Here is a 72,089-nt window from a genome sequence, read left to right on the forward strand (position 1 = left end):
ATGTATTTAAGCTGATTGATTCTCTTTGGTAAAAATGTCTCTCATTTGCTTTATGAAACTTTACCTTAGTAAAATTAACTGAGTTATATACATCTATGCGTGGTATCTATCTGGTTATATTAAACTGCAGTTCATTCTTCTTGCTGGAAGGGGTGTCGTGAAATATGATCTGGACTAGTGGTTGGGGCGCCACCTGTGGCACCGCTTGAGAGGAAGATGTGAGCACGTTTTCATTTAAAAAAAAAAATACAGAGTTTTTGCCTCCATCTAAAAGAACATCTCAGAAAAATCCTCACCTTCATCTAAAAAAGAAGTAAAAAGGGAAAAAAAGAATTACCACCGCAGTCTACCAGCGAGTGCCACTTTGCATAACCCTCCATTTAAAAAATAACAGAGGTCCTCGCCTCTATCTAAAAAAATACATTTAAAAAATAATCCATACCTTCATCTGAAAATATTCTAAAAGATTTCTCACCGCGGCCAACCAGCTTGCGCCACGTGACATAGCTGGTTGGTCGCCCTTCCCGCGTAGCTTAATGGTTTTAATGCCATTGAAGTTGTATATATGTTGATGTCCATGTGAGTCACTTCTATGATACTACTAATCATCACATAAGGTCATATGCTAATTCTTGAGCTATGTACACTTAAAGGTCCTCTCACCTTGGATTATATCAACCTGCTATCAATGGCTGAGACTGAGCTTTGATTGCTCACCACTTTCTTAAATCTATTTTTTAAACATCTCATTCTTCCTGAATTTTCTGATACACCGAGCAACATCGCAAGTTAATTCAAGTAATTGGTCTTGAAAACATGTATTCTTTCCAGTCCACGGAATGTAATGCTTTGGGCGAACCATAAATCAAACTTAAAAATAACTTGCGCCGATGTTGTTTTAAATATTAAGTCGGAAACTTGAAACTTATGTGTTAAATAGTATCGAGAAGTAATCCCCAAAATATTACAGGTTTGCTTAGTTCTATACTCCCTCCGTTCCGATTTACTCGTCGTGGTTTTAGTTCAAATTTGAACTAAAACCACGACGAGTAAATCGGAACGGAGGGAGTACTACATATTAGTAAAAGAAATTACTCCTCGTGGTAGCTGACTTAGCTGACAGGTCTGATGAATACTCATTAGGGGCATTTCAATCAATGCCATTGTTTGAAGAAAATGAATTTATCATTTGCTTCGAATTTTTGCTTTGTTATTATATCTTGCATTTGAGGAGACCACATGCTCTTGAAACTACTATTCATTATTGTATGCAACAAGTTACATATTTTTTTGGGAAGATGCAACAAGTTATATTGGTTATATTTCTCTCCATGGGGTATACTATACTTATTTGCAATGATGGAGGAGCGAGCTAGGGCCGGGCGAGCATTTGCACGACAACATTATTAGAGCTACCAAATATGATGTTTTGGAGAATATTTATTTCGATGGTTCTGGGAAAGTTTGGAGACTGGCGTGTGATATTACTCATAAAGCAAAGACACAAACAATGTGGAAACATACACTATGGATGACGTGCTTGCGACCATTGGGCTGTGGAATCCAAGCACTTGTTCTTGCATGGATACATGGGTTGGGTTGTAGAAACCATGGAGCTCAGTCTACTATCAATCTATCGAGTTTACATCCCATTGTCTTGTAAATCTTTCTTCGGGTATTGAAATTCATAGTTGTTTCTATGTAATGTGGCCAAGGTTACTTATTGTGCTGTGTTGGGCCATGGGTGAGCAGGACACTTGGTGGTTGTAGTGATGATGAGCCGGTGTCTGAAAAAATTGATAAGATGTGCTACGATTGATCTAGGATATGCGAGGGCAAGTCAGCGGGGACAAGATGATGTCGGAATGAGAGCCAATGCAGCCGGGCGACATGGGATGAGTATATACCGTTAGGAAGGAGAGGTGGAGGTGGTTGCAAATAGAGATAGATCGATTGGACAAGGAGATCCATTATGCGTGGAGATAAATAATAGAAGAGAAATAATCGAAAGCACGTTACAGAGAAAGACGAAGGACACACGTACCGACATGGTTAGAAACTATACACTATGCCTTTTTCTTATCAAATTTCACTATCTTTTATGTCGTCACATAGTAATATTATGCTCTCGTTGCAAGGCTCAGACGCCTATTTGATGTTTGAACACGCTTGGAATAGCCCGTAGAACGCACGGGCATTCTACTAGTCATAAAATAGTTCGCGAGTTTTGAAAAAAAAATCACGGATACTAAAAAGTCCACGGCTTAAAAAATCCACGAATTTAAATGAACCCCAAATTTGAAATTGTTTACAAATTATGAAAAGTTTGCAAATTTGAAAAAAGTTCAGAGTTTTAAAAAGTTCATAGTTCACGGATATGAAAAAAGTTTGCAGATTTTAAAAAGGTTAATGAATTTCAAAAACTTGATAGATTGGGAAAAGGTTGCGAATTCGAAAATAATACATGAATTTGAAAAAGTACGCAATTTCAAAAGTTCATGCAATTGAAAAGTTTCACCAAATTTGAAGAAATAATTTGTGAATTGGAAAAAATACCATGAATTTTAAAAAGTTCATGAAATTTGAAAAAAAGTTTGCAAAATCAGGAGAAGTTCACAAAGAAATTAAATCATGATGTTGAAATCATTTTTCGAATTTTTAGAAACATTGATGCATTAATAAAAGTGAAATAAAAATAAATAAAAAGGAAAAGGAAAAAAAGAATAAAGCCAAAAACCAGACAACACCGAAATGGAAAAACCTGAAACGTAAAGGAAAAAAGGAAAGCAAAAGCTTCCGAAAACCAAGCTGCGGAGCTTTTGGAAGCTTCCAAAAGCTGAATGCAGCAGCTGCTCACTAATCTTGTACGCGTTGCTTATTGTTGACGGATGGCTGCAATGAAAAAATATGGGCCCAGCTCTGGAGAATGGAAGGGGGTGCGCCAGTTTGCAATAATAGTAGAACCAACGGGAGCTCCTAGTTGGCGCTGCAAGCGCCGGTTAGCGCTAACAGAATAAAAGTGAAATAAAAATAAATAAAAAGGAGAAGGAAAAAAAGAATAAAGCCAAAAACCAGACAACACCGAAATAGAAAAACCTGAAATGTAAAGGAAAAAAAGGAAAGAAAAAGCTTCCGAAAACCAAGCTGCAGAACTTTTGGAAGCTTCCAAAAGCTGAATGCAGCAGCTGCTCACCAATCTTGTATCCGTTGCTTATTGTTGACGGATGGCTGCAATGAAAAAATATGGGCCCAGCTCTGGAGAATGGAAGGGGGTGCGCCAGTTTGCAATAATATTAGCTAACAGCGCTCGCAGCGGCAGCTAGCGGGCCGGCCCAATCGAGGAGAAAAGACTATAAAAATCCTACTGTTATAACATGCAAAAACTGGGACTCGAACCCATCGCCTAACGTATAGAAACACAACGCCAGAACCACCAGACCAAGAGGCCAAGCTTGTCAACTGTCAGAAACGAGACACATTTAATACTTCCTCTAGAAATATATCATATACACAGAAATAATTATTTGCAAAAGAAATTCACAAAAAAAACCACGAATTCCAAAAAAAGGTTCGTGAAAAATGAAAAAAGATCATCAATTTCGAAAAAACCTTCAACCATTTTGAAAAAAGTTCACAAATTTGAAAAAAGTTCATAGTTTTCGAAGAAAAGTTCATCAAATTTCAAAAAAGTTAATGGATTTTGAAAAAAAATATTGAAGAAAAAAAGTTCATCGATTTTCAAAAAAGTTCATCAAAATTAAAAAAAGTTCATGGATTTTGAAAAAAAAGTTCATCAATTTTGAAAAAAGGTCATCGATTTTGAAAAGCTTTCACCGATTTTGGAAAAAAAATCATGAACCTGAAAAGTAGTTCATCGATTTTTTTTTTAAAAGTTCATCAACGTTGAAAAAAGTTCATCGTTTTGGAAAAACATCCATCGATTTCGAAAAAAAGTTCATCGATTTTGTAAAAATGTTCATTGATTTCGAAAAAACGTTCATCTGCCTTGAAGAAATGGTCATTAATTTTTTTTAAAAAAAATCACGAATTTGTATAAAAAGTTCACGTATTTAGCCAAAAAAAAGAGAGAGAAAAATTTGAACAAAACAGGTCCAAGAAAAAAGAAAAAAAATAGGAAAAGAAAAAGAATAAAGTTCCGCAAACTGTGAAGGATAAATAGGGAAAAGGATGTGAGTCTGCACAATCAGTCAAGATGTCATAGTGGTTAGTACGCGTTGCTCAGAATTAAAAGGTCTCTAGTTCGAGTCTCAGCGGCCGCACCTTTTCCTGACTTTTAACAGGAAAAGAAGAAAAATAGTTAAACGGGCCGGCCCAGTCGTGGGCGGGGGTGTTTGTTGCAGGCACCCGTTAGCAAAAATGGCCTGTAACGGGTGCGTGCAGCCCTAAATAGGGAATGATGGGGGAGGCCGCTCGGCCGGCTGGGCCTACTCTGGCCGGGATCACCCCGCTTCGGGCCATGGCCAAGCCCAGTCGGGCAACCGGCCGACCCCCTCTTTAGGGTTAGGCGCGGGGCTGCCGACGCGTTCTCCCCCCCATCTCCCTTCGGTGCCACCAGTGCGTTCCCTCCCGTCCCCCCGACTCCCCTCTGCGCCGCTCGGGCCTGCCGCGCTCCTCTCAGGGCCGCGACCGATCTCCCGAGGAGTGGCGTGGACATGGCCGAGACCGGGACCGTCGCTCCCCTCCCCGTCGCTCCCGATCCCCTCCTCGCTCCGAGCGTGCGCCGACCTACCCCGCGCGGCGCTACGACCCTCCTCGTCGCCAAGCCCAATTTCCCCCGACCGGTCCCAACAACAACAATAACCGCAACGGTCGAGGGGCGTTCGCTAAGAAGAAGAAGAAGAAGTGGGGTGCGGAGGCCCAACCGGGTGGCCCAGCATCGTCGGTCAGTAACCCCCCTGTGGTTACGGCGCCTCCCTCGGTCGCGGTCGTGCCCACCTGCTTCAATTGTGGGGTGGCCGGTCATTGTCAGGGTGACTGCACCTTGCCTCCTCCGTGCTATCTCTGCAACAAGACGGATCATCCCGCGGCCCTCTGTCCGGACCACCAGCCCGCTGGGACCCTTGGGTTGTTTGGCTATGCCTTGGATGATTTGGGCTTCTTCCAGATGGACCTCCCCGACGCCCGGGCCGCTCCGCCCATGACTGCTCTCATTTAGGTCTTGGATGGCCGGACGGCTTCTCCGGCCATCATCTCTGAGGAGCTTCGCCACCTGTTTAATCCGTACTGGGATTGGGAGGTGACCCCAGTCTCAGACCAGGAGTTCACCGCTGTCTTCCCCGACCCGGTCAGTCTTTGCTACGGCACCCACAGCGCCCGACTCACGCTCGCCCTCAACCAGCTCTCTGTCTGCATCTCGGTCCCGACCGTGGACCCGCTTGCGGTGGCCTCTCTGTCCATGGTGTGGGTGCAGATCCGTGGACTCTCTCCGGCTGCTAGGGTCGAGGGAGTGATCTGTGGCCTGTCCCGCTTGTTGGGCAAATTTGTGGCGGTTGACGGCCCCTCCCTGTCCATGGGCCCGATTGTTCGGGTGCAGATCAAGTCTCCAGACCCTTCCAAGATCAAGACGACGATCAGGATGTTCTTCAACGACTTTGGCTATGACCTACGCATCTCGATGGACGGTGGGACTCCCAGTGATCCCCTCAACCCAGAGGAGGGGGGTGCTGCTGACCCCGAGCAGGGCCCTGGTGGTGGGGGCACGGCCCCACAGGGCTCCCCCTGTCACCCTTGCAGCAGTTCCCCTTGATCTGAGGCCTCCGGCGATGACTCGACTGATCCTGAGGATGATCCTCCTCCAGCTGGCTCCTCCCACCCCTTGTCCACTCATGGCTCGGGGCCCAGCGCCCTCGACTCCTACCCCGGGGAGGAGTCCGGACATCGATGCTATTGCAGCCATGCTCGACGAGGCTGCCACCCTTCCTCCTGGTGCCACTCTCCCGCCTCCCTTCCTCCCTTCGCCGCTGCCCTTGTCTGATGAGGAGGGGAGCGATGTCAGCCGGGGTAGCATGGAGGTGCGCCCCCCATCCTCCTCGCGGCTCGTTTCTCCAGTGCCCACCCGGGAGGTCTAGTGGTGCCGGCTGCCTTGGAGTCCAGTCCTGAGGTTGCCTCCCCTCCCACATCATCCAGGCCCCCCAAATCCAGGGGTTGCCATCGCTCGGCCTCTACCCCGGTCTCTTTGGCCTGGAAGAGTGCCCGGCTTGAGGCGGTTCCTCAACTGACGGGGGCCTCACCGACCGCGGTGGAGAAGGCATCGCGTCGCGCCGCCATCCGCAACCTCGACACAGGTCCGTCCGACTCCCAGGCCCCCTGTCCTGGATCTGATTATATTTGCATTGATTCTTTCTCTGCTCTTGCTGGTGTCCCCCTTGGCCACCTGGCCAGGGTCACAGCCGATTCGGCTATAGTTTTCCGTGGCGAGAAGGGCCTGGTCTTAGAGCAGCTTGCGTCCCTCCAGGCCAAGGAGATCTTGGAGGGCCATCTCACGGCCACTAGGGCTCGTGAGGCGGCAGCAGCTGCGGAGGCCCCCCTCCTTCCACTCCCCGTCAGGCTAAGGGTCTCGGCCTTCTTGCGAATGACCCGAGTGAGATCCGTGGTCGGACGCGTTCTCGTACTGCCCAGTTACGACGGGCCCTTAGTGCCACCTCTACCGTTGGGGTCCAGGGAGGACCCCATTGGTGAGTGATCATGCGCGCTCTTTTTTGGAACCTGCGGGGCTTCAGTCACGATGGCCGCCGCAGGCAGCTCATTGAGTACATGCGCAATGAATCCATCGATGTCGTGGTGATCCAAGAAACAATGCGAACTGAATTCTCCCTCATAGAACTTGAGCATCTTAGTAGACATGTGTTCGCTTGGCACTGGTTGCCTTCTATTGGAGTGACGGGTCACTCCGGTGGCATCCTTTTAGGTGTGAAGGATGCCACCTTTGAGGTGGGATCCATGGATCGTGGATCCCACTTCGTCAGCATGGAGGTCTGGGAGCGTGATATGAACTTCAAGTGGGAGATCATCGTGGTATACGGCCCGGCAGACCATAGTCGTTCGACCGCTTTCCTGGCCGAGCTCCACGCCAAGATCTCCTCCGCGACCCTCCCTGTTGTAGTAGGGGGAGACTTCAATCTCGTCCGTTCTGTCGCGGAAAAGGGTAACACTCGGGTCGATCTTGCGGAGATTCATCATTTCAATGACTGGGTTGCGGACTTAGGTCTCTTGGAGTTGGACAGGGTGGGGTCGCGATTTACCTGGACTAATAGACAAGTGTCCCCTACCCTTGGTGTGCTTGATTGGGTGTTTGCCTCCCCTGACTAGGAACTTCGGTTTCCTTTGGCATCCCTCCAGGCTATCACCCGCATTGGGTCCGACCATGTCCCTCTTCTGCTGTCATCTAGGGATGAGAGACCCCGACCCCCCCTCGGTTTCGTTTCGAAGCATTCTGGATCCGGCAGCCGGGCTTTATGGCGGTCGTCCAGGCTCATTGGGCCTCGGCTAATCATAGGCGAATGTCGACCTTGGATGACTGGCATCATTTGTCCAAGCGATCCAGACAGTTCATGAAAGGATGGAGCGCTAACATTGGTAGGGACCTTCGGGTCCAAAAGGCCTCCCTCCTCGAGGAGATCCGAGCCCTTGACCTTCGTGCAGATATTTCTGGGATCTCTGCAGAGGAGTGGGCCCAGAGGTATAATCTGGAAGACTCCCTTATGGAGATCTATTCCAAGGAAGTGGAATTCTGGCGTCAGCGGGGGTCTTCCAATTGGGTGCTTTTCGGAGACGCCAACACGGCCTACTTCCAGGCCATCGCTAATGGCTGTCGAAGACGCTGCTCCATTCCCCTCCTATGGGAGGGAGGGCAGCTCTTCCAGGACCCCTCGGCTATTCGCTCACTCGTGGACGACTTCTACAAATCGTTATTTGTGGGGCGACCTAGGGGTGGAATAGCCCTTGCTCACCACATCTGGTCGGCCGACCAGCGCATCTCCCCGGAGGAGAATGCTGCCTTACTCACCCTGTTTGATGCCTCGAAGGTGGAGGCTTTCGTCAAGGCCATGAACCCGGCCTCGGCGCCGGGTCCTGATGGTCTGCCGGTTCGTTTATTCCAGGCTTTTTGGCCGATGGTTAAGGAGATTATCCTTGACCTATTTTGTGAGTTCGCTAGGGGAACATTGGACGTGTCCCGGCTTAACTATGGGATCATTTCCTTGATCTCCAAAGTGCCGGGAGCCGCTAATATCAAGCAGTTCCGCCCTATCACGGTCCTTAATGTTATCTTTCAGATTCTGACCAAGGGGTACGCCACTAGGACGGCCCTGATCGCTCCTCGGATTCACCACCCGAACCAGTCAGCCTTTACTAAAGGCACGTATATTCTGGATGGGAGCCTTGTGCTTCATAAGGTCATCAATGAGGTCAAGAGCAAGCACCTTCATGCGGTGTTCTTCAAGATTGACTTTCATAAAGCGTATGACACAGTCCAATGGTCCTTCCTTCAGGAAGTGTTGCTCAAGCGTGGGTTCGACCCCCACTGGGTAGCTCGGGTGATGCAGTCGGTGATGAGTGTTCGCATGACTGTAAACGTTAATGGCGAGATTGGACCTTACTTCTTTACTGGACAGGGAGTTCAGCAAGGCGATCCGATTTCACCATTTCTTTTCAACCTTCTGGTTGATGCTTTAGCCTCGATCCTAGATTTGGACAAACATGCTGGTCACATTAGGGGGATTTGCCCCCATCTTGTGGCCAACGGAGGTCTGACTCACCTCGAGTATGCCGATGACACCATTATGATGGTGGAAGGGTCTGACGAGGATATTCGGAACCTCAAATTCCTCCTCCTATGCTTTCAGGAGATGTCGGGCCTTATGATTAACTTTGCCAAAAGTGAGGTGATGGTCCTTGGATATTCCCAGGCCGAAGCCCAGAGAATCGCCAATCGCCTGAATTGTCGACTGGGGTCCTTCCCGACCACTTACTTAGGCATGCCTATTAGTGACACGCGTCTTCTAGAGAAATACTTTCGCCCAATAGTCGCCAAACTCCAACCGAGGATGGAGCTGATGTCTACTACACAACCTTCTTCTTGTAGACGTTGTTGGGCCTGCAAGTGCACTGATTTGTAGGAAAGAAGCAAATTTCCCTCAAGTGAATGACCTAAGGTTTATCAATCCGTAGGAGGCGTAGGATGAAGATGGTCTCTCTCAAACAACCCTGCAACCAAATAACAAAGAGTCTCTTGTGTCCCCAACACACCCAATACAATGGTGAATTGTATAGGTGCACTAGTTCGGCGAAGAGATGGTGATACAAGTGCAATATGGATGGTAGATATGGGTTTTTGTAATCTGAAAAATATAAAAACAGCAAGGTAACTAATGATAAAAGTGAGCGTAAACGGTACTGCAATGATAGGAAACAAGGCCTAGGGTTCATACTTTCACTAGTGCAAGTTCTCTCAACAATAATAACATAGATAGATCATATAACAATCCCTCAACATGCAACAAAGAGTCACTCCAAAGCCACTAATAGTGGAGAACAAACGAAGAGACTATGGTAGGGTACGAAACCACCTCAAAGTTATTCTTTCGGATCGATCTATTAAAGAGTTCATACTAGAATAACACCTTAAGACACAAATCAACCAAAACCCTAATGTCACCTAGATACTCCATTCTCACCTCAAGTATCCGTGGGCATGATTATACGATATGCATCACACAATCTCAGATTCATCCAACCAACACAAAGTACTTCAAAGAGTGCCCCAAAGTTTCTACCGGAGAGTCAAGAAAATGCGTGCCAACCCCTATGCATAGGTTCATGGGCGGAACCCGCAAGTTGGTCACCAAAACATACATCAAGTGGCACGTGATATCCCATTGTCACCACAGATAAACACGGCAAGACATACATCAAGTGTTCTCAAATAAAGACTCAATCCAATAAGATAACTTCAAGAGGGAAACTCAATTCATCACAAGAGAGTAGAGGGGAGAAACATCATAAGATCCAACTATAATAACAAAGCTCGCGATACATCAAGATCGTGCCATAGAGAGAACACGAGAGAGAGAGAGAGATCAAACACATAGCTACTGGTACATACCCTCAGCCCCAAGGGTGAACTACTCCCTCCTCGTCATGGATAGCGCCGGGATGATGAAGAAGGCCACCGGTGATGGGTTCCCCCTCCAGCAGGGTGCCGGAACGGGCTCCCGAGAGGTTTTTGGTGGTCACAGAGGCTTGCGGCGGCGGAACTCCCGATCTATCTTGATATTCGATGTTTTTAGGGTACGTAGGCTTATATAGGCGAAAGAAGTCGGTCGGGAGGTGCTCGAGGGACCCACGAGACAGGGGGGCACGCCCAGTAGGGGGGGGGCGCCCCCTATCTCCTGGCCTCCTCGAGGATCTTCTGACTTGAACTGCAAGTCTCCAGGATGATATTCTTCCCCAAAATAACGCTGCCGAAGGTTTCATTCCGTTTGGACTCCGTTTGATATTCCTTTTCTTCGAAATACTGAAACAGGCAATAAAACAACAATATGGGCTGGGCCTCCGGTTAGTAGGTTAGTCCCAAAAATGATATAAATGTGTAAAATAAAGCCCATAAACATCCAAAAGGGGTAATATAATAGCATGGAACAATCAAAAATTATAGATACGTTGGAGACGTATCAAGCATCCCCAAGCTTAATTCCTGCTCGTCATCGAGTAGGTAAATGATAAAAAAGAAATTTTTGATGTGGAATGCTACCTAGCATAATTCTCAATGTAATTTTCTTTATTGGGGCATGAATGTTCAGATCCAAATGATTCAAAATAAAAGTTCATATTGACATGAAAATGGTGATACTTCAAGCATACTAATCAAAGTAATCCTGTCTTCTCAAAATAACATGTCCAAAGAAAGTTATCCCTACAAAATCATATAGTCTGGCTGTTGCTCTATCTTCATCACACAGAGTATTTAATCATGCACAACCCCGATGACAAGCCAAGCAATTGTTTCATACTTTAATAATCTCAAACTCTTTCAACTTTCACACAATACATGAGCGTGAGCCATGGACATGTGGAATAGAATGGTGGTTGTGGAGAAGACAAAAAAGAAGAAGATAGTCTCACATCAACTAGGCGTATCAACGGGCTATGGAGATGCCCATTAATAGATATCAATGTGAGTGAGTAGGGATTGCCATGCAACGGATGCACTAGAGCTATAAATATATGAAAGCTCAACAAAAGAAACTAAGTGGGTGTGCATCCAAGTTGCTTGCTCACGAAGACCTAGGGCACTTTTGAGGAAGCCCATCATTGGAATATACAAGCCAAGTTCTATAATGAAAAATTTCCACTAGTATATGAAAGTGACAACATAGGAGACTCTCTATCATGAAGATCATGGTGCTACTTTGAAGCACAAGTGTGGAAAAAGAGATAGTAGCATTGTCCCTTCTCTCTTTTTCTCTCATTTCAGTTTTTTCTTTTTTCTTTTTTTCTCTTTTTTTCTTTGGCTTTTTTTTGCCTTTCCTTTTTTTTCTTTTTTTCGTAAAGTCCGAAGTCTCATCCCGACTTGTGGGGGAATCATAGTCTTCATCATCCTTTCCTCACTAGGACAATGCTCTAATAATGAAGATCATCACACTTCTATGGATTTACAACTCAAGAATTACAACTCAAAGCTAGAACAAGATATGACTCTATATGAATGCCTCCGGCGGTGTACCGGGATATGCAATGAATCAAGAGCGACATGTATGAAAATTATTAAGGTGGCCTTGCCACAAATACAATGTCAACTACATGATCATGCAAAGAGCAACATGACAAAAGTAATGCGTGTCATATGAACGGAACGGCGGAAAGTTGCATGGCAATATATTTCGGAATGGCTATGGAAATGCCATAATAGGTAGGTATGGTGGTTGTTTTGAGTAAGGTATATGGTGGGTGTATGGTACCGGCGAAAGTTGCGCGACACAAGAGAGGCTAGCAATAGTGGAAGGGTGAGGTGCGTATAATCCATGGACTCAACATTAGTCAAAAGAACTCATATACTTGTTGCAAAAATCTAGAAGTCATCAAAAACCAAAGCACTACGCACATTCTCCTAGGGGGATAGATTGGTAGGAAAAGACCATGGCTCATCCCCAACCGCCACTCATAAGGAAAACAATCAATAAATAAAATTGTGCTCCAACTTCATCACAAAGCGGTTCACCATACGTGCATGCTACGGGAATCACAACCCTCAACACAAGTATTTTTCATAATCACCTCAACTAGCATGACTTTCATATCACTACCTCCATATCTCAAAACAATTATCAAGCATCAAATTGATCATAGCATCCAACTCACTTTCTATGATAGTTTTTATTATACCCAACTTGGATGTTCATCATTCTAGGACCAACTTTGTAACCATAGCAAATATCATGCTGTTCTAAAAGACTCTCAAAAAGATATAAGTGAGGCATGAGAGACTAGTAATTTCTTCAAAATTAAGACACCACCGTGCTCTAAAAGATATAAGTGATGCACTAGAGCAAATGACAAACTACTCCGAAAGATATAAGTGAAGATCAATGAGTAGTCGAATAATTGTGCAACTATGTGAAGAATCTCTAACATTAAGGAATTTCAGATCTTGGTATTGTATTCAAACAGCAAGCAAAACAAAATAAAATGACATTGCAAGGATAGCACAACTCATGTGAAGAAGCAAAAACTTAGGCTCAACCGATACTAACCGATAGTTGTTGAAGAAGAAAGGTGGGATGCCTAACGGGGCATCCCCAAGCTTAGATGCTTGAGACTTCTTGAAATATTATCTTGGGGTGCCTTGGGCATCCCCAAGCTTAGGTTCTTGCCACTCCTTATTCCATAGTCCATCGAATCTTTACCCAAAACTTGAAAACTCCACAACACAAAACTCAACAGAAAACTTGTAAGCTCCGTTAGTATAAGAAAATAAAACCACCACTTAGGTACTGTAATGAACTCATTATAAATTCATATTGTTGTAATATATACTGTATTACAACTTATCTATGGTTCATACCCTCCAATACTACTCATAGATTCATCAAAATAAGCAAACAACACATAAAAAACAGAATCTGTCAAAAACAGAACAGTCTGTAGTAATCTGTATCAAACGTATACTTATGGAACTCCAAAAATCCTACAAAATTAGGAAGTCCTAAGAAATTCGTGTACCAATCCAGAGCAGAAAGAATCAGATCAGAAGCACATTTTTGTGAATTAACAAAACTAATTTACTGGGTGAAAAAGTTTCTGATTTTCAGCAGGATCAACACAACTATCACCGTAAGCTATCTTAAAGGTCTTACTTGGCACTTTATTGAAACAAAATCTATAAAACATGATTACTACAGTAGCATAATCATGTGAACACACAAAAACAGTAAAGGTAAATATTGGGTTGTCTCCCAACAAGCGCTTTTCTTTAATGCCTTTCTAGCTAGGCATGACGATGACAATGATGCTCACATAAAAGATAAGAATTGAAACATAATGGGAGCATCATGAAGCACATGACTAGCACATTTAATTCTAACCCTCTTCCTATGCATAGGGATTTTGTGAGCAAATAACTTATGGGAACAATAATCAACTAGCATAAGAAGGTAAAACAAGCATAGCTTCAAAACTTGAAGCACATAGACAGGAAACTTGACATTATTGCAATTCCTAAAAGCATATGTTCCTCCCTCATAATAATTTTCAGTAGCATCATGAATGAATTCAACAATATAACCAACACCTAAAGCATTCCTTTCATGATCTACAAGCATAGAAATTTTACTACTCTCCACATAAGCAAATTTCTTCTCATGAATAGTAGTGGGAGCAAACTCAACAAAATAATTATCATGTGAGGCATAATCCAATTGAAAACTAAAATCATGATGACAAGTTTCATGGTTATCATTATTCTTAATAGCATACAAGTCATCACAATAATCATCATAGATAGCAACTTTGTTCTCATAATCAATTGGAACCTCTTCCGAAATAGTGGAATCATCACTAAATAAAGTCATGACCTCTCCAAATCCACTTTCATCAATATAATCATCATAAATAGGAGGCATGCTTTCATCATAATAAATACTCTCATCAAAACTTGGGGGACTAAACATATCATCTTCATCAAACATAGCTTCCCCAAGCTTGTGGCTTTGCATATCATTAGCATCATGGATATTCAAGGAATTCATACTAACAACATTGCAATCATGCTCATCACACAAAGATCTAGTACCAAGCATTTTAATGCATTCTTCTTCTAGCAGTTGAGCACAATTTTCCTTTCCATCATTCTCACGAAAGATATTAAAAAGACGAAGCGTATGAGACAAACTTAACTCCATTTTTTTTTGTAATTTTCTTTTATAAACTAAACAAGCGATAAAACAAGAAACAAAAAGATTCGATTGCAAGATCTAAAGATATACCTTCAAGCGCTAATCTCCCCGGCAACGGCTTCACCAAAGATCTTGATGTCTACTACACAACCTTCTTCTTGTAGACGTTGTTGGGCCTGCAAGTGCACAGGTTTGTAGGACAGAAGCAAATTTCCCTCAAGTGGATGACCTAAGGTTTATCAATCCGTAGGAGGCGTAGGATGAAGATGGTCTCTCTCAAACAACCCTGCAACCAAATAACAAAGAGTCTCTTGAGTCCCCAACACACCCAATACAATGGTGAATTGTATAGGTGCACTAGTTCGGCGAAGAGATGGTGATACAAGTGCAATATGGATGGTAGATATGGGTTTTTGTAATCTGAAAAATATAAAAACAGCAAGGTAACTAATGATAAAAGTGAGCATAAACGGTATTGCAATGATAGGAAACAAGGCCTAGGGTTCATACTTTCACTATTGCAAGTTCTCTCAACAAGAATAACATATATAGATCATATAACAATCCCTCAACATGCAACAAAGAGTCACTCCAAAGCCACTAATAGTGGAGAACAAACGAAGAGACTATGGTAGGGTACGAAACCACCTCAAAGTTATTCTTTTAGATCGATCTATTAAAGAGTTCGTACTAGAATAACACCTTAAGACACAAATCAACCAAAACCCTAATGTCACCTAGATACTCCATTGTCACCTCAAGTATCCGTGGGCATGATTATACGATATGCATCACACAATCTCAGATTCATCCAACCAACACAAAGTACTTCAAAGAGTGCCCCAAAGTTTCTACCGGAGATTCAAGAAAACGTGTGCCAACCCCTATGCATAGGTTCATGGGCGAAACCCGCAAGTTGGTCACCAAAACATACACCAAGTGGCACGTGATATCCCATTGTCACCACAGATAAACACGGCAAGACATACATCAAGTGTTCTCAAATAAAGACTCAATCCGATAAGATATCTTCAAGAGGGAAACTCAATTCATCGCAAGAGAGTAGAGGGGGAGAAACATCATAAGATCCAACTATAATAACAAAGCTCGCGATACATCAAGATCGTGCCATAGAAAGAACACGAGAGAGAGAGATCAAACACATAGCTACTGGTACATACCCTCAGCCTCGAGGGTGAACTACTCCCTCCTCATCATGGATAGCACCGGGATGATGAAGAAGGCCACCGGTGATGGGTTCCCCCTCTGGCGGGGTGCCGGAATGGGCTCCCAAGAGGTTTTTGGTGGCTACAGAGGCTTGCGGCGGCGGAACTCCCAATCTATCTTGATATTCGATGTTTTTAGGGTACGTAGGCTTATATAGGCGAAAGAAGTCGGTCGGGAGGTGCTCGAGGGACCCACGAGACAGGGGGCGCGCCCCCTATCTCCTGGCCTCCTCGAGGATCTTCTGACTTGAACTCCAAGTCTCTAGGATGATATTCTTCCCAAAAATAACGCTGCCGAAGGTTTCATTCCGTTTGGACTCCGTTTGATATTCCTTTTCTTTGAAATACTGAAACAGGCAATAAAACAACAATATGGGCTGGGCCTCCGGTTAGCAGGTTAGTCCCAAAAATGATATAAATGTGTAAAATAAAGCCCATAAACATCCAAAAGGGGTAATATAATAGCATGGAACAATCAAAAATTATAGATACGTTGGAGACGTATCAGGAGCCCTGGCAGGGGAGATGGTTGTCCAAGGCCGCTCGAGTGATTCTAATGAATTCCTCCTTAATTAGCCTCTTGATGTACCTCAGGGGATTCTATAGTCTACATGAATCCCTTCACCAGGAGGTCACCAAGCTCCTCTCCAGATTCTTTTGGGCTGGAGAGAATAATAAACAAAAGTACCACATGATGAAGTGGTCTGAGATCTGTAAGCCCAAGGACCAAGGGGGCCTTGGGGTCATCTCATCCAAGCGGATGAACATATCCCTCCTCTCCAAATGGCTCTGGCGTATCCAGACCTATGAGGGAGGATTGTGGTTGGAGATTATTCGCACGAAGTACCTTCGCGGACAACCGTTGGCCTTCGCCTCTCGCTCTGGAGGATCCCAATTCTGGCAAACGGTGGTCCGATTGATGCCGATCTTGCGTATTGGGACCTCCATTAAAGTGGGCTCCGGATCCGGCACCCTATTTTGGCTTGATAGGTGGGCCGGGAAACGGCCCTTTGCGGAGCGCTTTCATGCTTTATTCTCGATTTGTGCCCATCCACAGCTCTCTGTGGCCGTGGCTCTGGCCGACTTGGGCGCCATTGCCTTCCGCCGCACCTTTGGGGCGACGGAACGCGAGCAATGGGACGAATTGCTTTTGTGTATTGCCCTTCACCCCCTCCCTTGAGCCCGATTTGCTCTCTTGGCACCTAGAACCGAGTTGCCGGTTCTCAACTAGGTCCCTTTACCAGGCGATTGTTCCTTCGCCGGGACTGGTAGAACTAGCGGTTCTTTGGGAAATCAAACTCCCCTTGAAGATCCGCATTTTTCTTTGGCAATGGGTCCGAGGCCGCCTACCTTCGGGTACGGAGGTACAGAAACGTAATGGACCTGGGGACGGCCTCTGCCCCATTTGTTTGGTCCCGGAAGACTGCAACCACATCTTCTTTCGATGTCCGGTGGCACTATTCCTATGGAGTTGTTTCCGGGAGGTGATTGGTGGTAATTGGTGCCACGACAACCTCCCGGACTTGTTTGGGGAGGTCCTTAGACTACCCGGTCCTACGCGTCCACCCATTTGGTTGGCGCTGGGTACCCTGGCTTGGACGTTATGGTGTTGCCGTAATGAACTTGTCATCAAACGTGTGATTCCATGCCGCGTGACTGATGCAATCTACAAAATGTGTGGCTTCTTATAGCTTTGGAGACCTCTTAGCAAGCGGCGTGACCGAGACTTCATCGACAACATCATTGCGGGTCTCCGTTCCTCGGCCTCGGCTTTTGCTCCACCGCCTCCTCCTCCCGAGCCGGATTAGTCTTTTTTAGCTTTGTTTGGAGCTTGTCTTGCTGTGCCCCCAGCACGACTTTATGACTTGATTGCACTATGTACTGACTTGTTGGATGCATTGGGTCGTTGCTTTATAATATAAAGCAGGGGAAACCCTTTTTCTTAAGTGAAATACAGGAAATGATCGTAATGCACAATAGAGGGCTAATCCCTATTTAGTGCCTTAAGTGTTGTTTTCTATTGTTCTGGCAACTTGGCGCACATCCCCCCACCCCAACCCCGTCTGCCCATTTTTTTAACCTTCAAAAAATAGGTGTACAATGACGACTGGAACACCAACAGTCAAGACTTAGTTATACATGAATTTATTTTTTTAAAAAACTCCACCCATATATTGATCAAATAACAATAGTCTTACAATCGTTCATTACTGCTACCTCTTGAGCACTGCCTTGGATTTCCCCGAAGAGGAGAGGATGATGCAGCAAAGTAGCGTAAGTATTTCCCTCAGTTTTTGAGAACCACGGTATCAATCTAGTAGGAGACCATGCACAAGTCCCTCGTACCTACACAAAACGATAGCTACTCGCAACCAATGCGATTAGGGGTTGTCAATCCCTTCATGGTCACTTACGAGAGTGAGATCTGATAGAGATGATAAATAATATTTTTGGTATTTTTGATAGATAGAATCAAGGTGAAAAGTAAAAGGCAAAGTAAAAACAAAGCAAGTAATAAAGCGATAGAGATTGATATGATGAGATTAGACCCGGGGGCCATAGGTTTCACTAGTGGCTTCTCTAAGAGCATAGATATTCTACGGTGGGTAAACAAATTACTGTTGAGCAATTGACAGAATTGAGCATAGTTATGAGCATATCTAGGTAATGATCATGTATATAGGCATCACGTCCGAGACAAGTAGATCGAGACGATTCTGCATCTACTACTATTACTCCACTCATCGACTGCTATCCAGCATGCATCTAGAGTATTAAGTTAAAAATAGAGTAATGCCTTAAGCAAGATGACATGATGTAGAGGGATAAATTCATGCAATATGATAAAAAACCCATCTTGTTATCCTCGATGGCAACAATACAATACGTGCCTTGCTGCCCCTGCTGTCACTTGGAAAGGACACCGCAAGATTGAACCCAAAGCTAAGCACTTCTCCCATTGCAAGAACTACCAATCTAGTTGGCCAAACCAAAAAGGATAATTCGAAGAGACTTGCAAAGATAACTCAATCATACATAAAAGAATTCAGAGAGGATTCAAATATTTTCCATAGATAAGTTGGATCATAAACCCACAATTCATCGGTCTCAACAAACACACCGTAAAAAGAAGATTACATCGAATAGATCTCCACGAGAGAGGGGGAGAACATTGTATTGAGATCCAAAAAGAGAGAAGAAGCCATCTAGCTACTAGCTATGGACCCGAAGGTCTGAAGTAAACTACTCACACTTCATCGGAGGGGCTATGGTGTTGATGTAGAAGCCCTCCATGGTGGATGCCCCCTCCAGTGGAGCTCCGGAACAGGCCCCAAGATGGGATCTCGTGGATACAGAAGGTTGCGGCAGTGGAATTAGGTTTTTGGATCCTGTTCTGATCGTTTGGGGATACGTAGGTATATATAGGAGGAAGGAGTACGTCGGTGGAGCAGTAGGGGCCCACGAGGTAGGGGGGCGCCCCCCACCCTCGTGACTGCCTCTTTTGTTCCTTGGAGCAGGGTCCAAGTCTCTTGGATCACGTTCGGTGAGGAAATCACGTTCCCGAAGGTTTTATTCCATTTGGACTCCGTTTGATATTCCGTTTCTTCGAAACACTGAAATAGGCAAAAACAGCAATTCTGGGCCGGGCCTCCGGTTAATAGGTTAGTCCCAAAAATAATATAAAAGTGGAAAATAAAGCCCAATATAGTCCAAAACAGTAGATAAAGTAGCATGGAGCAATCAAAAATTATAGATACGTTGGAGACGTATCAAGCATCCCCAAGCTTAATTCCTGCTCGTCCTCGAGTAGGTAAATGATAAAAAAGAATTTTTGATGCGGAGTGATACTTTGGCATAATTTCAATGTAAATCTTCTTAATTGTGATATGAATATTCAGATCCGAAAGATTCAAGACAAAAGTTCATATTGACATAAAAATAATAATACTTCAAGCATACTAATCAAAGCAATTATGTCTTCTCAAAATAGCATGGCAAAAGAAAGTTCATCCCTACAAATTCATATAGTTAGGCTATGCTTCATTTTCGTCACACAAAGATGTTCCCAACTTCTATACCCCCGATGAAAAGCCAAGCAATTGTTTCATACTTAAACAATCTCAAACTTTTTCAACCTTCACGCAATACATGAGCGTGAGCCATGGATATAGCACTATGGGTGGAATAGAATATGATGATGGGATTGTGTGGAGAAGACAAAAAAAGGAGAAAGTCTCACATTGACGAGGCTAATCAACGGGCTATGGAGATGCCCATCAATTGATGTCAACATGAGGAGTAGGGATTTCTATGCAACGGATGCACTAGAGCTATGAATGCTCAACAAAAGAAAACTAGTGGGTGTGCATCCAACTCGCTTGCTCATGAAGACCTAGGGCATTTGAGGAAGCCCATCGTAGGAATATACAAGCCAAGTTCTATAATGAAAAATTCCCACTAGTATAAAAAGGACAACTTTATGAGACTCACTACATGAAGAACAAGGTGCTACTTTGAAGCACAATGTATGAGACTCACTACATGAGGAACAAGGTGCTACTTTGAAGCACAAGTGTGGAAAAAGAGATAGTAGCATTGCCCTTTTTTCTCTCTTTTTTTCTTTTTTTTCTTCTTTCTCTTTTTTTGGGCCTTTCCTTTTTTTCTTTTGGCCTTTCTTTTTTTTTCTTTTTTTTTCTTTTTGGGAAATGCTCTAACAATGATGATCATCACACTTCTATTGATTACAACGTAAGGATTACAACTCGAAACTTAGAACAAGATATGACTCTATATGAATGCCTCCGACGGTGTACCGGGATGGTGCAATGAATCAAGAGTGACATGTATGAAAAATAATGCATGGTGGCCTTGCCACAAATACGATGTCAACTACATGATCATGCAATGGCAATATGACAAAAGTAATGTATGTCATGATGATGATGATGGAAGTTGCATGGAAATATATCTCGGAATGGCTATGGAAATGCCATGATAGGTAGGTATGGTGGCTGTTTTGAGGAAGATATAAGGAGGTTTATGTGTGATAGAGCGTATTGTATCACGGGGTTTGGATGCACCGGCTAAGTTTGCACCAACTCTCAAGGTGAGAAAGGGCAATGCACGGTACCGAAGAGGCTAGCAAAGGCGGAAAGGTGAGAGTGCGTATAATCCATGGACTCAACATTAGTCAAAAGAACTCATATAATTATTGCAAAAATTTAGAAGTCATCAAAAATCAAGTACTGCGTGCATGCTCCTAGGGGGATAGATTGTTAGGAAAAGACCATCACTCTTCCCCGACCGCCACTCATAAGGATGCACAAGCCAGGTACACTTCATGTTTCAAATTTGTTACACAACTTTAACCATACGTGCATGCTACGGGACTTGCAAACTTCAACACAAGCATTTCTCAAATTCATAATCACCCAACTAGCACGACTTTGATATTATCACCTCCATATCTCAAAACAATTATCAAGCATCAAACTTATCTTAGTATTCAATTCACTCAAAAGAAAGTTTCACATATCTTGAATACCAAGTATATTAACATTAAGCAAATTACCATGCTATTAACAACTCTCAAAATAATCTAAGTGAAGCATGAGAGATCAATAGTTTCTTTAAAACAAATCCACCACCGTGATCTAAAAGATATAAGTGAAGTACTAGAGCAAAAATTATCACGCTCAAAAGATATAAGTGAAGCACTATGAGCAAAACTATCAAGCTCAAAAGATATAAGTGAAGCACATAGAGTATTCTAACAAATTCCAATTTATGTATGGCTCTCTAAAAAGGTGTGTACAGCAAGTATTATTGTGGTAAACTAACAAGCAAAGACGCTAATAATAAAAGACGCTTCAAGCAAAACACATATCATGTGGTGAATAAAAATATAGCTCCAAGTAAATTACCGATGGAAGTGGACGAAAGAGGGGATGCCTTCCGGGGCATCCCCAAGCTTTGAATTTTTGGTGTCCCTGGATTATCTTGGGGGTGCCATGGGCATCCCCAAGCTTAGGCTCTTGCCACTCCTTGTTCCATAATCCATCAAAAGAATTCACCCCAAACTTGAAAACTTCACAACACAAAACTCAACAGAAATCTCGTGAGCTCCGTTAGAGAAAGAAAACAAAAGACTACTTCAAGGTACTGTAATGAACCCATTCTTTATTTATATTGGTGTTAAACCTACTGTATTCCAACTTCTCTATGGATTATAAACTATTTTACTAGCCATAGACTCATCAAAATAAGCAAACAACACACGCAAAACAGAATCTGTCAAAAACAGAACAGTCTGTAGCAATTTGTAACTAACGCAAACTTATGGAACTCTAAAACTTCTACCAAAATAGAAAGTCCTGGAAATTTTGTTTATTGAACAGAAGCAAAAAGAATCAACACAAAAGCACGTTCCTGTGAATTAACAAAATTATATTCGTGCGCACAAAGTTTCTGTTTTTCAGCAGAATCAAATCAACTATCATCGTAGGTTATCCTATAGGTTCTACTTGGCACAAACACTAATTAAAAGATAAAACCACATCCAAACAGAGGCTAGATGGATTATTTATTCCTAAACAGAAGCAAAAACAAAAAACACAAATAAAATTGGGTTGCCTCCCAACAAGCGCTATCGTTTAACGCCCCTAGCTAGGCATAAAAGCAAAGATAGATCTAGGTATTGCCATCTTTGGTAGGCAATCCATAAGTGGCTCTCATGATAGATTCATATGGCAATTTTATTTTCTTTCTAGGGAAGTGTTCCATGCCCTTCTTTAAGGGAAATTGGAATCTAATATTCCCTTCCTTCATATCAATAATTGCACCAATCGTTCTAAGGAAAGGTCTACCAAGAATAATAGGACATGAAGGATTGCAATCTATATCAAGAACGATAAAATCTACGGGCACATAATTCATATTTGCAACAATAAGAACATCATTAATTCTTCCCATAGTCTTTTTAATAGTGGAATCCGCAAGATGCAAGTTTAGAGAGCAATCATCAATATCACGGAAATCTAGCAAATCACACAAAGCTTTGGGAATAGTAGAGACACTAGCACCCAAATCACACAAAGCATGAAACTCATAATCTTTAATTTAAATTTTAATAGTAGGTTCCCACTCATCATAGAGTTTTCTAGGGATAGAAACTTTCAACTCAAGTTTTTCTTCATAGGATTGCATCAAGGCATCAACAATGTGTTCGGTAAAGGCCTTATTTTGACTATAAGCATGAGGAGAATCTAGCACGGATTGCAACAAGGAAATACAACCAATCAAAGAGCAATTTTCATAATTAAATTCCTTGAGATCCAAAATAGTCGGTTTACCAACATCTAGGTTTTTATTTCTTTCAATCCCACTTTCATCAATTTCATCATCAAGATCTAGAAACTCTGAATTCTTAGAACGCCTTCTAGGTAAAGGAAGATCATATTAAGTTTCATCAAGATTCATATTGCAAAACAAAGATTTAATGGGGGACACATCAATAACTTTTAGATCTTCATCTTGATTTTCATAGAAATTGGAAGAACATGCTTTAATAAAGGCATCTTTGGAAGCACGCATCCTAGCGGTTCTTTCTTTGCACTCATCAATGGAAATTCTCATGGCTTTGAGAGACTCATTGATATCATGCTTAGGAGGAATAGATCTAAGCTTTAAAGAATCAATTTCAAGAGAAATTCTATCAACGTTCCTAGCCAAATCATCAACTTTAAGCAATTTCTCTTCAAGCAAAGCATTAAAATTCTTTTGTGAATTCATAAACTCTTTAATACTACTCTCAAATTCAGAGGGCATCTTATTAAAATTTCCATAAGAGTTGTTGTAGGAATTTCCATAATTATTAGAAGGATTACTAGGATAAGGCCTATGATTAAAATTCCCTCTATAAGCGTTGTTTCCAAAACTATTCCTACCAACAAAATTCACATCCATAGATTCATTATTATTCTCAAGCAAAGTAGATAAAGGCATATCATTGGGATCAAGAGGAGTATTTTTATTAGCAAACATCTTCATAAGTTCATCCATCTTTTCACTCAAAACATTGATTTCTTCTATAGCATGCACTTTTTTACTAGAAGATCTTTCGGTGTGCCATTGAGAATAATTAGCCATAATATTATCAAGCAATTTGGTAGCATCTCCTAACGTAATTTCCATAAACGTGCCTCCCGCGGCCGAATCTAAAAGATTTCTAGAAGCAAAATTCAATCCGGCATAAAATTTTTGTATGATCATCCATAAATTCAAACCATGAGTAGGGCAATTGCGAAGCATCAATTTCATTCTTTCCCAAGATTGGGCAACATGCTCATGATCAAGTTGTTTAAAATTCATAATATCGTTCCTAAGAGTGATGATCTTAGCGGGAGGAAAATACTTAGAGATAAAAGCATCTTTGCACTTGTTCCAAGAATCAATACTATTTTTAGGCAAAGACGAAAATCAAACTTTAGCACGATCTCTAAGTGAAAACGGAAATAAATTCAATTTGACAATATTGTTATCCGTATCTTTCTTATTTTGCATATCACACAAATCAACAAAATTGTTTAGATGAGTAGCGGCATCTTCACTAGGAAGGCCGGCGAATTGATCTTTCATAACAAGATTCAGCAAGGCGGTATTGATTTCACAAGACTCATCATTATTAAGAGGAGCAATCGGAGTACTAAGGAAATCATTATTATTGGTATTCGAGAAGTCACACAATTTGGTATTATCTTGCGCCATGGCAACAAGTAATCCAACACACAAGCAAACAGAAAGGCAACGGGAAAAAGGCAAACCGGAAAGAGAGGAGGACATTGGGAAAGAGAGGGCGAATAAAACGGCAAGGGGTGAAGTGGGGGAGAGGAAAACGAGAGGCAAATGGCAAATAATGTAATGCAAGAGAGAGGGATTGTGATGGGTACTTGGTATGGTTGACTTGCTTGTGTGAGCCTCCCTGGCAACGGCGCTAGAAATTCTTCTTGCTACCTCTTGAGCACTGCGTTGGATTTCCCCGAAGAGGATAGGATGATGCAGCAAAGTAGCGTAAGTATTTCCCTCAGTTTCTGAGAACCAAGGTATCAATCCAGTAGGAGACCACGCACAAGTCCCTTGTACCTACACAAAACGATAGCTACTCACAACCAACGCGATTAGGGGTTGTCAATCCCTTCACGGTCACTTACGAGAGTGAGATCTGATAGAGATGATAAATAATATTTTTGGTATTTTTGATAGATAGATGCAAGGTGAAAGTAAAAGGCAAAGTAAAAACAAAGCAAGTAATAAAGCGATAGAGATTGATATGATGAGATTAGACCCCGGGGCCATAGGTTTCACTAGTGGCTTCTCTCAAGAGCATAGATATTCTACGGTGGGTGAACAAATTACTGTTGAGCAATTGACAGAATTGAGCATAGTTATGAGCATATCTAGGTAATGATCATGTATATAGGCATCACGTCCAAGACAAGTAGATCGAAACGATTCTGCATCTACTACTATTACTCCACTCATCGACCGCTATCTAGCATGTATCTAGAGTATTAAGTTAAAAATAGAGTAATGCCTTAAGCAAGATGACATGATGTAGAGGGATAAATTCATGCAATATGATAAAAAACCCATCTTGTTATCCTCGATGGCAACAATACAATACGTGCCTTGCTGCCCCTGCTGTCACTGGGAAAGGACACCGCAAGATTGAACCCAAAGCTAAGCACTTCTCCCATTGCAAGAACTGTTGGGGAACGCAGTAATTTCAAAAATTTCCTACGCACACGCAAGATCATGGTGATGGCATAGCAACGAGAGGGGAGAGTGTGTCCACGTACCCTCGTAGACCAAAAGCGGAAGCGTTATGACAACGCGGTTGATGTAGTCGTACGTCTTCACGATCCGGCCGATCCAAGCACCGAACGTACGGCACCTCCGTGTTCAGCACACGTTCAGCTCGATGACGTTCCCCGGACTCCGATCCAGCAGGGTGTCGGGGATGAGTTCCGTCAGCACGACAGCATGGTGACGATGATGATGTTCTACCGGCGCAGGGCTTCGCCTAAACTCTGCGACGATATAACCGAGGTGGAATATGGTGGAGGGGGGCACCGCACATGGCTAAGGAACAATCCGTAGATCAACTTGTGTGTTCTAGGGTGCCCCCTTGCCCCCGTATATAAAGGAGCAAGGGGGGGAGGCCGGCCGGCCCTAGAGGGCACGCCAGGAGGAGTCCTCCTCCTAGTAGGAGTAGGACTCACCCTTTCCTACTCCTACTAGGAGGGGGAAAGGAAGAGGGAGAGGGAGAAGGAAAGAGGGGGGCGCCGCCCCCCCTCCTAGTCCAATTCGGACCAGAGGGGGAGGGGGCGTGCGGGCCATGCTGGACGCCCCTCTCTCTCTCCACTAAGGCCCATAAGGCCCATTACTCTCCGGGGGGGGGGGGTCCGGTAACCCTCCGGCACTCCGGTTTTCTCCGAAAACGCCCGGAACACTTCCGGTGTCCGAATATAACCGTCCAATATATCAATCTTTATGTATCGACCATTTCGAGACTCCTCGTCAGGTCCGTGATCACATCCGGGACTCCGAACAAACTTTGGTACATCAAAACTTATAAACTCATAATAAAACTATCATCATAACGTTAAGCGTGCGGACCCTACGGGTTTGAGAACTATGTAGACATGACCTAGAACTATTCTCGATCAATAACCAATAGTGGAACCTGGATGTTCATATTGGCTCCTACATATTCAACGAAGATCTTTATCAGTCAAACCGCATAACAACATACGTTGTTCCCTTTGTCATCGGTATGTTACTTGCCCGAGATTCGATCGTCAGTGTCCAATACCTAGTTCAATCTTGTTACCGGCAAGTCTCTTTACTCGTTCCGTAATACATCATCCCATAACTAACTCATTAGTTACAATGCTTGCAAGGCTTAAGTGATGTGTATTACCGAGAGGGCCCAGAGATACCTCTCCGACAATCGGAGTGACAAAACCTAATCTCGAATTACGCCAACCCAACATGTACCTTCGGAGACACCTGTAGAGCACCTTTATAATCACCCAGTTACGTTGTGACGTTTGGTAGCACACAAAGTGTTCCTCCGGTAAACGGGAGTTGCATAATCTCATAGTCATAGGAACATGTATAAGTCATGAAGAAAGCAATAGCAACATACTAAACGATCAAGTGCTAAGCTAACAGAATGGGTCAAGTCAATCACATCATTCTCCTAATGATGTGGTCCCGTTAATCAAATGACAACTCATGTCTATGGTTAGGAAACTTAACCATCTTTGATTAACGAGCTAGTCCGGTAGAGGCATACTAGTGACACTATGTTTGTCTATGTATTCACACATGTATTATGTTTCCGGTTAATACAATTCTAGCATGAATAATAAACATTTATCATGATATAAGGAAATAAATAATAACTTTATTATTGCCTCTAGGGCATATTTCCTTCAGTCTCCCATTTGCACTAGAGTCAATAATCTAGATTACATAGTAATGATCCTAACACCCATGGAGTCTTGGCGCTGATCATGTTTTGCTCGTGAGAGAGGCTTAGTCAACGGGTCTGCTATATTCAGATCCGTATGTATGTTGCAAATTTCTATGTCTCCCACTTGGACTTGGTCCCGGATGGAATGTAAGCGTCTCTTGATGTGCTTGGTCCTCTTGTGAAATCTGGATTCCTTTGCCAAGGCAATTGCACCAGTATTGTCACAGAAGATCTTCATTGGTCCCGATGCACTAGGTATAACACCTAGATCAAAAATGAACTCCTTCATCCAGACTCCTTCATTTGCTGCTTCCGAAGCAGCTATGTACTCCGCTTCACATGTAGATCCCGCCACGACGCTTTGTTTAGAACTGCACCAACTTACAGCTCCACCGTTTAATAAAAATACGTATCCGGTTTGCGATTTAGAATCGTCCAGATCAGTGTCAAAGCTTGCATCGACGTAACCGTTTACGACTAGCTCTTTGTCACCTCCATATACGAGAAACATATCCTTAGTCCTTTTCAGGTATTTCAGGATGTTCTTGACCGCTGTCCAGTGATCCACTCCTGGATTACTTTGGTACCTCCCTGCCAAACTAATAGCAAGGCATACATCAGGTCTGGTACACAGCATTGCATACATGATAGAGCCTATGGCTGAAGCATAGGGAACTCCTTTCATTTTCTCTCTATCTTCTGCAGTGATCGGGCATTGAGTCTGACTCAATTTTATACCTTGTAATACATGCAAGAACCCTTTCTTTGCCTGATCCATATTGAACTTTTTCAACACTTTATCAAGGTACGTGCATTGTGAAAGTCCAATCAAGTGTCTTGATCTATCTCTATAGATCTTGATGCCCAATATGTAAGCAGCTTCACCGAGGTCTTTCATTGAAAAACTTCTGTTCAAGTGTCCTTTTATGCTATCCAGAAATTCTATATCATTTCCAATCAACAATATGTCGTCCACATATAATATTAGAAATGCTACAGAGCTCCCACTCACTTTCTTGTAAATACAGGCTTCTCCAAAAGTCTGTATAAAACCATATGCTTTGATCACACTATCAAAGCGTTTATTCCAACTCCGAAAGGCTTGCACCAGACCATAGATTGATCGTTGGAGCTTGCACACTTTGTTAGCTCCCTTAGGATCAATAAAACCTTCCGGTTGCATCATATACAACTCTTCTTCCAGAAATCCATTCAGGAATGCAGTTTTGACATCCATCTGCCATATTTCATAATCATAAAATGCGGCAATCGCTAACATGATTCGGACAGACTTAAGCATCGCTACGGGTGAGAAGGTCTCATCGTAGTCAACCCCTTGAACTTGTCGAAAACCTTTTGCAACAAGTCGAGCTTTATAGACAGTTACATTACCGTCAGCGTCAGTCTTCTTCTTAAAGATCCATTTATTCTCAATGGCTTGCCGATCATCGGGCAAGTCAACCAAAGTCCATACTTTGTTCTCATACATGGATCCCATCTCAGATTTCATGGCTTCTAGTCATTTTGCGGAATCTGGGCTCATCGTCGCTTCCTCATAGTTCATAGGTTCATCATGGTCAAGTAACATGACTTCCAGAATAGGATTACCGTACCACTCTGGTGCGGATTTTATTCTGGTAGACCTACGAGGTTCAGTAGAAACTTGATCTGAAGTTTCATGATCAATATCATTAGCTTCCTCACTAATTGGTGTAGGTGTCACAGAAACCGATTTTTGTGATGAACTACTTTCCAATAAGGGAGTAGATACGGTTATCTCATCAAGTTCTACTTTCCTCCCACTCACTTCTTTCGAGAGAAACTCTTTCTCTAAAAAGGATCCATTCTTAGCAACGAATGTTTTGCCTTCAGATCTGTGATAGAAGGTGTACCCAACTGTCTCCTTTGGGTATCCTATGAAGACACATTTCTCCGATTTAGGTTCGAGCTTATCTGGTTGAAGTTTCTTCACATAAGCCTCGCAGCCCCAAACTTTAAGAAACGACAACTTTGGTTTCTTGCCAAACCACAGTTCATAAGGCGTCGTCTCAACGGATTTTGATGGTGCCCTATTCAATGTGAATGCGGCCGTCTCTAAAGCATAACCCCAAAACGATAGCGGTAAATCAGTAAGAGACATCATAGATCGCACCATGTCTAGTAAAGTAGGATTACGACGTTCGGACACACCATTTCGTTGTGGTGTTCCGGGTGGCGTGAGTTGCGAAACTATTCCGCATTGTTTCAAATGTAAACCAAACTCGTAACTCAAATATTCTCCTCCACGATCAGATCGTAGAAACTTTATTTTCTTGTTACGATGATTTTCCACTTCACTCTGGAATTCTTTGAACTTTTCAAATGTTTCAGACTTGTGTTTCATTAAGTAGATATACCCATATCTGCTCAAATCATCTGTGAAGGTGAGAAAATAATGATATCTGCCACGAGCTTCAACATTCATCGGACCACATACATCTGTATGTATGATTTCCAACAAATCTGTTGCTCTCTCCATAGTACCGGAGAACGGTGTTTTAGTCATCTTGCCCATGAGGCACGGTTCGCAAGTACCAAGTGATTCATAATCAAGTGATTCCAAAAGTCCATCAGTATGGAGTTTCTTCATGCGCTTTACACCGATATGACCTAAACGGCAGTGCCACAAATAAGTTGCACTATCATTATCAACTCTGCATCTTTTGGCTTCGACATTATGAATATGTGTATCACTACTATTGAGATTCAATAAAAATAGACCACTCTTCAAAGGTGCATGACCATAAAACATATTACTCATATAAATAGAACAACCATTATTCTCTGATTTAAATGAATAACCGTCTCGCATCAAACAAGATCCAGATATAATGTTCATGCTTAACGCTGGCACCAAATAACAATTATTCAGGTCTAAAACTAATCCCGAAGGTAGATGTAGAGGTAGCGTGCCGACCGCGATCACATCGACTTTGGAACCGTTTCCCACGCGCATCGTCACCTCGTCCTTGGCCAGTGCTCGCTTATTCCGTAGTCCCTGTTTCGAGTTGCAAATGTTAGCAACAGAACCAGTATCAAATACCCAGGTGCTACTGCGAGCTCTAGTAAGGTACACATCAATAACATGTATATCACATATACCTTTATTCACCTTGCCATCCTTCTTATCCGCCAAATACTTGGGGCAGTTCCGCTTCCAGTGTCTAGTCTGCTTGCAGTAGAAGCACTCAGTTTCAGGCTTAGGCCCAGACTTGGGTTTCTTCTCTTGAGCAGCAACTTGCTTGCCGTTCTTCTTGAAGTTCCCCTTCTTCTTCCCTTTGCCCTTTTCCTTGAAACTAGTGGTCTTGTTGACCATCAACACTTGATGCTCCTTCTTGATTTCTACCTCCGCAGCCTTTAGCATTGCGAAGAGCTCGGGAATTGTTTTGTTCATCCCTTGCATATTATAGTTCATCACGAAGCTCTTATAGCTTGGTGGCAGTGATTGGAGAATTCTGTCAATGACGCTATCATCCGGAAGATTAACTCCCAGTTGAATCAAGTGATTATTATACCCAGACATTTTGAGTATATGCTCACTGACAGAACTATTCTCCTCCATCTTGCAGCTGTAGAACTTATTGGAGACTTCATATCTCTCAATCCGGGCATTTGCTTGAAATATTAACTTCAACTCCTGGAACATCTCATATGCTCCATGACGTTCAAAACGTCGTTGAAGACCCGGTTCTAAGCCGTAAAGCATGGCACACTGAACTATAGAGTAGTCATCAGCTTTGCTCTGCCAGACGTTCACAACATCTGGCATTGCTCCTGCAGCAGGCCTGGCACCCAGCGGTGCTTCCAGGACGTAATTCTTCTGTGCAGCAATGAGGATAATCCTCAAGTTACGGACCCAGTCCGTGTAATTGCTACCATCATCTTTCAACTTTGCTTTCTCAAGGAATGCATTAAAATTCAACGGAACAACAGCACGAGCCATCTATCTACAACAAACATAGACAAGCAAAATACTATCAGGTACTAAGTTCATGATAAATTTAAGTTCAATTAATCATATTACTTAAGAACTCCCACTTAGACAGACATCTCTCTAGTCATCTAAGTGATCACGTGATCCAAATCAACTAAACCATAACCGATCATCACGTGAGATGGAGTAGTTTTCAATGGTGAACATCACTATGCTGATCATATCTACTATATGATTCACGTTCGACCTTTCGGTCTCCGTGTTCCGAGGCCATATCTGCATATGCTAGGCTCGTCAAGTATAACCTGAGAATTCTGCGTGTGCAAAACTGGCTTGCACCCCTTGTAGATGGACGTAGAGCTTATCACACCCGATCATCACGTGGTGTCTGGGCACGACGAACTTTGGCAACGGTGCATACTCAGGGAGAACACTTCTTGATAATTTTTAGTGAGAGATCATCTTAAAATGCTACCGTCAAACAAAGCAAGATAAGATGCATAAAGGATAAACATCACATGCAATCAATATAAGTGATATGATATGGCCATCGTCATCTTGTGCTTGTGATCTCCATCTCCGAAGCACCGTCGTGATCACCATCATCACCGGCGCGACACCTTGATCTCCATTGTAGCATCGTTGTCGTTTACGCCATCTATTGCTTCTACGACTATCGCTACCGCTTAGTGATAAAGTAAAGCAATTACAGAGCGTTTGCATTTCATACAATAAAGCGACAACCATATGGCTCCTGCCAGTTGCCGATAACTTCGGTTACAAAACATGATCATCTCATACAATAAAATATAGCATCACGTCTTGACCATATCACATCACAACATGCCCTGCAAAAACAAGTTAGACATCCTCTACTTTGTTGTTGCAAATTTTACGTGGCTGCTACGGGCTTAGCAAGAACCGTTCTTACCTACGCATCAAAACCACAACGATAGTTCATCAAGTTAGTGCTGTTTTAACCTTCTCAAGGACCGGGCGTAGCCACACTCGATTCAGCTAAAGTGAGAGAGACAGACACCCGCTAGCCACCTTTAAGCATGAGTGCTCGTAACGGTGAAACCAGTCTCGCGTAAGCGTACGCGTAATGTCGGTCCGGGCCGCTTCATCTCACAATACCGCCGAACCAAAGTATGACATGCTGGTAAGCAGTATGACTTGTATCGCCCACAACTCACTTGTGTTCTACTCGTGCATATGACATCTACGCATAAAACCTGGCTCGGATGCCACTGTTGGGGAACGCAGTAATTTCAAAAATTTCCTACGCACACGCAAGATCATGGTGATGGCATAGCAACGAGAGGGGAGAGTGTGTCCACGTACCCTCGTAGACCGAAAGCGGAAGCGTTATGACAACGCGGTTGATGTAGTCGTACGTCTTCACGATCCGACCGATCCAAGCACCAAACGTACGGCACCTCCGTGTTCAGCACACGTTCAGCTCGATGACGTTCCCCGGACTCGGATCCAGCAGGGTGTCGGGGATGAGTTCCGTCAGCACGACGGCGTGGTGACGATGATGATGTTCTACCGGTGCAGGGCTTCGCCTAAACTCCGCGACGATATGACCGAGGTGGAATATGGTGGAGGGGGGCACCGCACACGGCTAAGGAACGATTCGTAGATCAACTTGTGTGTTCTAGGGTGCCCCCTTGCCCCCGTATATAAAGGAGAAAGGGGGGAGGCCGGCCGGCCCTAGAGGGCGCGCCAGGAGGAGGAGTCCTCCTCCTAGTAGGAGTAGGACTCCCCCTTTCCTACTCCTACTAGGAGGGGGAAAGGAAGGGGGAGAGGGAGAAGGAAAGAGGGGGGCGCCGCCCCCTCCTAGTCCAATTCGGACAAGAGGGGGAGGGGGCGCACGGCCCATGCTGGCCGCCCCTCTCTCTCTCCACTAAGGCCCATAAGGCCCATTACTCTCCCGGGGGGGTCCGGTAACCCTCCGGCACTCCGGTTTTCTACGAAAACGCCCGAAACACTTCCGGTGTCCAAATATAGCCGTCCAATATATCAATCTTTATGTCTCGACCATTTCGAGACTCCTCTTCATGTCCGTGATCACATCCGGGACTCCGAACAAACTTCGATACATCAAAACTTATAAACTCATAATAAAACTGTCATCGTAACGTTAAGCGTGCGGACCCTACGGGTTCGAGAACTATGTAGACATGACCTAGAACTATTCTCGATCAATAACCAATAGTGGAACCTGGATGTTCATATTGGCTCCTACATATTCAACAAAGATCTTTATCGGTCAAACCGCATAACAACATACGTTGTTCCCTTTGTCATCGATATGTTACTTGCCCGAGATTCGATCGTCGGTATCCAATACCTAGTTCAATCTTGTTACCGGCAAGTCTCTTTACTTGTTCCGTAATACATCATCCCATAACTAACTCATTAGTTACAATGCTTGCAAGGCTTAAGTGATGTGTATTACCGAGGGGGCCCGGAGATACCTCTCCGACAATCGGAGTGACAAAACCTAATCTCGAATTACGCCAACCCAACATGTACCTTCGGAGACACCTGTAGAGCACCTTTATAATCACCCAGTTATGTTGTGACGTTTGGTAGCACACAAAGTGTTCCTCCGGTAAACGGGAGTTGCATAATCTCATAGTCATAGGAACATGTATAAGTCATGAAGAAAGCAATAGCAACATACTAAACGATCAAGTGCTAAGCTAACGGAATGGGTCAAGTCAATCACATCATTATCCTAATGATGTGATCCCGTTAATCAAATGACAACTCATGTCTATGGTTAGGAAACTTAAACATCTTTGATTAACGAGCTAGTCAGGTAGAGGTATACTAGTGACACTATGTTTGTCTATGTATTCACACATGTATTATGTTTCCGGTTAATACAATTCTAGCATGAATAATAAACATTTATCATGATATAAGGAAATAAATAATAACTTTATTATTGCCTCTAGGGCATATTTCCTTCAAGAACTACCAATCTAGTTGGCCAAACCAAAAAGGATAATTCGAAGACACTTGCAAAGATAACTCAATCATACATAAAAGAATTCAGAGAAGATTCAAATATTTTCCATAGATAAGTTGGATCATAAACCCACAATTCATCGGTCTCAACAAACACACCGCAAAAAGAAGATTACATCGAATAGATCTCCACGAGAGAGGGGGAGAACATTGTATTGAGATCCAAAAAGAGAGAAGAAGCCATCTAGCTACTAGCTATGGACCCGAAGGTCTGAAGTAAACTACTCACACTTCATCGGAGGGGCTATGGTGTTGATGTATAAGCCCTCCGTGGTGGATGCCCCCTCCGGCGGAGCTTCGGAACAGGCCTCAAGATGGGATCTCGTGGATACAGAAGGTTGCGACGGTGGAATTAGGTTTTTGGCTCCTGTTCTGATCGTTTGGGGATACGTAGGTATATATAGGAGGAAGGAGTACGTCGGTGGAGCAGTAGGGGGCCCACGAGGTAGGGGACGTGCCCAGGGGGGTGCGCCCCCACCCTCGTGACCGCCTATTTTGTTCCTTGGAGCAGGGTCCAAGTCTCCTGGATCACGTTCGGTGAGAAAATCACGTTCCCGAAGGTTTTATTCCGTTTGGACTCCGTTTGATATTCCGTTTCTTCAAAACACTGAAATAGGCAAAAAAACAGCAATTCTGGGCTGGGCCTCCGGTTAATAGGTTAGTCCCAAAAATAATATAAAAGTGGAAAATAAAGCCCAATATAGTCCAAAACAGTAGATAAAATAGCATGGAGCAATCAAAAATTATAGATGTGTTGGAGACGTATCAATTACATAATTAGCCACGCAGGGCGGAACAGAATTACACAGAATACCATCGGACATGGTATGAAAACTAAATTTTGCTATCTCATGTGCCGCCTTGTTAGCCTGCCTATCAATCTTAACAATCTTGAGATCAATAATAAACTTGGAGGCGCCGATAGCTTCCATTTTTAGATCCACATAAGGAGACCTGTCAACAGTTTCTTTCGCTAGGAAAGAAGCAGCAAAGGAGCAGTCAGTTTCCAAAATAATTGGTTTGTGAAGAGAAATACCAATGTACAGCCCGGCGAGGCACGCACGAAGTTCCGCCTCCTCCGCTCCGGAGCATATTCGAATAAAATCCCAAGAAGACACTAGGACTTCTCCTAGATGATTCCTAGCGACAACCCCAACGCTAGCAGATCTCAAGCTCTCCACAAAACTAGCATCAACATTTATCTTAATATACTCCCGCTCTGGAGGCTTCCAAACAGCACGATCATTTTCTTTTTGCGGACTAAGATTCTCCCCATTCCCCATCACCCCCTTCCCTTTGGTGCTTTGGTCCACTTGCACATGAGCGTTGGAAGTGGAGAAAGTCTTCCAATAATTATCCACGAAGGTAACAAACGCATTCACTGATTCTTTTCCTCTTCCAAAAATCAAATCATTCCTCAGATGCCAAGCTCTCCAGAACATAAATAATACTTGCTCGCGTACCGGAGATCCCAATTGGTCAAGCAGGATGAGAAACCAGTCCGGCCCCGTAAAACTGAACAACTCCTCCCTCGGAATATTCCACACATCCCCCAAGGTGATACGCAAAGCACGCGCCTTAGGGCAGGTCACCAGAGCGTGGAAGATATTTTCATCCTGAACTCCACATATAGTACACATACTGGAGACCGTTTGATGGTGAGTCACTCTATTCACCTGAACCGCCAAACTATTGGTCGCAGCTCTCCAAGCAAAAATTCTTTTTCTTTGCGGAACCTTAGCCTTCCAAATAACGTCCCACAGTCTTCTTTCCTCATTAACAGCAGCACTGGATATTCCTGTCTCGCCCAGGTTGTCCTTGAGATTTAAAGCCAGTATGTACGCACTTTTCACAGAGAACATACCACTTTTCTCATAGTGCCAAGCAACTAGATCACCTTCTCCCACAGACTGAATGCGTAAGTTTAGGATCTCTTCAGCATCATGATGAAAGAATGAGTGCTTAATCAAATTTTCATCCCATCTTCTCATCCCGCTCATGAATAATTCCGACAGCCACTTCAGTCTAGTTCGATGCTTTTTAGCTGTAATTTTTAGTCCTGAAATTCTTGGGAGCCAGTTATCTCTCCAAATGTTAACATTTTTACCATCAACCACTCTCCATATGACCCCTTATTTTAACAGTTCTAGACCATGCATGATTCCTTGCCAATTCACGGACGTGGCTTGCGGGAAAACTGTATCCAAGATGTGACCATTGGGATAATACTTTGCCTTCAAAATCTTAGCACACAATGACTCTGGATACACCAATAAACGCCAGGCCTGTTTAGCTAACAGCGCTTGGTTAAATAACCTAAGGTCATGGAACCCCATTCCTCCCTGTCCTTCTGGTTTTGTTAGTTTGTCCCAAGCTAACCAGTGGGTTTTTCTCCTATCCTCTTCGTCTCCCCACCAGAAGTTTCTTATAATCTGAGCTGGCTCCTCACATAACGAGACTGGAAACTTAAAAAGTCCCATGGCATAAACTGGCAGAGCTTGCAAAACAGCCTTGATTTGAGATTCCTTAATACCAGTAGAAGCATACTTTTCAACCCAATCTGACGCTCTTTTTAAAGTCTTATCTTTGGTCGACTGGAATTTCCCAACCTTCATTCTACCCTCTGGCACCGGAAGACCAAGATATTTATCCTCAAAACCTTCAGCAGTAATATTTAGAATAACCATCGTGGACACCTGATCCTCCATACTACACTTTTTGCCAAATTTAATGGAGCACTTATCCGGGCTAAGAAGCTGACCAGTTCCTTTCTCATAATCCGACAGAATAGTTTTAACAGTTAAGGCTTGGTCAATGGACCCCTTGAAAAAAAAGGAGGCTATCATCTGCAAACAATAAGTGAGATATACCAGGCCCTTGTCTTGTAAGCTTAAACTCTTTAAGAACACCTTTCTCACAAGCGTCCTTTAACAACAAAGAGAGAGCCTCAGCCACAAAAAGAAACAAATAAGGAGATAAAGGATCCCCTTGCCTGAGTCCACATGATGGATAAAAAGGTTCCAATAGCTGTCCATTAAACCGCACCGAAAACTTCATAGAGGTAACACAAGTCATGATCCAATTAATCCATGTTGGCGCAAAACCAAGAGCCCCAAGCATACTTTTAAGAAATTGCCAGTCCACACGATCGTACGCTTTTCCCAAGTCCAACTTGTAAGCGCAAAACTCTCCACGCTTATCTTTCAACGTACTCAACGAGTGAATACATTCAAAAGCAATAAGCGCGTTATCAGAAATTAACCGGCCAGGAATAAAGGCACTCTGAGTGGGAGAAATCATACCATCCAAGAGAGGTCTCAGCCTATTCACTAGACACTTCGATATGATTTTGTAGATGATGTTGCAGAGGCTGATTGGTCTAAAGTCTTTGATGTACTGGGGATTCTTCACTTTAGGAATAAGAACAATAGTGGTGTCATTTATACCATCGGGTATAACACCTGAGATAAAGAATTGTTGGACTGCCCTTACAATATCCTCCTTTATTAATCCCCAATTTCTCTGGAAAAATCTAGCTGGAAAACCATCCGGGCCAGGAGCCTTTAGCGGACCAATTTGGAAAAGGGCATTACTAATCTCTTCCTCCGAAAAAGGTTTACAAAGCTCCACATTCATATCATCATTGACGAGAGGTTTGACAATCGAAATGATACGAGAAGGGTCAACATTAGAATCACACGTATACAGATTCTGAAAAAATGTATTAGTGATACCTTTGATTTCTTCCATATTCTCCGTAATAGACCCATCACTCCTCTTAAGTGCAGAAATATTATTTTTCTTTGCTCTCCAAGAGGCCTTTCTCTGGAAAAAACTTGTATTACGATCCCCCAATATCATTTTGTCAATACAGGACCTCTGCTTCCACATGATTTCTTCCTTAATAAGGAGCTCATCCATGTCCAGAAGGGTTTCCTTTCTCTCCAGAACAGCCGCCTTATCACTTCTTTTAAATAGACCATTCAATCTTTTGCGGGCAGCGTCAAGTTTCTTTGGGAGATAACCAATGTGAACCCTGCTCCATGAATGTAGGGATGTCATTAATTTATCCAAATTACTTGCCACATCCTGAAGATCCCTTACTTGCGTACTTTTATTCCAGCACTTTCTGATATGATCATCCAATGCTTTACTCTCCCGCTCCCAGTATGATTCATATCTCAAATGCTTATTAACAGAGACATTAGGTCGATTCCCCAGCAACTGAATGTACAGAGGATAGTGGTCTGACCTGGAAGATATAATATGTGAAACCTTGCAATGGGGATACATAGCAGACCATTGGGGACATGCCACCGCCCGATCAAGCCGAACCTTCACATTGCGATTACCTTCCTGCTTATTATCATAGGTCCATGGCAACCCATGAAAGCCCAAGTCAAATAGATTGCATTCTGAAAGAATCTCGCGGAAGTTTGCCATGAGCTTAGAAGACCTCTTATGCCAAGAAAAATGCTCATGCTGCCACATTGCTTCATTAAAATCACCCACCAAAAACCATGGACCAAAGCCAAGAGATTTTACCCGTCTCAGGAGCTCCCACATGACATACCTTTGACTTGCCTTTGGTTCTCCATAAACAAAAGTGCATCTCCATTTTGAACCATCACTATTTGAGATATACATGTCAACAAAATGCTCACCAAATTTGTTTAACTCCATAGTAAAACACTCATCCCAAAACACAGCTAAGCCACCACCTTTACCTTTAACTGAAACAGTAAACACATTTTTCATGCCCAACCTATACCTCAACCTCTCAACATATTCTTTATTTTGCCTTGTTTCAGAAAGAAAAATAATATTGGGTCGGTAAGATTTATTGAGACAGACTAATTCTTGAACTGTGCGAGGCCGACCCAGCCCCCGACAGTTCCAGCTAAGCATTTTCATGGCTCCTGACGGGCGACATCAGACGCGTCCGTCAGTTGACCGACAGCCCCCGGGTCGGTTTCTACCTTTGCAGACACCCCATCCTCTTTTCCTTCCCCCACAGACTCTCTCCTCTTACCCTGAACTTCCTCCTCTCCCCCATCTACCTCTTTTGTAACATGAATCATATTCCCATCTATATCTACCTGAGCCTCCACTCTCTCCCAACACACCTTCTTACAAGCTGGAAGAACCACACCGGCTCCCCTACACTCAAAGCTCTCAGCACTAATACTATCAAAACTAAGAACAAGGTCTTGGTCTTCCAAACATCTTTTCTTGTTGCCCGTCGAGCTCTCCAAAATACCAGCAAAAGCGGCCTTGCGACCGGACAAGTTGCTACCACTGTTTGGAGGGGTTGGGACCCCAAACTGTACGTGCTTCACACACGCCGCCTGAACGACGGCCCGTTCCTCCTGCTCCTCCCTGTGAAGCCTTCTCCAGCGCGCCAACTTCGCCGAGCCACCGGAGGCAACCAGGCCCTGTTCGCCACCCCCGACAACCACGTCCACCTTGGTGCCCAGCCGAGCGTCGGCTCCAGGTTGAGCAGTCACTCCCTCCCCCACGGGATCAGAGAGACGATACGGAGCAGCATCAACAGACCCGGCCACACTACCACCTTCAGTCACCGGACCTTTCATGTGTCCAGTACCATCAACCGGGCCTTGATCTTGCCCATCTTCAGCTCTGATCAGTCCCTTCAGAGCAGCAGCAGCAGCAGCAGCCACGGCCGGCTGCACTCCATCATCGGCTTCCAGTAGAGCCAGCCGACCCTCCTGGCCAGCTGACACCGTTGGCAGCACCTTGCCGCTGTCGTCGACGTCCCGGCCGTGCTCGACGCACAGCCCAGTCAGAGAAGGCCCCCCCTCCTAGGCGGCCCCTGACCCTAGCCCATGGCCGCCCACCTGGTAGCCGTGGACGGGCTGATCCGCCCCAGTTATACATGAAGTTATGATTTACACTGAAGTCATCGACTGCATTTTGTTGATCTGTAGACAATATTGTTTGTCTTGTGTGCATAGGATAACAGTGGTCTTCTCTGTACGTTGGAACTGGGCCAGTTCATCTCCCTATTCCATTAATCACGACATGTTGATATAGAAGGGAAATAAAAACTGATCCAGTAATAAATAATTTTGGAAATTTTTATGGTACTAGCCCTAGGCCCATACTTTCATAAATTTGTGTATCTTCTCGTATTCAGTATGATCTAAAAAAGAAGGAAAACACTAATTTTAGTGCGGAGCATCCGTCGCCCGCTGCGCCGTCCGATGAACGCTTGATTGCGAGTCCTTGTGCGCAAGCTGCGAGCGTTCACACGGGGTGTGTGCACAGCTTGTTTTGACTTTTCAGCGCACTCATGATACTGTAAACTACTGTAATTACTAATCATGTGCATCCTGATTGCTACTCGCTGTTATTACGACAAAATGGGAGTACTTCCTTAACTCTACAATTTTTTTTGAGGATCCTTAACTCTACAAATTAAGGCACAAATAAGAACAGGTATATAGTGGTCTCTATTTTTAATTTAAATATTTAGATTGATAGACCGATTTAGCAGCCAAATAGGAACTAAGAATTATCGGCCAAATGATTATGTTTCATGTGGGGCCCGCCCACTGCTCTCTCATCTTAATTTTATATTCATTCGAAAACTCCATTTTCACATGTTTTTATCACCGACCCTTGCCTTTGTTTTCTGCATCAAGAAAGCTTGTCTCCCACTTCTCCAAAGGTTGGTGGCCGCTACTCCTAGCGATGTTGTGACGGAGGCCAATGATGTTGCTCCAGTTGCGGTGCTGCGAGGCAATCTGAGTGAATGTTACAAGGCAGCATAAGCTGTTGTTGCGAGGTCATCGGAGTTGCTATGAAGTGTTGCAATGGGCAGTTGCGCCACTGCGAGCTAGTATTGCGAGGACACCCCGTGCTTGTACCCGGTGTTGCGAGGACGCCGATGTACCATTACCTGGTATTGCGAGCAGACACGTCATGTTGTGAAACATGTTGAAAGCCAGTGTCGTGGGAACACCGCCACACTATGAGGCATGCTAAAGCCAATGCTACATGGGGTGTCTCCATGCTACGGGAGTGACGTCGGTGCTGTGAGGCGATGTTGTGATGGGAGTTACCATGCTACAGGGACTATCGCCGTGTCGCGAGGCACACTAGAAGCAGGTATTGCGAGCCATGCTACGGGAGCATCATTGGTGTTGTGATCCATGTTGCGAGTGGCGACCAAGGGAGGCGCGGGTAGGAGAATCGGGTGATGTATTGAGCACGAGACACACTGTGTGTGATTCGATGACTGGCTAGTTGCAACTGGCGACCAGATGTTGCGAGGGGGGGGGGGTAGGGGAATCGTGGGATGTATTAAGCACGGGACACACTGTGTGTGATTTGATGACTGGCCACATTGCAAGTGGTGGGCATCCCGAATTCAAGCCGAGACGTTGGCGCTATAAGGACCGGCCACCGCAGCTGCAAGCCTTGAGACGTAATGCTGCAAGGGCCGAAAACATCGACCAGACGTCCGCTGTTGCGGGGCCATTTAGTGATGTTGCGAGTCGCTGTTGCAAGGCCGTTTTGTGATGTTGTGAGCTGCTACGAGGTCACCGAGGTTGGTACGACGATGGTGCTGCTGCGAGCTACTTGTCGCGAGGCCGTCAGAGTTGGTACAATGGGTGTCCATGCTGCAAGGTCGACCGAGCTGCTTTGACGGACGGCGTTGTTGCAAGCTGATGTTGTGAGCCGATGTTGCGAGGCCGCTGGAGCTGTGGTGACGGTGGGATGGACCCCGGGTAGCCTCATCTGCACCTTAGCAGATTTCAAGACATCGGGGCTAGCCTAGCCCCTCAGTCCGACTGGCCGCAAGGCCGGCCTCCATGGCCGGCTGGAGCCGACAGGCCGCCTCCTGGAAGGCGGCACGCCTCAGAAGACGACGAGGGCTTGGGCCGGCTCCTGGCAGACGGCCCATCACCACCTCAAAGTCTGCACCCACCTGCTACGACAAGACAGCGCGTGGAAACAGTACCACCTGCCACCCCCGAATCCCGGAAGGAACGTGGCCATAGTGCAGACGTACCAGGCGGACACCCCTTGCCTGGCACGACATTGTAGCCACGCGACCCATGACGATGCCTACGTCAGGAAGGGCCACGCCCCCACAAGGGCGGTCGGTATGGCCCGCAAGCGGCGGGCCTCACTAGCCCGCGTATCCCCAGAGGACAGCAGGACCTGAGCAGGCGGCCTCAAGGGGAGGCCGTCTCCTAGAAGGCGCCCCCTCCCCTTGGAGTCTGTGCACAATTAACCAGAGGTAACGGGGTGTGGCTACAGTGATCGCCCGCCAGGCGGCGGCACTATAGCCATGCGCCCCCCGACCAAGCTATCGTCATCAGGGGCAAGGCTACAGTGCAGCCTGGTCCACCCGGCCCGCAGACGGCGGGCCCTACAAGTCGGCCGAGTTCGCGGCAACCGACGGAGCCCACCAGGCGGAGGGCCCCAGCTGTCGGCAGAGAAGCCGAAGCCCAGAGACACTAACGACCGGGTCCTATGACCAGCTGGATTACCATTGTACCCCTGAGGGGGTAGGCCTATATAAACCCCCCAGGGACACCCATGCAAAGGGTTCAGCCCATTAGATCATCACACACACCCATAGCCAAGGGGAAGTAGAGGTAGCTGCCTTCTTTCTCCTCTAGCCCGAACAGCTTAGGGAGCAACCTTGTACTTGCTATTGATCATAGTGATGTGGAGACCCCGCAGAGCAGGATTAGGGGTGTTATCTCCACGGAGAGCCTCGAACCTGGGTAAGACCCGGCATCGTTTGAGGTCTTGCCCACTCCCGCTTCTAGAGCCCGGCAACATTCTATTAACCTCCTACATGATTAGCCACTCGCTGGCATATGTCGAAGAAATACCACGACATGCGGCAATGGCCCGGTTGCTCCCATGACACGACGGTGATGCGACGCTCGACGGCCGGACGGTGTTGCAACGCTCGATGGCCGTGATGACGCCATGCTTCCACGACACGGCGGTGTTGTGACGTTCGATGGGCCGTGGCGACGGTGTGCTTCCCCGACATGACCGTCCTGCAACGAGTGCTCCGTTGGTATCTCGGCTGCGACGGTAGCGGCGATGCTGCGACGGCGCCGCCATGCTGCTATGAGCCAGTGGTGCAACGACAGATGTGCTGCCAGCCGGTCCTGCGACGATCAACGTGCTACCATCCAGTGTTGCGATAGTGCCGCCATGCGGCAAGCCGGTGCTACGATGGGTAAGAACAAAGCAAGACATTATTCTACTAAATGAGGAGTGTCTGCGTCGACTGGTCCAACCATAAGGAAACGGTTAGATCAAAGAACGTTTCGTTGACACACCCATTGCCGCCAACACAAGAACCAACGGTTGGCTTGTTCCATCGAACGGCTCGGAAGGCGGCTTAAAACTCGCACAAATCATCGGCTGACGCCTAGTGCGGGCCTCGACCGCAAACATTCTGTTCCAGCCGCTATAACCAACCGAAACAATGTACTAGTTCCTACTTACTTATTTTTTTTCTCCTTGTGCGTCAATAGTAACAGTTAAAAAACCGTAGCACTTTCCCTGTGGTTAACTTTTGGCTGTTTTTTCTTTCTTCTTTTTATCATTTTTTCTTTCCCTTTCCCTTTTTCTTTTCTTTTGTTAATTCACAAACTGTTTTCAAATTCATGAACTTTAAAAAATTGCAAACTTTGTTCACATTCACACACTTACCTCAAATTTGTGAACTTTTTTTGATTAAAGCTCCTTTTCAAATTCATGAACTTTTTTGGATATATGAACATTTCTTGCAAATTCATGAACCTTTTTTTAAAAAATATGCATATTTTTTCAAATCCGTCAACTTTTGTTCAAGTCCGCAAACTTTTTCAAATCCATTGTTTTCAAATCCTCAAACTTTTGTCCAAAATCCATGATATTTTGTCAAATTTGTGAACAGTTTAAAAGTCTGTGATGTTTTTTGAAAAATAGGTGATTTTTTAAATTCATTTAAATTATTTCAAATTTGCATACTTTTTCAAATTGAAGAAGATTTTTAAAATTTTCAATTTGTTACAATTGGCAAACTATTTTCAAACTCATGAAATTTGTGTACCTTTTTAAAAATTGGTGACCCTTTTCAAATCCATGAACTTTTTTAAATCTGCCATATTTTTTTATTTGCCAAACATTTTTCGAATCGGTGAACCCTTTTTATAATTTGTGAATATTTTTCAATTTTGGAACATTTTTCAAATCTGCGATTTTAAGTAAATTGGGACATTTTCTAAAGTTACTAATTTTTTAAATATACGAATATATTTTTTCATTTAAAAACTGCTGACCGTTTTTTTTTTATCGAACGACAAAACGTCAGGTGAAAACAAAGAAAAAACGAGCGAACAGAAAAGAGAGACCAGGTGAGCGAGGCGAGCGTGACAGCCGCGCGCGTGCGAGTGATGGGTGGCAACCCGAGAGGGAAGCTGGGGGCACTAAGTGATTAGTTAGCGCCGAACTCGCCAAATAGGAGCTCTCAGCATTTATAAGACAAGACCCCAGCAATTCTTTTTCGGAGCCTGTTTCTTTTTCTCTTCCTTTTATTTGTAAAAATTCGTGATTTTTTTAAATCGTGACCTTTTCAAGTTCATAAAATATTTTTAAATTCATAAACATTGTTTTCAAATCCGTGAAGATTTTTAAAAATAGATGAACTTTTTAAAAAATGATGATTTTTTCCCAATTGGATGATCTTTTTTTTTCAAAATCAATGAACTTTTTTCAGTTTTGTGAACTTATTTTTTCAAAGTCGATTAACTTTTTTGCAAACTAGTAAACTTTTTCAAATTTGATGATCTTTTTTCATATCCGTTAACATTTTTTTAATTCCGTGAAATCCCTCAAATTTTTAAAATCAATGTAAATTTTCCAATATGTGACGTAAATCATGGGCTTTCTAAACAAATCATGAACTGTTTTTCAAAATCATATTTTTTTAGAACCATATTTACTTTTCAAAGTCAACTGGTTACTTGTGGAGGCTAGCTCGACACTCCCTTCCTACAGAAGATGTGCGAAAACACAGAAACATGACTATGGAGGACAGTTGCAGTGTGTGCGGGATGCAAGATTCGTGGAAGCATAGCCTGATTGAGTGCACAATGGCATGATGTGTGTGGGCATTAGTAGACCCATTGTTACTAGAGCATATGATTGCCACTACAGAGTCGTTGGCAAGGAATTGGCTTTTTTCGATGCTTGATGCTCTTTCCCACGATGAGATCACTCGTTTGACAGTGACAATGTGGGCAATATGGACAACCAGGAGGAAACTTATTCATGAAGGTATTTAGCAGAGTCCGCTTTCCACTCATCTTTTTGTTGACAGATTTATAGCGGAGTTGGATCAACTTAAGGAGCCCGGACAAAGTGTTGTTACAGCTTCATATCATAGGCGGCAGAGATGGATTCCCCCACCATTGGGCTTCGTCAAAATAAATGTTGATGCGGGAGTTTCTGTTGACCACAACATAGGAGCAGCAGTTGCCATATGTAGGGATCGAGATGGGGCATACTTGGGTTCTTTCTGTGTTTGTAATTCAGGGGATGATTGATCCCCCGGTTCTAGAAGCAATAGCAGGAAGAGAAGCTCTCGCACTAGCAGAAGATCTTGGTCTGCAACACTTACACGTAGCTCCAGATTGCAAAGAGGTGGTGAATGGAGTCCGAGATGGCACTGCAGCCTCATTTGGAGGAATCATCAAGGAGATACAGGAGAGAAAAAAGGCCTTTATTTCATGTAATTATGTTCATGAATTTCAAGCTACTAATTATGAAGCTCATAAGATAGCTAGACTGGGTACTTTGTTGCCTCAGGGTAGACACTTTTGGTTGGGCCTATCACATGATGTTTTTGTAATTCCCGCAAACATTGCGATAAATCAATAAAGTCTGGCTGTTTTTGCTCAAAAAAAAAAACTGGTAGCGATTGTATGCCCCATCTCTTGTTTTGAATGCTGGATAGTGAAGCGATTGTACGACATTCATTTTCTCGAGCGAAGGAAAGGAAGGAACGAACGACCAGCCAAGGAAGGGAGGAGGAATCGACCATTCTCGCAAAACTAAAGAGGAGCGATCGACCAACTGGCTTCCTGGCCGGCCACACGAGATTGCTATGTGAGTGCCAGCTTAGGGATGAGCTGGCGACTGAAGCGCCAATTAGGAGGTCCCAAGCCACCTCCCTACGAGATACATTTGTGACTCCGAGTTTTTTGCCAGGCCTAGTACTACATGCCACTTATACAAAGCGCCTTGATGGGCAGGTCCATTTTGGGTAGGGTTTCATCTATTTTTTTTTTGTTATTTCGACCACAAGTTTTACATCTGGTTTCTTGCCGAGGTTTATTTTCTAGGTACTGGTTTTAGCTGGGGGTTTCATTATTTTTAGATTCAGTTTATTCCTTTGTTGTTTCTCTTTCATTCCCTAATATTTTTTATGTTTCCTTTTTCATTTCGATTATTTTTATACCTCTTTTTAATAAATTATACATATAAACATGTTTTAGACAAATGCACCAACATTTTTAAAAATGTGCGAACAATTCTATAGTTATATGAAAAAAATATGAAATTATTTTAAAATGCAATTAAGCAAAACAGAACCGTATAAATATTTGTTAAAAGTTGGTGAACAGTTATTTATTAATAGGGACATTTTTTTAAAGAAAAATGTGTTTTCACATTTCAACATACGTGAAATATATAAATATTTTTACCAAAATGTATGAACACTTTTTTTTAAATTCCCTAACATATAAATTGTACGAAAAACATTTCCCAAAGTGCATTATTTTGTCTATAAAAATAAGTGAACAAGATTTAAAAGACATTAACAAATTTTAACCTACCACGGGGTTTTTTCAAAAATTATCGAAATGTATGAATAGTTTTAAATTTTTTGTAAATCCCATTAAATTAGGTAAATAGTGAATACTTTATTAAATTATCTAAATACTTACTTAAAAAATAAAAGGTAAAAAAAAGTAGCAGGAAAAGGGAAACAAATTCGGCTAGCTCACCATCCAGACTATACCTCAAATCGCTGGTATCTCGCAGCGCATATGGGCTGGCCCGTTAATGCGGTCACTCGCTCGCTACCTGGGAGTTTTTCTTGCCCGGTCGATACGTGCTGGTTTCGTCCTTTTTTCCATTTGTCGTTTTCGATTGTTTTTCTTTCGATTTTTTATTTCTTCCACGGGCTTCATCAGTTCTCTTTTTTCCATTATCTTCTCCGTTTCTTTCACAGTTTTAACCTTTTTTATATTCATCCATTTTTCTTTATCAAATTACTAATGTTTGGCTTTTTATTTCTTTTTATATTTTTGTGCTCCTTTTTGGTTCTATTCATTTTATTTGTACTGCTTTTGTATACATCAGGAACATATTTCGTAACACATTTAATATTTCCCAAATAGTTTTTTTGACAACTTATATTTTTTCATGTCTAATTTTTTCATATACACATTGTACATTTTTTGCATACTAGAAATTCTTTTGTATAAACGTTTAAAATTTTGTAATACATGATTGATATTTTTAGAGCATATATTTTTATGTCTACTTTATTCATAAATATTGTACATTTATGTATACATCAGTATCATTTTATATATACACGCTTAGCATTTCTAAATATGTAATTAAAAAATTTGAAAATATTATTTTTTCCATGTCTACTTTCACCATACATATTGTACATTTTTTGTATACATCTGCAAAGTTTTCAATGTACACATTTAACATTTGTCCAAATACATGATTCATATTTATTTTAAACATATTTTTTATGTCTTCTTTTTTTATTTATATTGTAAATATTATACGTTGGAAACAATTTTTATATACATAACTAAGACTTTTTTAATGCATGGTTAACATTTTTCTAAAACACAGAGCCTACAATTTTTTGTTTCTACTTTGTTCCATAAACTTTTTCCATTTTTTGGGTACTTCGAAAACATTTTTATACACACAACTAACATTTTGTAAATGCATGACTAATATCTTTATATTTTTATAAAATGAATTTTATAATATATATTTTTTCGGATAATTATTTTTGTGAATTTTATAATATATCTATTTAGAATATTTTGTTATACGAGGGAAAGTAAAAAACAAGCAAACAAACGAATGACAAAAATGGGCTAAGAGACCTGAAGGCATGTGTCCTGGCTGGGATGGCCCAATCCGGCGGCTGCCTGAAGCGAGACATCCTACCGGATTTTCCTATTTAACGCATTTTGCGTGAAGTTGTCGGGGGCGCCGCACATGCATCGACCGTGACGGGCTGGCCCAGTTAAAGGCTCCACATGCGTCACGACGATCCCGGTTTTAGGAACGTTCTGCAAAGTTCCAGCTGGTTTTTCTGGTTTTTACAACCTTCTAGCAGGTTCCTGAACCGGATTTTTATTTTTATTTTTCTGTTTCTTTTTCTTTCCATTTTTCTTCCTTTTTCCTGTTTCAGTTTTCTTTAGCCTCCTTTTTCGTTTTTCTTTTTTCTTTTTTCTTTTTTTCTAATGTCTGATTGTTGTTTTCTTTTCTTTTCTTCCATTTTTATTTTATATCTGTTTCCTTTTTTCTTTTCTGCAATGTTCAAAAATCCAAAAAACGTTTAGAACGTCAACTATTTGTTCGCTTCTTATACAAGAAATGTTCCAACAACTTAGATATAGAATGTCTAATTTACAAATGTTCGCATTTTTAGAATATCAGAAAATGTTCCCAATGTCAAAATTTGTTAATATGTTCACGTTTTGAAACTTTATTTGTAAATTAAAAAAAAGTTCTCACTTTCAAGATTTTGGTAACAATTTTATAAATGTTCATGTTGCCGAACAATTTTTATAAATTTCCCACTTTCAAATTTTGTTCACAAGGAAATACCAACATATTTCGTAAATTTGAAAATATTCGGAGTTGTAAAAATGTTCCAGTTTTCCAAATTTGTTCACAAATTCAGAAAAATGTGTGTGCTTTGGAAAAGTATTATATTTTCGAAAAGTGTTGCCGTTTTCAATTTTTGACCCTGAGTTTCAGAAAATGTTTGTATCTTTTTTGAAATTCTTCATAATTTCAAAAAATGCTCCCACTTTCAAATTTTGTTCACAAGGAAACATGATCATATTTCATAAAATCAAAAAAATTTCAGAATTATAAAAATGTTCCAGTTTTCCATATTTGTTCACAAATCCAGAAAATAGTTTGTCCTTTCAAAAAGTATCATATCTTCGTAAACTGTTGTCGTTTTCAATTGTTGTTCCTGATTTTCAGAAAATGTTTATATGTTTTTTAAAATTCTTCATAATTTCAAAAGGTGTTCTCATTTTTTATTTTGTTCCTTTTTCAAAAAAAATTGAGAATTCCAAAAAATGTTCGCATTGTCAGAAAATGTTCGATATTTTTAATTTTTTGACAATTTTGAAAATGTTTGTGTTTCAAAATATATTTACCTTTTTCAAACAATAATTCAAGTTCAAAATTTCAAAAAAAAATTACATCTGTTGTTGCTTATAGTTCGTACAAGCTCCCATCAGACATAGACACCCAGGAGTTATAGTTGGCAAGCGACCTTGTTCACTTGCAGGAGGTACTTGGTTCGATCCCTCACTGACACTTTAGTTTTTGGGAATTTTTGCGAATGTTCAGTTTTTGCCACTCTCGTTGGTTTCTTTAATCATTGCGCTGCAAAAGTAGCACAAGAGGTAGCCTGGCGCAGTGGCTAGCACAGCTCCTGGAGCTCCCCATCCTACCGTCCTGCTTCAGGCGAGGTATAGGCTTGTCTAGGAAAAAAAGGGCGAGGTATAGGCCAGCCTTGCGTATACATAAAACATGTCACTTAATAGGCCAGCCCTTTATATACATAAAAATGTGTATGTGAGATTCAAAACTATGTTATACAATGTAAAAAGAATTGTTTCATACTGTTTAAAAACATGTATGTCATATAGAAAACACAGGTTCATGTTTCAGGCAAAATTTTGTGACATTTTTGAAAAAATGATTCCTTAGATAAACGAAATATACAACAGTTATGAAAAATGTAGTCATGTGTTGAGAAGAAATGAAGAAAACCGAAGAAACAAAATAAATGATGAAAACCAAAGAAAATAAAAAGGAAACGGAAAAAAAGAGCCAAATGAATACGAGGAAAATCGTAGTACAAACAGTGAAAACCAGGGGGAAACAACAGAAAAAAAATCGCACTCACTACAGTGTTGGACCGGTCTGATAGTCGCCCGCTCCTAGGCGATTCCTAATGTAAATAGCATGGGAGGTCCGAACAAGTAAATGACATGGGCACCGCTAAAAAATGTAAATAGCATGGGCCACTGGCGGCAAAAAAAATTGGGCATTGATCTGGAAGATTTTCTATCAATAGCAACACCGTAGTTCACCAATGACTGTTTTCTTCTCCTGTCTGCATTTGTCGTGGTCGTAGTACATACATCATGCATGCCGTTAGGTGCTGGCCATCATGTATGGATAAACAATCCGTATGATCCTATATATGTACCTGTAAACATTTTACTTCATCAATAAACGGTTGCGAGTTTTTGCAAAATAAATAAATAAACGGTTGCGAGATTCCCCTAAAAAACATAGAGCGTGTGCGTGGCTCTCTCTCAAAAAAATGCAGCCACATAACCTCATTTTGAAACTGTTACAACCATCGGGGATCCAAGTCTCGTGCTATCGCGGTTGTTGATTTGGCGGACGATGGTTACATTTTGGCAATAGCATCTGTTGATGACATTTTGTTACATCATTTGTTATCTGTGTTGTTTTCATTATGGTGTCTATATTTTGCATTTTATCCTTCTTTTGCTCATTAGATCATGAAAACTGAGTTTGTACGAGAAGCGTTTCTGTCTACAACACGATTTACCTGTCTTAGGTTTCTCACTATTTGAGATAGACAACTGATGTGCCTCTCAGAAACCTTATAGTCCATCTAGCTAGTGGATCTTTGGTCTTCAACACTTTATATGAATCATGGAAGAACATCATGATACGGAATACAAAGTTAACAGTTGTGGACAACTTTCAAAGACATCATGTTTGCATTTGGTTGCACCGAGGGTTCTTGTGTTTCCAACGTCCATTTCATTCCTTTCCGTTGTAAGATTTGTGGGCATTCAATGAAACCTGACCGTTTATCTAAAAATAAAGATGAAGAAAAGTTGGTAATTATGCAATCCTACTTACCTTACATGCTAGAATGAGTAAATTTTTTTTAAAGAATACAATACAAATGTAGACGCTTACAAACACATACATACACTCATGACTCATCTCTTTGGACACATGCAAACATATCGAGAGGCTGAGTCGGCAAATGTTCAGATTAATCAGGCACCTTGCTAACGATGAAAACATCGCCTCCTACTGAGAAATGTTTTATTAAACAACAAAGCATCAAATCTTGGGTTTAATTTTTTATGGACTAAAGACACCATTCACTTCTAACCATCCAAAGGACCTCTATGAAGAACTGTGCACATGAATACACTGAGGTAACTATTCCTACAGATTATATTGCGTTACCAATTACAAATATACGTATACTGAGAAATGGCATGACACTAAGAGCATCTACAACCGGACCCCTCAAACCCGCCTCATACGCCTGGATGCTGTCCGGTCACGATTTTTTTAACCCAAACGGCCCTCAAACGCTCGGGCTAACCGGCACCCCCCATATCCAGCCCAAATATGGGGCGGATATGTGGGCGCCCGGACATGCCCACCACGTCGGACCCGGCCCACGCTAGCCCACCCGACCCCACATAAATTCCTCCCCATCCGCTCGCCGGACCAAACCGTAGCCACTTCACTTCCCTTCCCTCTGCTCCCCCTCCGCCACCCAAACTCGTCTCCGGCTCCTTCTGGCCTTCTCCGGCATGGCGGAAAGCTGATCCGAGTCCTTCACCTCCGGATCCGTCGACTCCGAACTCATCCCGCGCGGCCCCAAGGAGGAGATGGCTGTCCGGCTTGCTCTGCCATGCCCGGGAGGAGGCCCGTGAACGGCTGCGATCAGACTCCATCCGTCGGGAATCCATTGCGCCCGCCCAAATGGGGCATGGATCCGGTGCTAGGCCGGCCATAGCTGCCTTGCCGGAGGCCGTGTGGCCGTCTGTCGTCCGAACGTGCTGGCGGACACGTAACCCCTCAGGTGGCGCGCCGAGCATCGGGACGCACCATGGGCCTCGTCTGACGAGGCCTGGCACGGCGTGCCCTCCATGCAAGGCACCGGGCGCGAGAGGCGGCGGCAGCCCTCGCGGCGGCGGACGTTGACAAGGCGGAGTCGCATTCTCCGACGCCCCGTATGGCGCATCAGTCCGGGCGCCGCAACCGCATCGTGATGGACGTCGGTGGCTCGTCCCCGGATGGATCCATCATCCATTTGATGTTCACCTGCACCATTTGGATTCCGGTCTCCGACGAGGAAGAGTAGGGCATGGGAGACGGCGGGGCCTTGAGTCCTGTGAGCCAGCTCGTGTCCCATGCCCTACCCTATCTTGCCGGCGACCGGCCCAACACTCTGATGAGCGCAGCCAGCCGCCGGACATGGACAGGGCGGAGCCAGGCGAGCGGGGAGCGGAACCGGACGAGCTATACGTAGATTAGGTTTTAAGTTGCATGCAATAATATGGATTTGAGGTATCCAAATGTGAAATGCGTTTTTTAAGGGTGACTGGTCATTGTCCGCGGACGCGTCTGGAAGCGTCTTTGAGGGATCGGATTTGCCAAGTCCGACTGTAGATGCTCTAATGTTTCTTTTTCTGTCAGCTCATACAGTAATGTGTGGGCACGTCCACGGGCGTTTGAGGGATCAGATTTGCCAAGTCCGATTGAAGATACTCTAATGTTTCTTTTTCTGTCAGCTCATACAGTAATGTACCTCCGCCAACCTCCAATGACCGGTTAACCATAGTTGCACCGGGTTGCCATTTTAATGCACGAACAACACCCGTTGAGCTTAAGCACGGAACGGTACATTCAATCGTTTCAAAGGGAAATAATACTATCACTACATTCTATGGGCCTATCGGGCTTCCTTATATGCTGATGATGGGGCCATCTTTGTGGCTCCTTTTAAGGAAGATATACAATTCCTCGCTTCAACGCTTTCTGCCTTTGGTGAAGTCACTGAATTAGTCACCAATTGCAACAAGAGCTTAGTTGCGCCCATCCGTTGTGCCGACTTGGACCTTGATGACATTCTTCAGGCTTTCCCGGCGGTCCGGACATCTTTCCCCTTGCGGTACCTTGGCCTTCCCCTGTCGGTCACTAGACTCAAGCGCATACACTTTCAGTATCTTGAGGACAAGATTGCGGGCAAGCTAGCTGCCGCCTTGGTCGGCTATGCATGTTGCGACCCCTGGACACATTGTTTTGGTCAAAGCTGTCCTCACAGCCATTGCGATCTACCATCTCACGCCGATGGAGCTCCCTGCTGAGGTGTGGAAAAAGATTGACAGCCTGCGACGTGCTTATCTTTGGGCTGGCTGTGACAAGGTGTCTGGTGGAAAGTGTAAGGTTAATTGGGAGCATGTTTGCAAGCCCAAGATCTTCGGTGGCCTGGGTTTGCTCAATCTTGAGAAATTTGCGACCGCCCTTCGTCTTCGTTGGCTTTGGTTCGAATGGGCTGACCCTCCCAAAACTTGGATGGGGATGGAAACGCTCTGTACTGATACTGACAGAGATCTTTTTTCAGCATCCACGATTGTGACCGTTGGTGATGGCAAAAAAGCAAAATTCTGGGAGCCATCTTGGCTCAATGGCCTCCGACCTAAAGATATCGCTCCTAAAATCTTCGAAATATCCAAAAAGAAGGCATGTTTGGTTTGTAAGGCTCTTGACAACAATTTCTGGGTCCGGCAAATTGACATTTCACAGGGGCTCACTTTGGCACATATCCAGGAGTTTGCGGTCTTATGGGAATTGGTTACTGAAGTTGCTCTCAATCCGGATAGGAAGGACACCATTTCCTGGAAATTCACTTCCAGTGGTGGATATTCGACGGCTACAGCGTACATGACACAATTCGAGGGCCTAGTTCTCAGCCCAACTGCTCCCACAATCTGGAAGAGTTGGGCTCCCCCAAAATGCAAGGTCTTCACTTGGCTTATCATCCAAAACCATGTGTGAACGGCGGATCGATTACAACGGCGAGGATGGCCAAACTGTGGACTTTGTCCCCTATGCAAACAAGTCCAAGAGTCCGCCTCCCATCTCCTCTTCAAGTGTAGGTTCACTACCCGTGTCTGGCATGCGATGGTCGCCTGGCTCGGCATGCAGGACCACTCGCCACTGATTTGGCGCCATGAAGACACGGTTCAAGATTGGTGGCTCAAGACGATAAACTCTGGAGGGCACATCAAGAAAGCCGTTGCCTCTGTTCTGATGCTTGTCATGTGGGAAATGTGGAAGGAGCGGAACGCAAGAGTCTTTCGCAACACGGCTTCACCGACCATCATTATTATTGCCAAGATCAAAGAGGAGGCCCATCTTTGGGTGTTGGCGGGAGCCAACCACCTGAGTGAGCTTATGTCGCGAGAGTAATCTTTCTTTATTGCCGCTCTGCGGTTCTTGTCTAAACCTTCTCCTTAATTAATGAAAGTGGCAAGTCTTTTGCCTTGTTTAAAAAAAATAATAATCTATGGGCGCTATGGCGAGTTCGCATTCTGGCTCACAAGGATACGTCAATACTCACTAAACTACTACACAAACTACACAGAACAAAAGCAACCTATTTCGACTGAGTGGTTGCGACGCCCCTTTCGTGCCCCGCCTAGCCCTAGCCGTATCCGCATGTTCTCCGGCACGGCAGACGGCACCACACCATTATTGTCTAATAATTGATTACCCCTTCGAGCTTTGTGAGCACGTCCGATGATCCAAACAGTTAGGCCAGCCACCAGAGGACGTGCCAGGTTAGGTACAGCACGCACGTATCGTCCATGGTCTCGTGCCGATCCAGGCCAAAACGCATAATGCACATGCTCTAGGACGCAACATTGGTTTGTATCGTACCATCGTTCTTTTGCTGGTCGCTTGTCGCCCGTAGGCACGAACAAAGCTCTCACGCGCACGTACGTCCGAGCTGTGTACCGCACTTTTCGTCACGTACCGCGCATCAGTTTGGCTATTCTGCGGAGATTCATCCCGTGATCCAGCAATAGGGGAGATACTCCTTGTCCTTGGCAAGGTTGCGCGGCTCAGATATATGCGATTCCAGTGGTGAGCGTAGTGACATGTAGTGCAGATACTACGCTCAGAATGAGAGACAGATACAGGGCGCATGTTAGGGCCGGGGCCAGGTAATCTTGTTGTCTCTGGTAGCTGGTACCAAGCCAAGTTGTCTCTTGTTTGATCACTATTAGAATGGTTGGATGGGCTTCACTGCATCGCTCGTGCTGTTAGAATTTCATAATTTTTGAAAAATATTTTTTTATAGTGTTGTGTCTTGGTGGGCTTTTTCTTTTTACTATGTGATCTGTGCCATCTGCTAATCAATCCATACTTATGTCTCGGTGGTATAAGGCCTAGGAAGACGAGACGACGGCGGCTCCTTGAAGATGGAATAACCTTCTTCCCGTTTAGCCTCTGTCTCGGTGGTATGTTTAGAATCGTCGGTGGGCGTGTAGAGGTGTGTCTCCGACGGATCTGTCCTTGATGGATATGCTCGAATCTGGTTGTAGTTCGTCGACGTTTGTATTTTTTCAGGTTGGATCTTTCCGATCTACGCTACTCTCCATCTGCGACGGTTGTTATTCTGCTGCGCTGGTCCTATGGGGCCTTAAGACGACGATTTCCCGACTGTGTACTACAACAAGTTTTGCCTAGCTCTAGCAAACGAGGAGCGATGACAGCGGCGCGTCTTCGGCTTGCTTTAGTGCTTGTAGTCGTCGTTGGATGGTCTACATATCTGGATGTAATCTTTATCATTTTAGGTGTTCGTTGTACTCTCATGATCGAAGATGAATAGGTCAGAAGTTTTCTCGCAAAAAATAAGTAGTGCACATGCCTTGAGGGAGATTAGTATAGGGATGCATAATTTTGGGTCACAAGTACACTTCCTTTTTTGTTTAAACAAATTAGAAGCCTCTTTCAAGTTTTCAAAAGTTCATATAATCTAATTTGTGGTTTGTTTGGAAAAACAATAATAAGGGGCTCGAACAACAATTCCTTGTCCATCATTCTTTTTTTCTTCGCACAACACACAAAAATGCATGTCCAACTAAAAAACCACACATACAAATGAACATTTATCATACAAATGCACCATGTATGTCATGTTTTATGTAGGTGTAAATGATCTCAGGTTAGTTGGTTCCTCTTAGTTGTTGACATGGTACCTCAAGTATTTTTTTTCCGCGAATACACAAAGCTTGCGTATCATTCATTGATAGGTAGGAGAGAAATAAAAAACAAAGAGAGATACACACATCGTAAAGCTCTCCTAGCTCGAACTCCAGCCAACAAGGCAAAGAGATGAGATACAAGGCATCTAGACCGTGTCACGACCGACGCCGAGCACCATCATCGCACGACATCAACTCCAGGCCGGACCGGATCAACTTACCTCCCACCTATGCGCCTAGATGATCAGCAAGTGGGGTGCAGGACCAAGCCGGATTGGAAGGAGAGCCATGGAGAGATCTTCGTCGAGGCCGTACATTGCGCCCCGGATGCCCACACCGTGAGGAGCAGCCCGAACTAGCAAAGCATCCACAATCTTTGAATCCAACATCGAGCATACCACGAGCAGCAAGACGACGCCTTCATGAAGGGTAAAACAATGAGCTGCCGCCGCCGTCCGATCTACTGAACTAGATCTAGGGTTTCCCCTGATACTCGAGTAGGGGCACGGAGAAAAGGCCGTGACAGCGCCTCCAAGAAGGAAACAGCAGGCGTCGATGCCGCCAACATCAGCAAGCTGATCAGGGCTTTCGCCCCGAACAAAATCCACGCAATCCCAAAGGCTGCGGACCAGGAATCGAAGACGCGGAAACCATGGCAGGCCAAGACCACAACTGCCGCAAGAAGAGCTGGGGGAGGTGACGATAGGCGCTGCTGGACGCTCCACCACCAACAACAACCACCACGGACCAGATCGAGCCAGGGGAGGCCCAAATCTGCTGCCATCAGCCCACCGCAGCTAGTACGAGAAGAGGCATGGCCGGGATGAGGCTTCGCCACCGGGAGGATGCCGGGCAGCCGGATGTAGGATGGCCCACAACACCACCACGACCAGTCCGAGAGGAGGCCTGGCCGGGACGAGGTCCTTCCGCCGGAGGACGCCGGACAGCCATGGCCATGGGGGTGGGTGGTCGGGCGAGGTGGAGCGCACGAGAGGGTGGGAGGAGGGGAATGCGCTACACCGAGCAGCGCCGACGACAACGGCGAGGAGGAGCCGCGAAGGCGACGCCAAATTCGCGACCAGGAGGGGTCTCAGGGAGGAGCACCACCAGGACGACCACCAGGAGGCGCGTGAGGGAGCGGAGGCACCGGATCCGCTTCCGGGAGGCGCGCCACCGACCGTTAGGACGACGGGAGAGGCGCCAACAGACCAACGCGTCGCGGGGCGCCATGCGAGGGGAGCTGTGCAATGGGGGGAGGCCCCCCCGCTGCCGCCACAGTGCGAGCTTCGCTCGGTGGTGGCTTCCGGCGGCAAAGAGGGGAGTAGCCGGAGGAGGGGGGTGATACGTCCATTTTGCATCATGCTTTTATATCAATATTTATTGCATTATGGGCTGTTATTACACTTTATATCTCAATACTTATGGCTATTCTCTCTTATTTTACAAGGTTTACCATGAAGAGGGGGAATGCCGCCAGTTGGAATTCTGGCTGGAAAAGGAGCAAACGTTGGAAACCTATTCTGCACAGCTCCAAAAGTCCTGAAACCTCCACGAAACAACTTTTTGGATTTAATAAGAATTTCTAAGTGAAAGAAAATGGCTAGGGGCCCACACCCTGTCCAGGAGACAGGGGCGTGCCCCCCTATAGGGCGCCCCCTATCTCCTGGGCCCCCCTGGTGGGCCTCCGGCATTCATTTTCCGCTATATCATCACTTTTACCCTGAAAAAAATCGTGGGCAAGCTTATGGGACGAAACTCCGCCGCCACGAGGCGGAACCTTGGCGGAATCAATCTAGGGCTCTGGCAGAGCTGTTCTGCTGGGGACACTTCCCTTCGGGAGGGGGAAATCATCACCAACGTCATCACCAATGATCCTCTCATCGGGAGGGGGTCAATCTCCATCAACATCTTCGCTAGCACCATCTTCTCTCAAAAGCCTAGTTCATCTCTTGTATCCAATCTTGTATCAAAACCACAAATTGGTACCTGTGGGTTGCTAATAGTGTTGATTACTCTTTGTAGTTGATGCTAATTGGTTTACTTGGTGGAAGAGCATATGTTCAGATCCTTTATGCATATTATTACTCCTCTGATTATGAACATGAATATGCTTTGTGAGTAGTTATGTTTGTTCCTGAGGATATGGGTGAAGTCTTGCTATTAGTAGTCATGTGAATTTGGTATCCGTTCGATATTTTGATGAGATGTATGTTGTCTTTTCCTCTAGTGGTGTTATGTGAACGTCGACTACATGACACTTCACCATTATTTGGGCCTAGAGGAAGGCATGGGGAAGTAATAAGTAAATAATGGGTTGCTAGAGTGACAGAAGTTTAAACCCTAGTTTATGCGTTGCTTCGTTAGGGGCTTATATGGATCCATATGTTTAATGCTGTGGTTAGGTTTACCTTAATACTTCTCTTGTAGTTGCGGATGCTTGCAATAGGGGTTAATCATAAGTAGGATGCTTGTCCAAGTTAGGGCAGTACCCAAGTACCGGTCCACCCACATATCAAATTATCAAAGTACCAAACGCGAATCATATGAGCGTGATGAAAACTAGCTTGACGATAATTTCCAATGTGTCCTCGGGAGCTCCTTTATCATTATTAGAAATTGTCCAGGCTTATCCTTTGCTACCTAAAGGACTGGGCCACCTTGCTGCACTTTGTTTACTTTATTTACTTGTTACTATTTATCTTATCACAAAACTATCTATCACCTACAATTTTAGTGCTTGCAGAGAAAACCTTACTGAAAACCGCTTATCATTTCCTTCTGCTCCTCGTTGGGTTCGACACTCTTACTTATCGAAAGGACTACGATAGATCCCCTACACTTGTGGGTCATCAAGACTCTTTTCTGGCGCCGTTGCCGGGGAGTGTAGCGCTTTTGGTGAGTGGAACTTGGTAAGAAACATTTATTTAGTGTGCTGAAATTTTCTGTTACTTGTCACTATGGAAACTAATCCTTTGAGGGGCTTGTTTGGGGTATCTTCACCCCAACCAGAAGAGCAAAGAGTTGCTCCTCAACCCACTTAACTTTATGAAAATATTTACTTTGAGATTCCTTCGGGTATGATAGAAAAAGTGCTAGCTAATCCATTTGCAGGAGACGGAACATTGCATCCCAATTTACACCTTATCTTTGTGGATGAAGTTTGTGGATTATTTAAGCTTGCAGGTATTCCCGATGATGTTGTCAAAAGGAAGGTCTTCCCTTTATCTTTGAAGGGAGATGCATTGACATGGTATAGGCTATGTGATGATACGGGATCCTGGAATTATAAGCGATTGAAGTTGGAATTTCACCAGAAGTTCTGTCCTATGCATCTTGTTCATCATGATCGTAATTACATATATAATTTCTGGCCTCGCGAAGGAGAAAGCATCACTCAAGCTTGGGGGAGGCTTAAGTCAATGTTATATTCATGCCCCAATCATGAGCTCTCTCGGGAAATGATTATTCAGAATTTTTATGCTCGGCTTTCTCTTGATAATCGCAACCTGCTCGATACTTCCTGTGCTGGTTCTTATATGCTGAAGACTATTGATTTCAAATGGGACTTATTGGAAATAATTAAACTCAACTCTGAATATTGGGGTTCCGACGATGGTAAGGAGTCAGGTATGACACCTAAGTTCGATTGTGTTAAATCTTTTATGGATACCGATGCTTTCCATGGATTTAGCGCTAAGTATGGACTTGACTCTAAGATAGTAGCTACTTTCTGTGAATCTTTTGCTACTCATGTTGATCTCCCTAAAGAGAAGTGGTTTAAATATAATCCTCCTGTTGAAGTGAAAGTAGTTGCACCTATTACAGTCGAAGAAAAGACTATTACCTATAGTGATCCTATTGTTCCTACCGCTTATCTTGAAAAACCTCCTTTTCCTGTTAGGATAAAGGATCATGCTAAAGCTTCGATTGTTGTTCATAAGAGTAATACTAGGACTTATACACCTCCTGAGCAAATTAATGTTGAACCCAGTATTGCTATGGTTAAAGATCTCTTGGATGAGGATTTAGATGGGCATATTATTTCTTTCTTGGGTGAGACTGCCAATATTGTTAGACCTGATACTAAGACACGTAGACCTGTCGTAGGCATGCCTGTTATTTCTGTTAAAATAGGAGATCATTGTTATCATGACTTATGTGATATGGGTGCTAGTGCTAGTGCGATACCTTATGATTTATATAAAGAAATTATGCATGAAATTGCACCCGTTGAATTAAAAGACGTTGATGTTACTATTAAGCTTGCTAATAGGGATACCACTAAACCTATTGGGATTGTTAGAGATGTTGAAGTTTTGTGTGGGAAGGTTAAATACCCTGCTGATTTTCTTATTCTTGGTTCCCCACAAGATGATTTTTGTCCCATTATTTTTGGTAGACCCTTCTTGAATACAGCTAGTGCTAAGATTAATTGTGAAAAGAATATTGTCACTGTTGGCATTGATGGTATGTCTCATGAGTTTAATTTCGCTAAGTTTAGTAGACAACCTCGTGAAAGGGAACCACCTAGTAAGGATGAGATTATTGGTCTTGCTTCCATTGCTGTTCCTCCAACCGATCTGTTAGAACAATATTTGCTAGACCATGAAAACGATATGTTTATGAAGGAAAGGGAGGAAATAGATGAAGTGTTCCTTAAACAGGAACCTATGCTAAAACATAACCTTCCCATTGAAATTCTTGGGGATCCCCCTCCACCCAATGGTGATCCAGTGTTTGAACTTAAACCCTTACCTGATAATCTTAAGTATGCTTATCTTGATGAAAGAGAAATATATCCTGTTATTATTAGTGCTAACCTTTCAGAGAAAGAAGAAGAAAGATTATTGAAAACTCTGAAGAAGCACCGAGCAGCTATTGGATATACTCTGGATGATCTTAAGGGCGTTAGTCCCACGTTATGTCAACACAAAATTACATTGGAGGACGATGCCAAACCAGTTAGAGATCCTTAAAGACGATTAAATCCCAAGATGAAGGAAGTGGTAAGAAAGGAGATACTAAAGCTCCTTGAGGCAGGTATTATTTATCCCGTTGCTGATAGTGAATGGGTAAGCCCTGTTCATTGTGTTCCTAAAAAGGGAGGTATTACCGTTGTTCCTAATGATAAAGATGAATTGACCCCGCAAAGAATTATGACAGGCTATAGGATGGTAATTGATTTCCATAAGTTAAATAAAGCTACTAAGAAAGATCATTACCCTTTACCTTTTATTGATCAAATGCTAGAAAGGCTATCCAAACACACACATTTTTGCTTTCTAGATGGTTATTTTGGTTTCTCTCAGATACCTGTATCAGTGAAGGATCAATCTAAAACTACTTTTACTTGCCCTTTTGGTACTTTTGCTTATAGACGTATGCCTTTTGGTTTATGTAATGCACCTGCTACCTTTCAAAGATGCATGATGGTTATATTCTCTGATTTTTGTGAAAAGATTTGTGAGGTATTCATGGATGACTTCTCAGTCTATGGATCCTCTTTTGATGATTGTTTGAGCAACCTTGATCGAGTTCTGCAGAGATGCGAATACACTAGTCTCGTCTTGAATTGGGAAAAGTGTCACTTTATGGTTAATGAAGGCACTGTTTTGGGGCACAAAATCTCCGAGAGAGGTATTGAAGTTGATAAGGCCAAAGTTGATGCTATTGAAAAGATGCCATGTCCCAAGGACATAAAAGGTATAAGAAGTTTCCTTGGTCACGTCGGTTTTTATAGGAGGTTCATTAAGGACTTTTCTAAAATCTCTAGGCCTCTGACTAATTTATTGCAAAAAGATATTCCTTTTGTCTTTGATGATGATTGTGTAGAAGCATTTGAAACACTTAAGAAAGCTTTGATCACTGCACCTATTGTTCAGCCACCTGATTGGAATTTACCTTTTGAAATTATGTGTGATGCTAGTGATTATGCTGTAGGTGCTGTTTTAGGGCAAAGAGTCGATGAGAAATTGAATGTTATCCAGTATGCTAGTAAGACTCTTGATACTGCCCAAAGAAATTATGCTACTACTGAAAAAGAGTTCTTAGCAGTTGTGTTTGCATGTGATAAGTTTAGACCTTATATTGTTGATTCCAAAGTTACTATTCATACTGATCATGCTGCTATTAAATATCTTATGGAAAAGAAAGATGCTAAGCCTAGACTCATTAGATGGGTTCTATTGCTCCAAGAATTTGACTTGCATATTATTGATAGAAAGGGAGCTGACAACCCCGTTGCAGACAACTTGTCTAGTTTAGAGAATGTTCTTGATGACCCACTGCCTATTAATGATAGTTTTCCCGATGAACAATTAGCAGTCGTCAATGCTTCTCGTACTGCTCCTTGGTATGCTGATTATGCTAATTACATTGTTGCTAAATATATACCGCCTAGTTTCACATACCAGCAAAAGAAAAAGTTCTTCTATGATTTAAGACATTACTTTTGGGATGATCCACACCTTTATAAATAAGGAGTAGATGGTGTTATTAGACATTGTGTGCCTGAGCATGAACAGGAACAGATTCTACACAGGTGTCACTCTGAATCTTATGGGGGACACCATGCTGGAGATAGAACTGCACACAAGGTACTACAATCTGGTTTTTATTGGCCTACTCTCTTTAAAGATGGTCGTAAGTTTGTCTTATCTTGTGATGAATGTTAAAGAATAGGTAACATTAGTAGACATCAAGAAATGCCTATGAATTATTCTCTTGTTATTGAACCGTTTGATGTTTGGGTCTTTGATTATATGGGACATTTTCCTGCCTCTAATGGTTATACACATATTTTAGTTGCTGTTGATTACGTTACTAAGTGGGTAGAAGCTATTCCAACTAGTAGTGCTGATCATAACACTTCTATTAAAATGCTTAAAGAAGTTATTTTTCTGAGGTTTGGAGTCCCTAGATATCTTATGACTGATGGTGGTTCACATTTTATTCATGGTGCTTTCCGTAAGATGCTTGCTAAGTATGATGTCAATCATAGAATAGCATCTCCTTATCATCCGCAGTCTAGTGGTCAAGTAGAGTTGAGCAACAGAGAGCTCAAATTAATTTTGCAAAAGACTGTGAATAGATCTAGAAAGAATTGGTCTAAAAAACTTGATGATGCATTATGGGCCTATAGAACTGCATACAAAAATCCTATGGGTATGTATCCCTATAAGATGGTTTATGGAAAAGCGTGTCATTTACCTCTTGAACTTGAACATAAGGCATATTGGGCTATTAAAGAGCTCAATTATGACTTCAAACTTGCCGGTGAGAAGAGGTTGTTTGATATTAGCTCACTTGATGAATGGAGAACCCAAGCCTATGAGAATGCCAAGCTTTTCAAAGAAAAAGTCAAACGCTGGCATGATAAGAGGATACAAAAGCGTGATTTTAACGTAGGAGATTATGTGTTATTATTCAACTCTCGTTTAAGATTTTTTGCAGGAAAACTTCTCTCAAAATGGGAAAGTCCCTACGTTATCGAGGAGGTCTATCGTTCTGGTGCTATAAAAATCAACAACTTCGAAGGCACAAATCCGAGGGTGGTAAACGGTCAAAGAATTAAACATTATATTTCAGGTAATCCTATCAATGTTGAAACTAATATTATTGAAATCGTAACCCCCGAGGAATACATAAGGGACACTTTCCAGAACGTTCCGAACTCCAAAAAGGCATAGGTATGTGGTACGGTAAGTAAACCGACTCCAAAACAACTCCAATGGCAATTTTTATCAATTTTAGATTATTTAAGAATTTTAGGAAGAAAGTGTTGGGGAACGTTGCAGAAAATTAAAATTTTTCCTACGGTTTCACCAAGATCCATCTATGAGTTCATCTAAGCAACGAGTGATAGGAGTGCATCTACATACCCTTGTAGATCGCGAGCGGAAGCGTTCAAGAGAACGGGGATGATGGAGTCGTACTCGCTGTGATCCAAATCACCGATGACCAAGTGCTGAACGGACAGCACCTCCGCGTTCAACACACGTACGGAGCAGATGACGTCTCCTCCTTCTTGATCCAGCAAGGGGGAAGGAGAGGTTGAGGAAGAAGGCTCCAGCAGCAGCACGACGGCGTGGTGGTGGTGGAGATGCAGTACTCCGGCAGGGCTTCGCCAAGCAACTACGGGAGGAGGAAGAGGTGTAGCAGGGGGAGGGAGGCGCCAAGACTCAGGGTGCGGCTGCCCTCCCTCCCCCCTCCTTTATATAGGCCCCCAGGGGTGGGGGCACCGGCCCTGGAGATGGGAATCTCCCAAGGGTGCGGCGGCCAGGGGGTGTGGAGTGCCCCCCAAGACAAGTGGTGCGCCCCCACACTAGGGTTTCCAACCCTAGGCGCAGGGGGGCCCAAGGGGGGCGCACCAGCCCACTAGGGGCTGGTTCCCCTCCCACTTCAGCCTAGGGGGCCCTCCGGGATAGGTGGCCCCACCCGGTGGACCCCCGGGACCCTTCCGGTGGTCCCGGTACAATACTGGGTGACCCCGAAACTTTCCCGATGGCCGAAATAGCACTTCCTATATATAAATCTTCACCTCCGGACTATTCCGGAACTCCTCGTGACGTCCGGGATCTCATCCGGGACTCCGAACAACATTCGGTAATCACATACAAGTCTTCCTAATAACCCTAGCATCACCGAACCTTAAGTGTGTAGACCCTACGGGTTTGGGAATCATGTAGACATGACCGAGACAGCTCTCCGGCCAATAACCAACAGCGGGATCTGGATACCCATGTTGGCTCCCACATGTTCCACGATGATTTCATATGATGAACCACGATGTCGAGGATTCAATCAACCCCGTATACAATTCCCTTTGTCAATCGGTATGTTACTTACCCGAGACTCGATCGTCGGTATCCCAATACCTCATTCAGTCTCGTTATCGGCAAGTCACTTTACTCGTACCGTAATGCATGATCCCGTGACCAAACACTTGGTCACTTTGAGCTCATTATGATGATGCATTACCGAGTGGGCCCAGAGATACCTCTCCGTCATACGGAGTGACAAATCCCAGTCTCGATCCGTGTCAACCCAACAGACACTTTTGGAGATACCTGTAGTGCACCTTTATAGCCACCCAGTTACGTTGTGATGTTTGGTACACCCAAAGCACTCCTACGGTATCCGGGAGTTACACGATCTCATGGTCTAAGGAAAAGATACTTGACATTGGAAAAGCTCTAGCAAACGAACTACACGATCTTGTGCTATGCTTAGGATTGGGTCTTGTCCATCACATCATTATCCTAATGACGTGATCCCGTTATCAACGACATCTAATGTCCATAGTCAGGAAACCATGACTATCTGTTGATCGATGAGCTAGTCAACTAGAGGCTTACTAGGGACATATTATGGTCTATGTATTCACACGTGTATTACGATTTCCAGATAATACAGTTATAGCATGAATAAAGACAATTATCATGAACAAGGAATATAATAATAATCTTTTATTATTGCCTCTAGGGCATATTTCCAACAGTCTCCCACTTGCACTAGAGTCAATAATCTAGTTACATTGTGATGAATCGAACACCCATAGAGTTCTGGTGTTGATCATGTTTTGCTCGCGAAAGAGGTTTAGTCAACGGATCTACGACATTCAGATTCGTATGTACTTTGCAAATATCTATGTCTCCATCTTGAACATTTGCACGGATGGAGTTGAAACGACGCTTGATGTGCCTGGTCTTCTTGTGAAACTTGGGCTCCTTGGCAAGGGCAATAGCTCCAGTGTTGTCACAGAAGAGTTTGATCGGCCCCGACGCATTGGGTATGACTCCTAGGTCGGTGATGAACTCCTTCACGCAAATTGCTTCATGCGCTGCCTCCGAGGCTGCCATGTACTTCGCTTCACATGTAGATCCCGCCACGACGCTCTGCTTGCAGCTGCACCAGCTTACTGCTCCACCATTCAACATATACACGTATCCGGTTTGAGACTTAGAGTCATCCAGATATGTGTCGAAGCTAGCATCGACGTAACCCTTTACGACGAGCTCTCCGTCACCTCCATAAATGAGAAACATGTCCTTTGTCCTTTTCAGGTACTTCAGGATATTCTTGACCACTGTCCAGTGTTCCTTGCCGGGATTACTTTGGTACCTTCCTACCGAACTTATGGCAAGGTTTACATCAGGTCTGGTACACAACATGGCATACATAATAGATCCTATGGCTGAAGCATAGGGGATGACACTCATCTCTTCTTTATCTTTTGCCGTGGTCGGGCATTGAGCCGAGTTCAATCTCACACCTTGCAATACAGGCAAGAACCCTTTCTTGGACTGATCCATTTTGAATTTCTTCAAAATCTTATCAAGGTATGTGCTTTGTGAAAGACCTATGAGGCGTCTCGATCTATCCCTATAGATCTTGATGCCTAATATGTAAGCAGCTTCTCCAAGGTCCTTCATTGAAAAACACTTATTCAAGTAGGCCTTAATGCTGTCCAAAAGTTCTATATCATTTCCAATCAAGAGTATGTCATCTACATATAATATGAGAAATGCTACAGAGCTCCCACTCACTTTCTTGTAAACGCAGGCTTCTCCATAAGTCTGCATAAACCCAAACGCTTTGATCATCTCATCAAAGCGAATGTTCCAACTCCGAGATGCTTGCACCAACCCATAAATGGATCGCTGGAGCTTGCATACTTTGTTAGCATTCTTAGGATCGACAAAACCTTCCGGCTGCATCATATACAGTTCTTCCTTAAGATGTCCGTTAAGGAATGCCGTTTTGACGTACATCTGCCATATCTCATAATCATAGTATGCGACAATTGCTAACATGATTCGGACGGACTTCAGCTTCTCTACGGGAGAGAATGTCTCATCATAGTCAACCCCTTGAACTTGCCGATAACCCTTAGCGACAAGTCGAGCTTTATAGATGGTAACATTACCATCCGCGTCCGTCTTCTTCTTAAAGATCCATTTGTTTTCTATCGCTCGCCGATCATCGGGCAAGTCTGTCAAAGTCCATACTTTGTTTTCATACATGGATTCTATCTCAGATTGCATGGCTTCAAGCCATTTGTTGGAATCTGGGCCCGCCATCGCTTCTTCATAGTTCGAAGGTTCACCGTTGTCTAACAACATGATTTCCAAGACAGGGTTGCCGTACCACTCTGGTGCGGAACGTGTCCTTGTGGACCTACGAAGTTCAGTAGCAACTTAAACCGAAGTATCTTGATCATCATCATTATTTTCCTCTCCAGTTGGTGTAGGCACCACAGGAACATTTTCCTGAGCTGCACTACTTTCCTGTTCAAGAGGTAGTACTTCATCGAGTTCTACTTTCCTCCTACTTACTTCTTTCGAGAGAAACTCTTTTTCCAGAAAGGATTCGTTCTTGGCAACAAAGATCTTGCCCTCGGATCTTAAGTAGAAGGTATACCCAATGGTTTCCTTAGGGTATCCTATGAAGACGCATTTTTCCGACTTGGGTTCGAGCTTTTCAGGTTGAAGTTTCTTGACATAAGCATCGCATCCCCAAACTTTTAGAAACGACAGCTTAGGTTTCTTCCCAAACCATAATTCATACGGTGTCGTCTCAACGGATTTAGACGGTGCCCTATTTAAAGTTAATGTAGCTGTCTCTAGAGCGTATCCCCAAAATGATAGCGGTAAATCGGTAAGAGACAGCATAGACCGCACCATATCCAATAGAGTGCGATTACGACGTTCGGACACACCGTTATGCTGAGGTGTTCCAGGCGACGTGAGTTGTGAAACGATTCCACATTTCCTTAAGTGCGTACCAAATTCGTGACTTAAATATTCTCCTCCACGATCTGATCGTAGGAACTTTATCTTTCAGTCACGTTGATTCTCTACCTCATTCTGAAATTCCTTGAACTTTTCAAAGGTCTCAGACTTGTGTTTCATTAAGTAGACATACCCATATCTACTCAAGTCATCAGCGAGAGTGAGAACATAACGATATCCTCCACGAGCCTCAACGCTCATTGGACCGCACACATCGTTATGTATGATTTCCAATAAGTTGGTTGCTCGCTCCATTGTTCCGGAGAACGGAGTCTTGGTCATTTTGCCCATGAGGCATGGTTTGCATGTGTCAAATGATTCATAATCGAGAGACTCTAAAAGTCCATCAGCATGGAGCTTCTTCATGCGCTTGACACCAATGTGACCAAGGCGGCAGTGCCACAAGTATGTGGGACTATCGTTATGTACTTTACATCTTTTGGTATTCACACTATGAATATGTGTAACATTACGTTCGAGATTCATCAAGAATAAACCATTGACCATCGGGGCATGACCATAAAACATATCTCTCATATAAATAGAACAACCATTATTCTCGGATTTAAATGAGTAGCCATCTCGTATCAAACGAGATCTAGATACAATGTTCATGCTCAAACTTGGCACTAAATAACAATTATTAAGGTTTAAAACTAATCCCATAGGTAAATGTAGAGGTAGCGTGCTGACGGTGATCACATCGACCTTGGAACCATTCCCGACGCGCATCGTCACCTCGTCCTTTGCCAGTCTCCGCTTATTCCGCAGCTCCTGCTGTGAGTTACAAATATGAGCAACGACACCGGTATCAAATACCCAGGAGTTACTACGAGTACTGGTAAGGTACACATCAATTTCATGTATATCAAATATACCTTTAGTGTTGCCGGCCTTCTTGTCCGCTAAGCATTTGGGGCAGTTCCACTTCCAGTGGCCCTTCCCTTTGCAATAAAAGCACTCAGTTTCAGGCTTGGGTCCATTCTTTGACTTCTTCCCGGCAACTGGCTTACGGGGCGCGGCAACATCCTTGCCGTCCTTCTTAACGTTCTTCTTACCCTTGCCCTTCTTGAACTTGGTGGTTTTATTGACCATCAACACTTGATGTTCTTTCTTGATTTCTACCTCTGCCGACTTCAGCATTGAAAATACTTCAGGAATAGTTTTCACCATCCCCTGCATATTGTAGTTCATCACAAAGCTCTTGTAGCTTGGTGGGAGCGACTGAAGGATTCTGTCAATGACCGCCTCGTCCGGGAGGTTAATGTCCAGCTGGGACAGGCGGTTGTGCAACCCAGACATTTTGAGTATGTGCTCACTGACAGAACTATTTTCCTCCATCTTAGAACTATAGAACTTGTCGGAGACTTCATATCTCTCGACCCGGGCATGAGCTTGGAAAACCATTTTCAGCTCCTCGAACATCTCATATGCTCCGTGTTGCTCAAAACGCTTTTGGAGCCCCGGTTCTAGGCTGTAAAGCATGCCGCACTGAACGAGGGAGTAATCATCAGCACGTGACTGCCAAGCATTCATAACGTCTTGGTTCTCTGGGATGGGTGCTTCACCTAGCGGTCCATCTAGGACATATGCTTTCTTGGCAGGTATGAGGATGATCCTCAGGTTCCGGACCCAGTCCATATAGTTGCTGCCATCATCTTTCAGCTTGGTTTTCTCTAGGAACGCGTTGAAGTTCATGTTGACATGAGCGTTGGCCATTTGATCTACAAGACATATTTGCAAAGGTTTTAGACTAAGTTCATGATAATTAAGTTCATCTAATCAAATTATTTCAATGAACTCCCACTTAGATTAGACATCCCTCTAGTCATCTAAGTGTTACACGATCCGAGTCGACTAGGCCGTGTCCGATCATCACGTGAGACGGACTAGTCATCATCGGTGAACATCTCCATGTTGATCGTATCTTCCATACGACTCATGTTCGACCTTTCTGTCTCTATGTTCCGAGGCCATGTCTGTACATGCTAGGCTCGTCAAGTTAACCCTAAGTGTTTTTGCATGTGTAAAACTGTCTTACACCCGTTGTATGTGAACGTAAGAATCTATCACACCCGATCATCACGTGGTGCTTCGAAACGACGAACTTTAGCAACGACGCACAGTTAGGGGAGAACACTTTCTTGAAATTGTTATAAGGGATCATCTTATTTACTACCGTCGTTCTAAGTAAACAAGATGCATAAACATAATAAACATCACATGCAATTATATAGTAGTGACATGATATGGCCAATATCATATAGCTCCTTTGATCTCCATCTTCGGGGCTCCATGATCATCTTCGTCACCGGCATGACACCATGATCTCCATCATCGTGTCTTCATGAAGTTGTCACGCCAATGACTACTTCTACTTCTATGGCTAACGCGTTTAGCAATAAAGTAAAGTAATTTACATGGCGTTCTTCAATGACACGCAGGTCATCCAAAAAATAAAGACAACTCCTATGGCTCCTGCCGGTTGTCATACTCATCGACATGCAAGTCGTGATTCCTATTACAAGAACATGATCTCATACATCACAATATATCATTCATCATTCATCACAACTTTTGGCCATATCACATCACAAGGCAATTGCTGCAAAAACAAGTTAGACGTCCTCTAATTGTTGTTGCATCTTTTACGTGGCTGCAATAGGGTTCTAGCAAGAACGTTTTCTTACCTACGAAAAAGCCACAATGTGATTTGTCAACTTCTATTTACCCTTCATAAGGACCCTTTTCGTCGAATCCGCTCCAACTAAAGTGGGAGAGACAGACACCCGCTAGCCACCTTATGCAACTAGTGCATGTCAGTCGGTGGAACCTGTATCACGTAAGCGTACGTGTAAGGTCGGTCCGGGCCGCTTCATCCCACAATACCGCTGAAGCAAAATAAGACTAGTAGCGGCAAGAAAGTTGACAATATCTACGCCCACAACAAAATTGTGTTCTACTCGTGCAATAGAGAACTACACATAGACCTAGCTCATGATGCCACTATTGGGGAACGTTGCAGAAAATTAAAATTTTTCCTACGGTTTCACCAAGATCCATCTATGAGTTCATCTAAGCAACGAGTGATAGGAGTGCATCTACATACCCTTGTAGATCGCGAGCGGAAGCGTTCAAGAGAACGGGGATGATGGAGTCGTACTCGCTGTGATCCAAATCACCGATGACCAAGTGCTGAACGGACAGCACCTCCGCGTTCAACACACGTACGGAGCGGATGACGTCTCCTCCTTCTTGATCCAGCAAGGGGGAAGGAGAGGTTGAGGAAGAAGGCTCCAGCAGCAGCACGACGGCGTGGTGGTGGTGGAGATGCAGTACTCCGGCAGGGCTTCGCCAAGCAACTGCGGGAGGAGGAAGAGGTGTAGCAGGGGGAGGGAGGCGCCAAGACTCAGGGTGCGGCTGCCCTCCCTCCCCCCTCCTTTATATAGGCCCCCAGGGGGGGCGCCGGCCCTGGAGATGGGAATCTCCCAAGGGGGCGGCGGCCAGGGGGGGTGGAGTGCCCCCCAAGGCAAGTGGTGCCCCCCACCCTAGGGTTTCCAACCCTAGGCGCAAGGGGACCCAAGGGGGGGCGCACCATCCCACTAGGGGCTGGTTCCCCTCCCACTTCAGCCCACGGGGCCCTCCGGGATAGGTGGCCCCACCCGGTGGACCCCCAGGACCCTTCCGGTGGTCCCGGTACAAT

The 72,089-nt window shown here is 43.8% G+C and overlaps 1 pseudogene; it reads right to left on the reverse strand.

Moving 5' to 3' along the window:
* Positions 1-16,244: 16,244 nt before the first annotated feature.
* On the reverse strand, positions 16,245-38,949 carry LOC119321189 (annotated as a pseudogene).
* Positions 38,950-72,089: the final 33,140 nt, after the last annotated feature.

Source organism: Triticum dicoccoides, chromosome 6B (genome assembly GCF_002162155.2).
Source record: "Triticum dicoccoides isolate Atlit2015 ecotype Zavitan chromosome 6B, WEW_v2.0, whole genome shotgun sequence".
Taxonomy (NCBI): Eukaryota; Viridiplantae; Streptophyta; class Magnoliopsida; order Poales; family Poaceae; genus Triticum; species Triticum dicoccoides.